Genomic DNA, 60,948 nt, shown 5'->3' on the forward strand with positions numbered 1-60,948 from the left:
TTTTGAAAAGGACTTTTATTATATAACTTTTTATGTCTGGGTGACAGGTCCACTTTAATTTGTTGATAATTAATCTAGTTTTAGTGTATTAACCTACAGAGATGATGTTTTGTTCCTGATTTGATAGTATTGTGATCCCACAAATACAGTGATGGATTTTGTTTTTACAGGAGCTTTAGCAGACCTCTACTTGGCTCTGTCCTTATGCCCATTTTTAATGTAGCCCTAATTCTGATACAGATAAGATCTGGATAAAATGTTTAAGGCTACACATTTATTGTTATTGCTACTTTTTAATACTCATCTTTCTATTTTGTCCTTTCCTATTCATATATAGTGGTAGTGAACATACACCTTATTATATTCAAAACCATTCAGAATTTTAATTGTTTGTATTTAGAAAGTTCATTATTTCAGTACAATGAAGCTTATATTAAATTTTCATTTGCACGATAGTTCCCCTTTAAGTTAACCTTTGATATTCAATAGAATGAATTCTATCAACTTTTCAATTGGACTTCATTGTCTGCATTTTTATAGTTTTTTAATGATTTGCCTTCTTCTTCTGACTCTTTTCAGCTTTCAAAAAACAAATGCTCTATAAGGCTACAAATGTATTGCTATTGCTACTTTTTATAACTCGTCTTTCTATTGAGGCCTGTCCTATTTATATTCCAGTCTCTCGTTCAAATCAGTTGATGGTTGCTAGATTCTGGCAACCAGATTGCTGAAATTGCAAACTGGGGAGCTGTAGAATAAAAAGATAAATAACTCAAAAACCACAAATAATAAAAAAAAATCCAATTACAAATGGTCTCAGAATATCGCTCTCTACATCATAATAATGGTTCATTTAAAGGTGGTCAACCCCTTTAACCCATATGGCTCCAATAGTGGTCTCATGCCACTGCATGTTGCACAAAGTTAAAGACCCCCTTAGACCTGCAATACAATACTCTTTCTGCCACATCAAGACACAATAATGAACCACAGGATTGTTGAATTAAGTTTCCCATGCTTATCACCAGCACGTGCTGCTGATACCTAAAATGTTTCTTTTGATCCTGCATACAAACCAGGTCAGCCTTTCTGCCTTTCTTTTGTCTACATGCCATATATGACCTGGTACACTCTCTGGCCTATTGGACCCATGGGGAAAGAGTATAGAAGAAGGGGTGCCACCTGTCCATATTATATTCATAGTATACCCATAGTCAATACAGGGCAGGATTGGCCACCATCACACATACACAATCTTTGTAGAAGTCTGTGCATGTATTGTATGGCCACCTTTATTCAGCCATGATGCAGTACTTATAACAGGGCTCCAACTGCCATCCTTTAGGGTCCAAGCACATTCCCTGTACCCCGACTTATTTAAAGGAGTTGTCCCTTTAGGGCCTAACACTTCTGGGGCCTTGTTGTCTCCAGACTTAAAGGAACATCCACCCAGATCAACTACTGCAGACCAAAGAGGATGGAGCACCCCTTGCAAAGCCCTATGTTACAGTGAGGCAGGATATGGTCATAAACCTATGGGCCAATAAACTGGGAATGCAAAATAAGTAGAAATGGTTACATGGGGTTTAACCCAGCAACAAGGAAATGAGGCACTGGTAGTGAATGAAGCCATAGGGACCATTAACCCTATGGGTCCCTACATCACTAAAGAACCCATTTCAAAGATTGCAACCTCCCAGAGTACAAAAAGAGGCAAGTCCCTATAAGAGACAGTGATAATGTGGTCATCTATGTAAATAAGAAAGGTTTTATCTTAAGCTGTAATTTATTTTTTTACACAGAGAGCTGTGGATTTCTCACCTGAATCAGTTCTACTTGCAGATAAGGGTCAAGAAGGGTTGAGTGGCTTTTTAGAAAGTGAGAAAATAAGTTACTAAAATTAACTCTTAGTACAAAGTTGATCCAGGGACTGATCCAATTTCCATCATGGAGTCAAGGAATTTTTTCGTTCTCAGAAGCAAATTGAAGAGGCTTCAGTTTTTTTTCCTTTACCCTTTTCTGGATAAACTAGCAGTTAAACAATACAAGATCTATGTTGGAAGAATACCTCTTTTATAGCTCTAGAATGAATACAATATTGCAGACATTTAACCTGGCACACTGCTCCAGTACGTGCAGCATTAATAAGGGTATTAGTGACTATTTTACTTGCTGCTAGAAAATATATTGATGGAAACCACTAAGAGAACCAAGGAATTATCAGAAGGACTAGGATGGAAAACCAACACAGTAAGACTGTTTATGGGATTGTGTCAAAGTCATTAGTACTAATATTAAAAGGAAGATGGATATGAGCCAACAGTGGGCTTGGAGGTTAATAGGGATGTCCCACTATTAAAAAAAATACTCTATAGGTTAATGTCATTTTTAGATGTTTATTGTAAGCTGATGTTGTCAATCATCTAAAGCCACCATCGGGACCAAGTTTTTCTGTGGGGCCCAAAGATGATATTAGGGCACTGCAGTTGTGCCCCCGTCCCTCCCCCGATGGCTGCTATTTCTTCAGTTCTTCATTCTTAAGGAAAGATTGATCCGTGTTAGTCATGGAGAAGTTGTTTGTACAATACTTCAGTTCTTTTATATAATATTTGCTGCATGTATACATCCAATTCCCTTTGCTATTGATTTAAAGGTTAATTACAACTATTTAATAATAACATTTTCTTCCATGTCATCATGTTTGTCTCTCTCATAGATTTGGCCTAGTTCAGTGACCTCAGCCCTTATACAATCTCAGCCTTTATTATTGGTGGCTTTAGTTAGAGAATTATAGTATATGTAGGAAAGTCAGAGAATAGTATATGAATAAGAGCAGTAGATGGGTATAGTCTATACATCAAGTGAATTATAATGAGAATGAGCAGTTCCCTTACATTTTTGCAGGTGCCTTTTGATGGACTTTTTCACACCCCTTTCATTTCAGATATTGCCAATGAAGGGGAGTGATAGTAACTGTTCTGCAGAGGGCCTCCTAGCTGGGTTTTTCTGGGGGCATTCAGAAATAAAGAAATAGAATTTGTCACTCCTGGAAAAAAAGAAGAAACATGTTACATGATAATTGTTCATGTTATATAATAACTATATTAGCAGAGCTCACGTATATAAAAGACTGTGAGTAGAATCAGCACAGCCATTTTCCCTGTATCCCCCATAAGCCTCTATTTTACTGATAGTCCTTTTGTTAAACATTGTGACAACAAATATTGAAAAAACTCAAATGAACTAAATTGTATTTTTGTTTCTCGATTGAATAATACCAGGATCAGAAACTGGCAAATTAAAATTTTTGAAAAACCAGCCCCATAGCTTTTAATATTTAATAATATTATGTTACAGCATGACACATAAATGCCTCTAACCTTTGTACAAACAGTTCTTTATACACTATAGTACACACACACACACACACACACACACTGGGTTTTACTTACAATGATATCCTTCTGCCATTTCCAGCGCTGATATCCCCAGTGACCATACATCAACCTACACATAAAAATATAGGGGGAAAAGCAACTACTAGAAAAGAGTATGCACAGAACACATGAACAAAACCCAATTGTAGATCATCCAGATACTTTAGCTATCTATTTTGCACAGTAAGAAAATATAGTAGAACCCTCAATTTATGTGTCATAGGGGACCAGAAAAAAATGTGTAAAATCCATTACGCATTATATATTGTTGGAACCACAAAAAAGTGGTCAAATGCAGAATCAGATGATGTAAAATTGAGACTTCACTGTAAAGTACAAATCCTCACACTTTGTACTAAACATTTCAAGGAGTGAAGTGATGTGACTGTCGTCTCTAAAGAATGACCCAAACACCCCAGGCTGAGTGTGTCCCACAGAGTTAGAAAACCCCATAAAGGCCACAATGTATTTAGTTTTTAATATTCCTGTGCCCTGCACTCTCCTTCTCTTCAGATTCCCCCTCTCATATCACAGAAACTACTTTCCAGCTTTAGATTTGCTGTTATGAGAGGGGTATGTGACGTGAGTGAGTGAAAAAGCACCGCAGTTCACCTTGTGTGAGCTACATATATTATATATAAAGGTAATACAAAGCAAAAGAGAAGACATCACAGTACCTTGGTGGTATAGTCAACGTGTTATTGCCAATATTGGCCATTACTTCTGGAGCCATGTATGGAATTGCTCCAGGTTCCTCAGTCCCATGGTGGCAGAGGTGAAGTCAACTAAAATTGTAGGATAAAAGCAGAAATTGTAATGTTTATTTATAAATGGAACCCACCAATAAACACAATGAAGAAATAAAAATATCCATTTATACTAAGTCTCACTTACTGATCTTTACATCTCCAGATGATGCCACCATGATGTTACCAGGCCTCAGGTCGTGATGAATGACCTTGTTTTTATCTAGATGACTCAGGCCCTGCAAAACAAATAAAGCAAAAGTGAAAATCTAAATATTTGACATGCTGTTTAATTAATTTGATTTATCTAGTACTGAGGAGGTTTACATGAGACATACCTGTAACACCTCCTTGCAGATGTAAGCTATGGTATTCTCTGGCAAGGATTTCTGCTTCTGACTGTTGATGAGCTCTTTCAGTGATGTTCCGGTGTAAAGCTCAGTTGAAACCTAAAACACAAACAAAGAATGTTTAACACATAGATTTGTGTGACCTACAATTATATTGGAAAGTCTGGGGAAAAACTGTGAGGATATAAGTCAGAGATACACAAGCATTCTGGATGTAAATGCAATATCTGGTACCACTAAGAACAAAGTGATCCACATGCACCAGACTCTTTCTTACAAAACTAAGTCATATTTGCATCCAAAATTCTCACTTGTATTAAAGATGTTAATTGACATGTTGGTGCATGAATGTCTAACCTGAATAAACAACTCCTTACCCATAATCCTTCATAATGGGGCATTTTTGCAGAGGCATGATTATAATATGCCCCGTAAGTGCTGATGATATTTTTGTGGTCAGATATGTTCTCAAAGATGCGTGTTTTCTTGAGGATTTCTTTTTGCTTCTAGTTTCAAACAAAAAAAGTTAAGTTAATACAATGGATAAAATGACAATTTCACCCCAACCTAATTCTGAAAAATGACAGGTTTTTATACCCCAATGTTCTAGTTGTTCTTCCTCCTGGTTACAACAGAAAAAAGGTCAAAAACCAATATTGTAAAGCTAAAAGTATATATTGCACTGTAACACAATACATAAGAATAAAGTATGTGTGGATTCATTTCTTTGGTGGGGGAAAGACATTAAGGGGGGTTATTTACTAAACTCTGAATGCAAAAATCAAGAAAAATGTGTGATTTTTTTTGTAAAATGCTGGTCCCCTGTTTATGTAAAACACTCTCATTCTCTCTCCATCCACATTCTCTGCTGCTGCTGTGTTCTTTCCCATAATTTGGAGCTTTCTGGATCACAGATCCCATACCTGTACTAATGAGTAAATTCCACATTTTACATGTGTTACTGGTCCCCTGTCTGTGTAAAACACTCTCATTCTCTCTCCATTCACATTCTTTGCTGCTGCTATGTTCTTTCCCATAATTTGGAGCATTCTGGATAACAGATCCCATACTTGTACTAATGAGTAAATTCCACATTTTACATGTGTTACTGGTCCCCTGTCTGTGTAAAACACTCTCATTCTCTCTCCATCCACATTCTTTGCTGCTGCTGTGTTCCTTTCTATAATTTGGAGCTTTCTGGATAACAGATCCCATACCTGTACTAATGAGAAAAACCTACATTTTACAGTTTTTTGCTGGTCCCCTGTCTATGTAAAATACTCACATTCTCTCTCCATCTACATTCTTTGCTGCTGCTGTGTTCCTTCCCATTATTTTTTAACTTTCTGGATAACAGATCCCAAACCTGTTCTAATGAGTAAAACCCACATTTAACAGTTTTTTTGCTGGTTCCCTGTCTATGTAAAACGCTCTCATTCTCTCTCCATCCACATTCTCTGTTGCAGCTGCAGTGTACTTTCCCATAAGTTGGAGCTTTCTGGATAACAGATCCCATGCCTGTACTAATGAGTAAAACCCACATTTTACAGTTTATCGCTGGTTCCCTGTCTATGTAAAACACTCTCATTTTCTCTCCAATCACATTCTCTGCTGCTGCTGTGTTCCTTCCCATAATTTGGAGCTTTCTGGATAACAGGTCCCATACCTGTACTAATGAGTAAAAGCCATATTTTACACTTTATCCATGGTCCTCTGTCTATGTAAAAGACTCTCATTCTCTCTCCATCCACATTCTTCACTACTGCTGTGTTCTTTCCCATAATTTGGAGCTTTATGGATAACAGGTCCCATAACTATATTAATGAATACAACCAATATTTTGTAGTTTATCGCTGGTCCCCTGTCTGTTTAAAACACTCATTCTCTCTCCATCCACACTCTTTGCTAATGCTGTGTTCCTTTCTATAATTTGGAGCTTTCTGGATAACAGATCCCACACCTATACTAATGAGTAAAACCCACATTTTTCAGTTTATCACTGGTCTCCTGTCTATGTAAAACACTCTCATTCTCTCTCCAAACACATTCTCTGCTGCTGTGTTACTTCCATTAAGTTACAGCTTTCTGGATAACAGGTCCCATACCTGCACTAATGAGTAAAACCCGACTTTTACAGTTTATCACTGGTCCCCTGTCTATGTAGAACACTTTCATTCTCTCTCCATCCACATTCTCTGCTGCTGCTGTGTTCTTTCCCATTTTTTGAAGCTTTCTGGATAACAGATCCCATACCTGTAAAAATGTGTAAAATCCACATTTTACAGTTTATCGCTGGTCCCCTCTCTGTGTAAAACCCTCTCATTCTCTCTCCATCCATATTCTCTGCTGCTGCTGTGTTCCTTTCCACAATTTGAAGCTTTCTGGATAACAGATCCCATACCTGTAAAAATGTGTAAAACCCACATTTTACAGTTTATCGCTGGTCCCCTCTCTGTGTAAAACCCTCTCATTCTCTCTCCATCCATATTCTCTGCTGCTGCTGTGTTCCTTTCCACAATTTGGAGCTTTCTGGAAAACAGATCCCATACCTGTACTAATGGATAAAACCCACATTTTGTAGTTTATCGCTGGTCTCCTGTCTATATAAAACACTCTCATTCTCTCTCCATCCACATTCTCTGCTGCTGCAGTGTCCCTTCCAATAATTTTGAGCTTTCTGGATAACAGGTCCCGTACCTGTACTAATGAGTAAAACCCACATTTTACACTTAATCAATGGTCCTCTGTCTATGTAAAATACTCTCATTCTCTCTCCATTCACATTCTCCACTACTGCTGTGTTTTTTCCCATAATTTGGAGCATTCTGGATAACAGATCCCATACCTGTACTAATGAATAAAACCCACATTTTGTAGTTTATCGCTGGTCCCCTGTTTATGTAAAACACTCTCATTCTCTCTCCATCCACATTCTCTGCTGCAGTTGTGTTCCTTCCTATAATTTGGAACTTTCTGGATAACAGATCCCATACCTGTACTAATGAGTAAAACCAACATTTTACAGTTTATCGCTGATCCCCTCTCTGTGTAAAATACTCTTGTTCTCTCTCCATCCACATTCTCTGCTGCTGCTGTGTTCCTTTCCATAATTTGGAGCTTTCTGGATAAGAGATCCCATACCTGTACTAACAGGTAAAATCCAAATTTTACTGTTAATCCTGTCTGTGTAAAACCCTCTCATTCTCTCTCCAATCACATTCTCTGCATCTGTTGTTTTTCTTCCCATAATTTGGAGCTTTCTGGATAACAGATCCCATACCTGTACTAATGAGTAAAACCCACATTTTACAGTTTACTGCTGGTCCCCTCTCTGTGTAAAACACTATCATTCTCTTTCCATTCACATTATCTGCTAGTGCTGTGTTCCTTCCCATACTTTGTATCATTCTGGATAACAGATCCCATACCTGTACTAATGAGTTAAAGCAACATATACCAGTTTATCTCGGGTCCCCTGTCTATGTAAAACACTCTCATTCTCTCTCCATCCACTTTCTTTGCTGATGCTATGTTCTTTCCCATAATTTGGAGCTTTCTGGATAACAGGTCCCATACCTGTAGTAATGAGTTAAACCTAATTTTTACATGTATTGCTGGTCCCCTGTCTATGTAAAAGACTCTCATTGTCTTTCCATCCACATTCTCCACTACTGCAGTGTTCTTGCCCATAATTTGGAGCTTTCTGGATAACAGATCCCATACCTGTACTAATGCGTAAAACCCACATTTATCAGTTTTTTTGCTGGTTCCTTGTCTATATAAATTGTTCTCATTCTCTCTCCGTCCATATTCTCTGTTGCTGCTGCGTTGTACTTTCCAATAAGTTGGAGCTTTCTGAATAACAGATCCATTCCTGTACTAATGAGTAAAACCCACATTTTGCACTTTATCAATGGTCCCCTGTCTATGTAAAACACATTCATTCTCTTTCCATCAACACTCTCCACTACTGCTGTGTTCTTTCCCATAAGTTGGAGCTTTCTGGATAACAGATCCATTCCTGTACTAATGAGTAAAACCCACATTTTACAGTTTATCACTGGTTCCCTGTCTATGTAAAACACTCTCATTCTCTCTCCAATCACATTCTCTGCATTTGTTGTTTTCCTTCCCATAATTTGGAGCTTTCTGGATAACAGATCCCGTGCATGAACTATTGAGTAAAACCCAATTTTACAGTTTATTACTGGTCCCTTGTTTGTGTAAAACACTCTCATTCTCTCTCCATCCACATTCTCTGCTGCAGTTGTGTTCCTTCCCATAATTTGTAGCTTTCTGGATAACAGGTCCCATACCTGTACTAATGAGTAAAACCCACATTTTACATGTATTGCTGGTCCCCTGTCTGTGTAAAAGACTCTCATTCTCTTTGGATCCACATTCTCCACTACTGCAGTGTTCTTTCCCATAATTTGGAGCTTTCTGGATAACAGATCCCATACCTGTACTAATGAGTAAAACCCACATTTTACAGTTTATTGCTGGTCCCCTGTCTATGTAAAACACTCTCATTCTCTCTCCATCCATATTCTCTGCTGCAGTTGTGTTCCTTCCCATAATTTGGAGCTTTCTGGATAACAGATCACATACCTGTACTAATGAATAAAACCCGTATTTTGGAGTTTATCGCTGGTCCCCTGTCTATGTAAAATTCTCTAATTCTCTCTCAATCCACATTCTCTGTACAGCCAATAAGCTATTGTATGACTTTTTGGCTGCAGCAAGAGCAGTCTTTGTTGCTTTTCATATATCTCTATTGCTGTGTGTACAGGCCCATTGGGAAACATGAGATTGGTTAATAAGTGAGTTGCTGCCTAGAAGTACAATGCACAGCAAGTCATCCTGTGAGTGTGGGAGTATTTACCCTTAATGGGGTGGTTCATCGTTAAGTTAACTTTATAGAGTAGCCAATTCTAAGCAACTTTTCAATTGGCCATCGTTATTTATTTTTTATAGTTTTTTTTTAATTGTACTCCTTCTTCCTTTGACTCTTTCCAGCTTTCAAATAGGGGACCCCCATCTAAAAACACAAATGCTACAAATTTCTATTCAGGCCTGTCAGCATGTGTGTTTTCTTATGGCGACTTTTTCTTGTCCTAATGCATTCAAGTCAATAGGCATTTTTTCTTATGGCGACTTTTTTGCCCTAATGCATTAAAGTCAATGGGTTGTTTTTTTTTCTTATGGCGACTTTTTTGCCCTAGTGCATTAAAGTCAATGGGTGTTTTTTTCTTATGGCGACTTTTTTGTCCTTATGCATTCAAGTCAATAGGCATTTTTTCATATGGCGACTTTTTTGCCCTAATGCATTAAAGTCAATGGGCGTTTTTTTCTTATGGTGACTTTTTTGTCCTAATGCATTAAAGTCAATGGGCGGTTTTTTTCTTATGGCAACTTTTTTGCCCTAATGCATTAAGGTCAATGGGCGTTTTTTCTTATGGCAACTTTTTTCCCTAATGCATTAAAGTCAATGAACGTTTTTTCTTATGGTGACTTTTTTTGTCCTAATGCATTAAAGTCAATGGGCATGTCAATGGGCGTTTTTTCTTAAGGCGACTTTTTTGCCCCAATGCATTAGTCAATGGACGTTTTTTCTTATGGCGACTTTTTTGTCCTAATGCATTAAAGTCAATGGACGTTTTTTCTTATGTCGACTTTTGTGCCCTGATGCATTAAAACCAATGGCGTTTTTTCTTATGGCGACTTTTTTGCCCTAATGCATTAAAGTCAATGGGCGTTTTTTTCTTATGTCGACTTTATTTCCCCATATGCATTAAAGTCAATGGGCGTTTTTTTCTTATGTCGACTTTATTTCGCCATATGCATTAAAGTCAATGGGAGTTTTTTTTCTTATGTCGACTTTATTTCCCCTGATGCATTAAACTCAATGGGCGTTTTTTCTTATGGCGACTTTTTTGTCCTAATGCATTAAAGTCAATGGACGTTTTTTCTTATGTCGACTTTTGTGCCCTGATGCATTAAAACCAATGGCGTTTTTTCTTATGGCGACTTTTTTGCCCTAATGCATTAAAGTCAATGGGCGTTTTTTTCTTATGTAGACTTTATTTCCCCATATGCATTAAAGTCAATGGGCGTTTTTTTTCTTATGTCGACTTTATTTCCCCTGATGCATTAAACTCAATGGGCGTTTTTTCTTATGGTGACTTTTTTGTCCTAATGCATTAAAGTCAATGGATGTTTTTTCTTATGGCGACTTTTGTGCCCTGATGCATTAAAACCAATGGCGTTTTTTCTTATGGCGACTTTTTTGCCCTAATGCATTAAAGTCAATGGGTTTTTTTTTCTTATGTAGACTTTATTTCCCCATATGCATTAAAGTCAATGGGCGTTTTTTTTCTTATGTCGACTTTATTTCCCCTGATGCATTAAACTCAATGGGCATTTTTTTCTTATGGCGACTTTTTTGTCCTAATGCAATAAAGTCAATGGGCGTTTTTTCTTATGGTGACTTTTTTGTCCTAATGCATTAAAGTTAATGGGCGTTTTTTTCTTATGTCGACTTTATTTCCCATGATGCATTAAACTCAATGGGCGTTTTTTTCTTATGGCGACTTTTTTGCCCTAATGCATTAAAATCAATGGGCGTTTTTTTCTTATGTAGACTTTATTTCCCCATATGCATTAAAGTCAATGGGCATTTTTTTTCTTATGGCGACTTTTGTCCTAATGCATTAAAGTCAATGGGTGTTTTTTCTTGTGTACATCCTCTTATATTTATTTAATATTTGTTTTTAAACTTTTTTGATTCGTTAGTTATTTTTGAGTAGTACTGTATATACTTTTCTGTGTGGCATTGGCACAAACCCTGCCACTACACCTAATGCAATAAAGCCAATGGGCATTTTTTCTTATGGCGACTTTTTTGTCCTAATGCATTAAAGTCAATGGACATTTTTTTATGGTGACTTTTTTCTGCTAATACATTAAAGTCAATGGGCATTTTTTCTTATGGCGACTTTTTTGTCCTAATGCATTAAAGTCTATGATGTTTTTTGTTATGGCAACTTTTTTGTGATAAAACTTTTTTCCTTTCTTCATTAGAAAAAAAACAGATAATTCCAACAAAGAATCTGTATGCATGACTGTGAATGGCCGTTTTTTGACTGTGAATTTTCCTGAAAGAATTTACACATGGCGAAATTTGGAAATTTGCAGTGAATCCATGGCTGGCGAATTAATTTGCATATCACTAATTAAAACCAAATCATTCCATGCAGATTACTGACCAAACTAAAAATTTAACCTGAAAATTTTAACTACAGTAGAACCCCCATTTTAAATATTTCAGGGGACCAGAAAAAAATTATATAAAATCCAGGAAAATGTAATATCATCGAAATGTATTATGCATAATATATAGATGTCACCATAAAACAACAAAGTTAAATTAGGGAAAACTTAAAATCAGGGGATGTAAAATGGGGGTTCTACTGTATGTGATTTTTTAAAATCAAACTGCTATCTACATATTTATGTTTCTATTAACTTAGAGAAGTTGTATTTATATAATTTATATAATTAAAGTTTTCCTATTTATTTATTTTGTTTTTTCTCTCTCTTCATTAGAAAAAAACAGTTAATACCATCAAAGAATCTGTCGTGGTAAGTGATGAAGAATTGGCGACATAAATATAAGTGACCCTATTTTCCTTACTATTTGTGCTATCAACTCCAGTTTATTTTTTTGCCTATAGATTTATACCTTGATGAAACTGTGTCACAGACATATTCAATTCATACAAATTCAAAATAAAATGATTCACATTCCCCCACAATTTACCATGTAGAAAATAATCATTTGTCCATGACTTGATTACCATGGGACCTTCTTTATTTACATAGATGACACATTTCATAACAGCATGAGCTTTATTAAAACACTTTTCTTTCTTGATGATAAAATCTCATTCTCTCCTTTCAAAGGGATAAACCACTTGGCCTTTGCATTATTATCAAAATAATAATCCCCTACCAGCCTAGTTTTAAGCCTTTTCTAGGGGGCCCAGCACCACAAGTTTTTAACCACATTTTTTTTTTAAACTGTTTTTTATTTGTAATTACATGAAAAAGTAAGTGGTACATTTCCAATCCAACACAATATCAAATGTATGACATGGGTTCCAAGGTGTACAAAAGAAGATCAATCCATATAACAGCATTGTCTAGTGATAACAGTCATTTCAATACATTGATCCAAACAGCATACAGCCTATTCGTATCTAGAAAGTCTCTAAGGGGGGGGGGGGATCCAAGGAAATCCCATTTCCCACATATTATGTAGGTATACGTCCCAGCTCAACTCCGCTACAACTTATCATATGGTATCATTGAGGGTCCTGCAGCTCCCGATAGTAGCCGTTCCACAGAAACCAATCTTCCTCAGACTCCAACAACATATCATGGGCCAAGGCTGTTAGATATTCCATTCTCCTAACATGTTCTATCCCAGGGATCCCCAACTTTTGGAACCCAGGAGCAACATTCAGAAGTAAAAGGAGTTGTGGAGCAACACTAGCATGAAAAATGTTCTTGGGGTGCCAAATAAGTGCTGTGATTGGTCATTTGGTGGCTCCTATGTGGATAGTCATCCTAAATCAAGGTTCTGTTTGGCAGTGCACCTGGTATATATGCAGCCAAAACTTGACTCCAAGCCTGGAATTCAAAAATAAGCTCCTGTTTTGAGGCCACTGGGAGCAACATCCAAGGGGTTGGAGAGCAACATGTTGCTCACGAGCTACTGGTTGGGGATCACTGTTCTATCCTATTAATTAATTCCCACAAGGATGGGGGGGAAGGATCTTTCCATTTTGCGGCTATAGAGCAATGGGTTGCTGTCAATATGCAGTTCAGAATTTTCTGTATCCTCTTCCCGACCCCTCAAACTGGATGACCTAGTAAATGAGTTAAGGGATCATTTGGAAGGTCCAGACATGTAGCCTTCTGTACAATTGTCTTGACTATGGACCATAGTGGGGATATCTTAGGACAGGACCAGAATATATGGACAAGATCTGCTGGGGTCTCCCCACATCTCCAACAATTGGGCGATGTTTCTGGAAAGATCTTTTTCAGGAGTGCTGGGGTATGATACCAACCAAACATTACTTTATAAATATTCCCTTTTATGGGGATACACATGGAAGACTTCGCAGCATTTGTCCATATACGGTTCCATTGTTCTATAGATATGTTCATGTTTAAATCTTTTTCCCATTTCTGCATGTAAGGATGAGGGCGTTCTTCTATGGGACAAGAATTCAAGATTTTATACAATTGAGATATATGGCCCACTCTCTCTCCAATTTTAACACCCAATTTTTTCAAAAATAGTCAATTCTGGCAGTCTCATAGAAGTACAAAGCGACTGAACATAATGTCTCAACTGAAAATATATGCAGTCTTTAAAACCTACTAAATTATAACCTTCTATCAGTTGTTGTTTGTCCAGAAAAGTTTTCGTTCGCAGATTGAACAAATGTACTATCTGAAAAGCTGATGTGTCCTTCCATATATGAATAAAGTGCGCTTCCTGTCCCAAGGGGAATGCCTCATTATAAAGGAAAGGAGTAAGGGGGGCAGGTCTATCTTTGGGGCACAATCGAACCTTACATTTGGACCAGACATTTAGGGGCAGATTCACTAAGGGTCGAATTTCGAAGTAAAAAATACTTCGAAATTCGACCCTCGAATTGAAATCCTTCGACTTCGAATATCGAAGTCGAAGGATTTAGCGCTAATCCTTCGATCGATCGATCGAAGGATTTTTCGTTCGATCGAACGATTAAATCCTTCGAATCGAACGATTCGAAGGATTTGAATCCAACGATCGAACGAAAATCCTTCGATCAAAAAAAAGGTTAGCAAGCCTATGGGGACCTTCCCCATAGGCTAACATTGACTTCGGTAGGTTTTACCTGCCGAAGTAGGGGGTCGAAGTTTTTTTTAAAGGGCAAGTACTTCGACTATCGAATGGTCGAATAGTCGAACGATTTTTCGTTCGATTCGTTCGATTTCGTTCGAATTTGAACGAATTTAACCAATTCGATGGTCGAAGTACCAAAAAAATACTTCGAAATTCGAAGTATTTTTCATTCGAATCCTTCACTCGAGCTTAGTGAATCTGCCCCTAAGAGTAAATTGAATCGTACGTGGAGCCACTTGTCCCAGTGCCCCATGTCCATGGGTCCATACAAGTGAACTCGGATGTATAGGAGCTAAAGACAATTTTTCTATTTCCATCCATTTGGTATAAGCTAATTTAGAGGACCACTGTAAAGTCTGTCGTACATGAGTAGCTAGATAATATGTATAAAAGTCAGGGATGTCTAGCCCTCCTTGTGTCCTTACTTGTCGACGTATTCGCTGTCTTTTCCCTCCCCAGATATATCTATAGCAGTGATTGTGGAAACTCTGTAGTGCTGGTCTAGGGACTGCCACTTGGAGGGACTCAAAATAATAAAGTAGCCGAGGAAGGGCAGTCATTTTCAGTGTAGCTATTTTACCAAACCAAGATAAATTGAGCTTACCCCACTTATTAATATTTTAACCACATTTTTAACATGAGAACTGGTAGCTCAGTGCTCCCCATTGGAACATCACCATATTCCCATCTGAGAGATCTGATATAATAGACCCTTATACATTGCTCTTAACCAGGATAATCTGGTAAAGTAGAAGAAGTGGTATAAAGTGATGGGAATAACATAGACAGTTGTTTTGGCAAACTTTTTACTATTAATGGAAACATACACGTTTACCATTTAACATGATGATTTGCAAACAGTATCTATAACCAATTAACCCAAAAACTGTAATATAAATATGATTTATATCCATACATGGATTTATACATACAATAGATATATCCCCCACCTCCCACTTACCAGAGATGCGTGACTCTGATCTATTTTCCTCTCTTAACCAGGTACAACCTGCAGAATATGGCAATACCATCTGCCAAGTAATTGTCAAATATTTACAAATAAAACAATCCTAAAATATTCAATATTCAATATTGAACTGTAGCATTATAAGAAGTTTAACATATCACTAATTGTATCCCTCTTAGGAGGAAAAACCAGAACAACAACTGGAGCTGGCCACGATCAACTGCCAGGTAAGCATAAGAGAGGGAGAGTATGGGAAAATAAAATCACCCTATATTTTATGCAAGATTGTATTCTAGCTTCTTTATAACAGAAATAATACAATGGTTTTCCTTTCTTTTTTAAGGATAAAACTCCAGAAACCCCTGAGGTTAAGATCTATCAGGTAAGATGAAATAATATGGTCAAAATAATAAAATAATATTAAACCTAGATTCACATCAGTTGGCAATTAGGCACACCCCTGGTAAGCCTGTCCCATCCCTGGTTGCCTTAAAAACATCAATGAGGTACAAGCAGAAAGGTCTCATTAAACCTTTTTATTCATTTATTAATTATATGTCCAGAAAAGCACATAAATACTTGCAGCAGACTTGTACCTAATTAATCGGGTGAAATCGATATTTTCACACCAAGCTGGAATTGCAGGATAAAAATCCCACATTAAAAATAATATACACAGGGAATACATTACATACACAATGCATTGACATGATCTCACTTGCTTCTATACAAGGCTTGTTTCAGAATATGTTTTATTAGGCTAAACTGATACAATAAATATATTACTCCCCACCAAAGAAATTAATCCAAACATACTTTATTTTTATGTATTGTGGTACAGTGCAATATATCCCGTTCACAGCTCTGCCTTCTTCTCTTACTTATGGGCACAAATATAGAAATTTGAATGTTGCAGTTCATCTTTAAAATCATGGGTTCAGTTTATCTAAACATACATTTTCTTCATCCTAAATAGGAGATAGCAGAGGAATCAGGCTGTAATACCTACCAGCCTGATACATGCACCAACTCTGAAGAGCAAGTGGAAGCCCTGGAACAACAGGTAGGCCTTATAGGCACAAATATAACAATTTAAATGTTGCAGTTCATCTTTAAAATCAAGGGTTCAGTTTATCTAAACATACATTTTCTTTGTCCTAAATAGGATATACCAGAGGAATCAGGCTGTAATACCTACCAGCCTGATACATGCACCAGCTCTGAAGAGCAAGAGGAAGCCCTGGAACAACAGGTAGGCCTTATGGGCACAAATATAGAAATTTTAATGTTGCAGTTCATCTTTAAAATCATGGGTTCAGTTTATCTAAACATACATTTTCTTTGTCCTAAATAGGAGATACCAGAGGAATCAGGCTGTAATACCTACCAGCCTGATACATGCACCAACTCTGAAGAGCAAGTGGAAGCCCTGGAACAACAGGTAGGCCTTATAGGCACAAATATAACAATTTAAATGTTGCAGTTCATCTTTAAAATCAAGGGTTCAGTTTATCTAAACATACATTTTCTTTGTCCTAAATAGGAGATACCAGAGGAATCAGGCTGTAATACCTGCCAGCCTGATACATGCACCAGCTCTGAAGAGCAAGAGGAAGCCCTGGAACAACAGGTAGGCCTTATGGGCACAAATATAGAAATTTGAATGTTGCAGTTCATCTTTAAAATCATGGGTTCAGTTTATCTAAACATACATTTTCTTTGTCCTAAATAGGAGATACCAGAGGAATCAGGCTGTAATACCTACCAGCCTGATACATGCACCAACTCTGAAGAGCAAGTGGAAGCCCTGGAACAACAGGTAGGCCTTATAGGCACAAATATAACAATTTAAATGTTGCAGTTCATCTTTAAAATCAAGGGTTCAGTTTATCTAAACATACATTTTCTTTGTCCTAAATAGGAGATACCAGAGGAATCAGGCTGTAATACCTACCAGCCTGATACATGCACCAGCTCTGAAGAGCAAGAGGAAGCCCTGGAACAACAGGTAGGCCTTATGGGCACAAATATAGAAATTTGAATGTTGCAGTTCATCTTTAAAATCATGGGTTCAGTTTATCTAAACATACATTTTCTTTGTCCTAAATAGGAGATACCAGAGGAATCAGGCTGTAATACCTGCCAGCCTGATACATGCACCAGCTCTGAAGAGCAAGAGGAAGCCCTGGAACAACAGGTAGGCCTTATGGGCACAAATATAGAAAGTTGAATGTTGCAGTTCATATTTAAAATCAAGGATTCAGTTTATCTAAACATATATTTTCTTTGTCCTAAATAGGAGATACCAGAGGAATCAGGCTGTAATACCTACCAGCCTGATACATGCACCAGCTCTGAAGAGCAAAAGGAAGCCCTGGAACAACAGGTAGGCCTTATGGGCACAAATATAGAAATTTGAATGTTGCAGTTCATATTTAAAATCAAGGATTCAGTTTATCTAAACATATATTTTGTTTGTCCTAAATAGGAGATACCAGAGGAATCAGGCTGTAATACCTACCAGCCTGATAAATGCAACAGCTCTGAAGAGCAAGAGGAAGCCCTGGAACAACAGGTAGGCCTTATGGGCACAAATATAGAAATTTGAATGTTGCAGTTCATCTTTAAAATCAATGGTTCAGTTTATCTAAACATATATTTTCTTTGTCCTAAATAGGAGATACCAGAGGAATCAGGCTTTAATACCTGCCAGCCTGATACATGCACCAACTCTGAAGAGCAAGAGGAAGCCCTGGAACAACAGGTAGGTCTTATGGGCACAAATATAGAAATTTGAATGTTGCAGTTCATCTTTAAAATCAAGGGTTCAGTTTATCTAAACATACATTTTTTTTGTCCTAAATAGGATATACCAGAAGAATCAGGCTGTAATACCTGCCAGCCTGATACATGCACCAGCTCTGAAGAGCAAGTGGAAGCCCTGGAACAACAGGTAGGCCTTAAAGCCTTTAAACTAGTTTAAGCTGAATTATTTTATTTAACCTTCTGTATCATAAACTGCTCTTATCTCAAAGATAATGTATCTGCTTGTAATTTGAATTAAGGCATGTCTATGGTTATTGTTACTTCTTAAAAATAACCTCCAATTGACTGAGAAGCGCTCTGTATAAACAAAATGTTCTCTCTCACAAACCCTGATCATTAAAATACAGTTAAAAATAAATACAATGTCCATTGAAGCACCTGCACTCCAGGGTTCAGTTCATGTAACAAAAAATGTTCTTGCTTTTAACCAAGATGTACCATTGAAAACTGGCAATAATATGCGTGTATATATGTTACCTAACATACTGACATACCCCCCCAGTAACTGAACCATTCCTTGTGCTTCAACTTATAATTTTAGCAGTTGCCCAAAAATAATTGATCTTAAAAACTTTTTTGTCTTCCCCAGGCGAATCAACATCCGCTTGAAAAGAAGTACCCGGTAAGCAGCTGTAGAACTGTATTTTAGAACACTATGGGGCCCATTTATCAAATTGCTATTTATCTGAAAAGATTTGTGGTTTTCCAATATTTCTTAAAGGACAAGGAAAGTCTAAAATAGAAGAAGGCTAGAAATGCTGTATTTTGTATACTAAACATAAGCATGAACTTACTGCACCACAAAGCCTAATCAAACAAATGATTTATGCTTTCAAAGTTGGCCACAGGGGGCTGTCATCTTGTAACTTTGTTAAACATCTTGGCCTGACCCTGACCTTGCACATGCTCAGTGTGGTCTGGGCTGCTTAGGGATCGTCATAAACAAAGCTGCTTGAGTTCTGCATGGCTCTGAAGTAAGGCGGGAGCTCCCCCTGCTGTTCATATGTATGATTGTTTCCCTGCTGAAAATTCCTATCCACAGCAGTAAATGAAGGGAGAATTTCACTGTATACAGTCAGGTTTCTTATAAAAATGGTACACAGTTTTTAATTAAAGTATATTGGAGAAAGGTTTCTTTTCATTAAATGGGATTTTATTTTTTTGCCTTTCCTTGTCCTTTAAAAGCTATAAAATTTGAGATTTAGTAAGTGTAAAACCCACAAAAAAACTCAATGCAAAACATAAAAGTTGTTGAGGTGCTACAGAAGTCAGTGGAAGCTACGCTGATCTTATTAGACAGCTTTTAATCACTTTGGACCTTTTAGATGTTTTTGACTGTTTTTACTGGGAATTTATATTTATAGGTTTTCAAAGTATTCCTATCTTTTAGCTCATTATTTAGTTATTTTAATAAATTCAATGAAAATTGTGGTTTTAAAGAAAGAGAGTTTAGTTGTATTTTCCAAAACCACTAAAATCTGACCTCTAATAAATAAGCCTCCACACGATGCAAAAGTTTAATGGTTTGACTTTAATATTCCAGCCCACAGCCTTCCCCCAATACACCAATTCAAAGATCCCCCTACACCTCCTGTGCTTCTCGCATGTTGGAAAGTTTATTTGTCCAACTGCCTTATATTAATTCAGTTTTGTATTGATCATGTTTTTAATACAATGTTATTTTTTAGAAGCCCAGGACATATGTACAAGCCCTGGAGCCTATCGGCGAGGACAACTACGGTGTCATTTATAACGTAAGATATTTTATTTCTAAATGGAGTCATTTGTGCTATGGTTTTGGGTGATTCTGTTAATTCTGCTGATTGTACCCTCTAGAGTTTTGTACCTTCTGTGTTTTTCTTGTGCTTCTGAACCTGCCAATAAACGTTCCTGTAAGCTCCGAAAACCCGGAATTCCCCGAAATCCAAAAATTTATTGATTTTTTTTTATAAAAACTGACTTTTAAAAAAAATCAAGAATTTTTCGGAATTTATTAAACCCCGAGGGCTAAAAAGCCAGAATATGAAAAATATCTCAAACCTGTTGAGGTTGTATGAAAGTCAATGGGAACAGTCCCATTGATTTTTGGTTGTGTCGGGGGTTTCGAGCAATTTCACAATGTTTTTGGAGCTTTTGGGTGTTCAGAGTTTTCGGGGAAAATTCACAAAAAAATTGTGAAAATCAGAGGTTTTCCCGCAAATCAAATTTTTGGGTAAACGTAATAATAAATAAGCGTTAAAAACCCAAGCGGGTTAGATCGGAGTTTGTAGCAGCCGATATTGAGATAAATTCGGACCTTGATAAATAAACCCCTATATGTGTTTGCTTTCCCATAATGTTAAGCACAGTAATAATCATAAAGTTTCTTTTTCTACTTTTGTTACAGGGATGGCACCGTAAGCAGCAAAAAGATGTGGCCATCACCATCATTAAGGATCCAAAGGTAATATGTCTTGATACGATTAATATAACCAGATACTAATAAGCCGTGTGTTACATCTATGTTATGATTTTTAGTAGAAGGCAAACTAACAAAACATTGGCATGTTCTCATTTCTGCACCAGTCAGTGTAATATTCTGACCCCTAATAATTATGTAACTGTAAAAATAAGTGAATGGATCTCAGCTGAGAGATTTATGGGATTTAAGAAGTAAAAGAGCTGAGAATCAATCATATAATGCAGTTCTCACATTGGGGTATTAAAAAGCCAAGTCATTTTTCAGAACTACAAGTTAGGTTGGGGTATTTGAAATTGTCATTTTATCTATTGTATTAACTTTACTTCTTTTGTTTAAAACTAGAAGCAAGAAGAAATCCTCAAGCAAATAGGCAACCTTGAGAGAACATCTCGCCACGGAAAAATCGACTGCTTTTATGAGGCATATTATCATCCTGCCTCTAAAAAAATGCCCCATTATGAAGGATTGTGGGTAAGGAATCGTTTACTTATGTTACACATTCATGCACCAACATGTCAATCAACAGCTCTAATACAAGCGAGAATTTTGGATGCAAATATGATTTAGTTAGGTAAGAAAGATTCCGGTGCATGTGGATCACTTTGTTCTCAGTTGTACCAGATATCGTATTTACATCCGGAATGCTTGTGTATCTCTGACATATATCCACACAGCCTTTCCCCAGACTTCCCAATAAAATTTTAGGCCACACGTTAAATGTTCTTTGTTTGTGTTTTAGGTTTCAACTGAGCTTTACACTGGTGCTTCTCTGAAAGAGCTCATTGACAGCAAGAAGCAGAAATCCTTGCCAGAGAGCAGTGAAACTTACATCTGCGAGGAGGTGTTGCAGGCAGGGCCGCCATTAGAAATCACGGGGCCCCGTACAACAAAATTTTTGGGGCCCCCTGGGCCCCGCCCACACTGACGACCAAGCTCCGCCCCATATCCCGCCCACATCGCAGTTAAAAGACCACACAGACATCAGCGCTAAAAAAGTAACCCCCCCCCACACAAGTTGTAAAAAGCTATTGATGGTCAGGGCCCCCTTATAAAAAAAATTGGGGCCCCAAAAAAAAAAAATTAAAATTTTTTTTTTTTAAAAAACATTGGTGGCAGGGGCCCCCTGTTAAAAAAAACTTGGGGCCCCAACAAAAAAAAATGTAAAAAAAACTAAAAAATAAACAAACATTGGTGGCAGGGGCCCCTTCTAAGTTAAAAACAAATTGGGGCCCCAAAAAAAAATTTGAAAAAAAATTAATTTTTTTTTGAAAAAAAAAAAAACATTGGCGGCAGGGGCCCCCTTATAAGTTAAAAACAAATTGGGGCCCCAAAAAAAAATTTGAAAAAAAATTAATTTTTTTTTGAAAAAAAAAAAAAACATTGGCGGCAGGGGCCCCCTTATAAGTTAAAAACAAATTGGGGCCCCAAAAAAAAATTTGAAAAAAAATTGGCGGCAGGGGCCCCCTTATAAGTTAAAAACAAATTGGGGCCCCAAAAAAAATTAAAAAAAAAAAATTTTTTTTTGAAAAAAAAAAAAAACTGGTGGCAGGGGCCCCCTTACAAGTTAAAAAAATTTGGGGCCACCAAAAAGAAAATTAATTTTTTTTTAAAAAAAAAACCCAAAAAAAAACAATGGTGGCAAGGGGCCCCTTACGAGTTAAAAAAAAAATTGGGGCCCCAAAAACAAAAGTTTTAAAAAAAAGATTGGTGGCAGGGGCCTATAGAATATTAAAATAATACATTGGTGGCCAGGGGATTAAAAAAAAAAAACACAAACTGGTGTTCAGTAGAATTGAACTCATGGCTTCAGTACTTCAACTTCGCCTCCTTTCGTGACTTCGGGTCTTTTCACCGCTTCAGGACTTTGGCTTCGGCTGTTTTCGTGACTTCGGGTCTTTGCGCTGCTTCAGGACTTCGGCTTCGGCTGTTTTCGTGACTTCGGGTCTTTTCGGCGCTTCGTGACTTCGGGACTTCGGCTTTTTCCGTGACTTCGGGTCTTTTCGTCGCATCGGCTTCGGCTTTTCGGCACTTCCGCATTCGGCACTGAAGAGGCAAGACGTACGGCTCGGGCGCTCGTAAGGGGGGCCCGGATCTTCAAAAAAATGCAGCGCTGCCGGGCCCCCCTTCATGCCCGGGCCCGGTACGCTTGTCCCCCCTGTCCCCCCCTGATGGCGGCCCTGGTTGCAGGTATGTCTCATGTGAACCTCCTCAGTACTATTCTAGATAAATCAAATTAATTAACAGCATGAAAAGTATTTAGATTTTTACTTTTGCTTTATCGGTTTTGCAGGGCCTGAGTCACCTTGATGAAAACAAGGTCATTGATCACCACCTGAGGCCTGACAACATCATGGTGGCATCATCTGGAGACGTAAAGATCAGTAAGTGACACTTAAAATAAACAGTATTTTTTTTTATCTTCATGGTGTTTATTGGTGGGTCCCATTTATAAATGAACATTACAATTTCTGCTTTTGTCCTATAATTTCAGAAGATTTCAGCTCTGCCACCATGGGACTGAGAAGCCACGCTACTTCTAGAAAAGCTGTTCCATTCATGGCTCCAGAAGTAAAGGCCAATAGCAGTAACATCATTAAAACTACCACCAAGGTACTGTGATGTCTTCTCACTTTTTGTTTTATTGTTACTTTTATATATAATGTATGTAGCTTACACAAGGTGAACTGTGGTGCTTTTTAACTCACTTACTTCACATACTGTTCTCATAAAGGTTTTTGACTATTTTCTTTTTTTGTCTGAAAAACTCAAACTTTTAGATGTTTTTGAGGTATTCATATTTTTTAGCTAATTTTTCAGTACTTTTTTGCATTCTAATTTTTTATATTAGGATCTTTTAAAAAAATTCAATGACAATCGTGGTTTTAGAGAAAGTAAGTTTAGTTGTGATTTAAAAAACCTCTAAAATCTGACCTTTAATAAGTAAGCCTCCACATGCTGCAAAAGCACAACTTTAATGATTTGACTTAAATATTCCAGCCCAAGGCCTTCCCCAATACACCTATTCCCAGTTCCCCCTACACCTCCTGTACTTCTCACTTTTTGGAAAGTTTATTTGTCCAATTGCCTTTTATTCATTTGTGTATTTATCATGTTTTTAACACAATTTTATTTTTTAGAAGCCCAGGACATATGTAGAAGCCCTGGAGCCTATCGGAGAGGATGACTATGGGATCATTTATAATGTAAGATCAACATCTAAATGTAGTAATTTGTGTTATGGTTTTGGGTGATTTGCTTGTACCCTCTCTAGAGTTTTGTCCCTTCTGTGTTTTTCTTGTGCTTCTGAACCTGGCAATAAATGTTCCCATATCCACACAATATATGTGTTTGCTTTCCCATAATGTTCTGCACAGTAATAATCATAAAGTTTCTTTCTTTGTTGCAGGGATGGCACCATAAAGAGCAGAAAAAAGTGGCCATAACCATCATTAAGGATACGAAGGTAACATGTCTTCATAAAAACCTGTTATTTTTCAGAACTACAAGTTAGGTTGGGGTGTTTGAAATTGTCATTTTATCCATTGTATTAACTTTACTTTTTTTTTTTTTGAAACTAGAAACAAAAAGAAATCCTCAAGAAAACACGCATCTTTGAGAACATACCTGACCACAAAAATATCATCGGCTTTATGGGGCATTTTATAATCATGCCTCTACAAAAATGCCCCATTATGAAGGATTATGGGTAAGAAGTTGTTTATTCAGGTTAGACATTCATGCACCAACATGTCAATTAACATCTTTAATACAAGTGAGAATTTTGGATGCAAATATGACTTAGTTTTGTAAGAAAGAGTCTGGTGCATGTGGATCACTTTGTTCTTAGTGGTACCAGATATTGCATTTACATCCAGAATGCTTGTGTATCTCTGACTTATATCCTCACATTTTTTCCCTAAACTTTCCAAAAAAATTGTAGGTCACACAAATCTATGTGTTAAACATTCTTTGTTTGTGTTTTAGGTTTCAACTGAGCTTTACACCGGAACATCACTGAAAGAGCTCATCAACAGTCAGAAGCAGAAATCCTTGCCAGAGAACACCAAAGCTTACATCTGCAAGGAGGTGTTACAGGTATGTCTCATGTAAACCTCCTCAGTACTATTCTAGATAAATCAAATTAATTAAACAGCATGTCAAATATTTAGATTTTCACTTTTGCTTTATTTAGGGCCTGAGTCATCTAGATAAAAACAAGGTCATTCATCACGACCTGAGGCCTGGCAACATCATGGTGGCATCATCTGGAGATGTAAAGATCAGTAAGTGAGACTTAGAATAAATGGATATTTTTATATCTTCATGGTGTTTATTGGTGGGTTCCATTTATAAATGAATATTACAATTTCTGTTTTTATCCTATAATTTCAGTTGACTTCACCTCTGCCACCATGGGACTGAGGAGCCGTGCTACTTCTGGAGCAATTCCATACATGGCTCCAGAAGTAATGGCCAATATTGGCAATAACACCGTTGACTATACCACCAAGGTACTGTGATGTCTTCTCTTGCTTTTTATTACCTTTATATAATATATGTAGCTCACACAAGGTGAACTGCGGTGCTTTTTCACTCACTCACGTCACATACCCCTCTCATAACAGCGAATCTAAAGCTGGAAAGTGGTTTCTGTGATATGAGAGGGGGAATCTGAAGAGAAGGAGAGTGCAGGGCACAGGAATATTAGAAACTAAATACATTCTGGCCTTTATGGGGTTTTCTAACTCTGTGGGACACACTCAGCCTGTAGTGTTTGGGGTCATTCTGTAGAGACGACAGTCACATCACTTCACTCCTTGAAATGTTTAGTATAAAGTGTCAGGATTTGTATTTTACAGTGAAGTCTCAATTTTACATCCTCTGATTCTGGACCCACTTTTTGTGGTCCCAACAATATATAATGCGTAATGGATTTTACACATTTTTCAGGTCCCCTATAACACATAAATTGAGGGTTCTACTATATTTTCTTACTCTGAAAAATAGATAGCTAAAGTATCTGAATGATCTACAATTGGATATTTTCATGTGTTCTGTGCATATTCGTTTCTAATAGTTGCTTTTCCCCCTATATTTTTATGTGTAGGCTGATGTATGGTCACTGGGGATATCAGTGCTGGAAATGGCAGAAGGATATCATCGTAAGTAAAACCCAGTGTGTGTGTGTGTGTGTGTGTGTGTACTATAGTGTATAAAGAACTGCTTGTACAAAGGTTAGAGGCATTTATGTGTCATGCTGTAACACAGAATATTATTAAATATTAAAAGCTATGGGTCTGGTTTTTCAAAAATTTAATTTGCCAGTTTCCGATCCTGGTACTTTGTCAATCGAGAAACAAAAATACAATTTAGTTAATTTGAGTTTTTTCAATATTTGTTGTTTTTCACGAGACATCTTTTTCTCATCTTGTATTTTCTTACATCCTAGCATTCAGCAGATTTCCTGAGGATAAAATTATGAAAAGGATTAAGCACGGCCCCGCACCAACATTACTGTGGGACAAATGGTGAGTCACTTCCACTAAAACAGGAAAAGAGAGTGAAATGGAGAGGATGTGGAAATAAATAGGAAATGAGGGGAGAGAGTGGGGAAATAAAAAGGAAATGAGGGGATAGGGTTGGGAAATGAAAAGGAAATGAGGGGATTGGGTGAGGAAATGAAAAGGAAATGAGGGGAGAGGATGGGAAAATGAGGGGAGAGGGAAGGGAAATGAAAAGGAAATTGGGGAGACGGTGGGGATTGACGGGGGTAAAAGTATGTAAATAAGAAAGAGAGTCAAGAAAACGGGAATCGGGGTGAAAAAAGGATAGGGAATGGATAAATGGGAAAGAAGTGAGGGTAAAGGTGAAATATGCTATGTGTAGCTCTTAAATGCTCAGATGCAGAATTTCATACTTAGCTTGAGATCTTAGGGTTATTATCTGGCAGCCAATACAAGCTAGGCCAATATGTTGGCAAAGTTTTTTGGTCAAAGGTAAATGTACTCTAATAATTCAGGGTTATTAAGTAAGTACAATAGACCTTTTTTGAGGGGAAAAAAGTTGAAGCATTATAAGGGAAGGGGCTCATCCTCTATTGACTTCGTGGTATAGCTTCTGTCTGCCTGTGTTGTGATTGGGTGCAGAGTGACATCATCACAATGTTTAACAAAAGGACTATCAGTAAAATAGAGGCTTATGGGGGATACAGGGAATATGGATGTGCTGATTCTATTCACAGTCTTTTACATACGTGAGCTCTGCAAATTTAGTTATTATATAACATGAACAATTATCATTTTAATATGTTTCTTCTTTTTTTCCAGGAGTGACAAATTCAGTTTCTTCATTTCCGAATGCCTCCAGAAAAACCCAGCTAGGAGGCCCTCTGCAGAACAGCTACTATCACACCCCTTCATTTGCAACATCTCAAATGAAAGGGGTGTGAAAAAGTCCATCAAAAGGCACCTGCAAAAATGTAAGGGAACTGCTCATTCTCATTATAATTCACTTGATGTATAGACTATATCCATCTAATTGCTCTTATTCATACAATATTCTCTGACTTTCCTACATATACTATAATTCTCTAACTAAAGCCACCCATAATAAAGGCTGAGATTGTATAAGGGCAGAGGTCACTGAACTAGGCCAAATCTATGAGAGAGACAAACATGATGAGATGGGAGAAAATGTTATTATCAAATAGTTGTAAAATAACACATTGAAGTATTGTACAAACAGGTTCTCCATGACTAACACTGATCAATCTTTCCTTAGGAATGAAGAAATGAAGAAATAGAAGCCATCGGGGGAGGGACGGGGGCACAACTGCAGGGCCCTAATATCAACTTTGGGCCCCGCAGAAAAACTTGGTCCCGATGGCTTTAGAAGATTGACAACATCAGCTTTAGAAGATTAACATCAATTTGATATTTTAAACTATACAATAAACATCTTAAAATTACATTAATCTCTAGTGTATTTTTTTTAATAGTGGGACATCCCTATTAACCTCCAAGCCCACTGTTGGCTCATATTCATCTTCCTTTTAATATTAGTTCTAATGGCCTGGACACAATTCCATAAACAGTCTTACTGTGTTGGTTTTATCCATCCTAGTCCTTCTGATAATTCCTTAGTTCTCTTAGTGGTTTCCATCAATATATTTTCTAGCAGCAAGTAAAATAGTCACTAATACCCTTATTAATGCTGCACGTACTGGAGCAGTGTGCCAGGTTAAATGTCTTCAATATTGTATTCATTCTAGAGCTATAAAAGAGGTATTCTTCCAACATAGATCTTAATGTACTGTCTAACTGCTAGTTTATCCAGAAAAGGGGGAAAAAACTGAAGCCTCTTCAATTTGCTTCTGAGAGGGAAAAATTCCTTCTTGACTCCAAGATGGAAATTGGATCAGTCCCTGGATCAACTTTGTACTAAGAGTTAATTTTAGTAACTTATTTTCTCTGTTTCTAAAAAGCCACTCAACCCTTCTTGATAATGTTTCTGCTAGTAGAACTGATTCAGGTGAGAAATCCACAGCTTTCTGTGTAAAAATAAATAAATAAATTACAGCTCAAGATAAAACCTTCTAATTTACATAGATGGCCACATTGTCACTGTGTCTTATAGGGACTTGCCTCTTTTTGTACCATGGGAGGTTGCAATCTTTGAAATGGGTGAGTTCTTTAAAAGTGATGGAGGGACCCATAGGTTTAATGGTCCCTATGGCTTCATTCACTACCAGTGCCTCATTTCCTTGTTGCTGAGTTAAACCCCATGTAACCATTTCTACTTATTTTGCATTCCCAGTTTATTGGCCCATAGGTTTATGACCATATCCTGCCTCACTGTAACATAGGGCTTTGCAAGGGGTGCTCCATCCTCTTTGGTCTGCAGTAGTTGATCTGGGTGGATGTTCCTTAAAGCCTGGAGACAACAAGGCCCCAAAAGTGTTAGGCCCTAAAGGGACAACTCCTATAAATAAGTCTGGGTACAGTGAATGTACCCTAAAGGATGGCAGTTGGAGCCCTATTATAAGTACTGCATCATGGCTGAATAAAGGTGGCCATACAATACATGCACAGACTTGTACAAAGATTGTGTGTGTGTGTATTGGTGGCCAATCCTGACCTATATTGACTATGGGTGTACAATGAATATACTATGGACAGGTGGCACACCTTCTTCTATACTCTTTCCCCATGGGTCCAATAGGCCAGAGAGTGTACCAGGTCATGTATGGCATGTAGATGAAAGGCAGAAAGGCTGACCTGGTTTGTATGCAGGATCAAAAGAAACATTTTAGGTATCAGCAGCACGTGCTGGTGATAAGCATGGGAAACTTAATTCAACAATCCTGTGGTTCATTATTGTGTCTTGATGTGGCAGAAAGAGTATTGTATTGCAGGTCTAAGGGGGTCTGTAACTCTGTGCAACATGCAGTGGCATGAGACCACTATTGGAGCCATATGGGTTAAAGGGGTTGTACACCTTTAAATGAACCATTAGTATGATATAGAGAGTGATATTCTGAGACCATTTGTAATTGGATTTTATTATTTGTGGTTTTGTTGGAGTTATTTAGCTTTTTATTCTACAGCTCCCCAGTTTGCAATTACAGCAATCTGGTTGCCAGGGTCTAGCAACCATCAACTGATTTGAATGAGAGACTGGAATATGAATAGGACAGGCCTCAATAGAAAGACGAGTTATAAAAAGTAGCAAAAGCAATACATTTGTAGCCATATAGAGCATTTGTTTTTTGAAAGTCAGAAGAAGAAGGCAAATCATTAAAAAACTATAAAAATGCAGACAATGAAGTCCAATTGAAAAGTTCATAGAATTAGCCATTCTATTACATATCAAAGGTTAACTTAAAGGGGAACTATCGTGCAAATGAAAATTTAATATAAGCTTCATTATACTGAAATAATGAACTTTCTAAATACAAACAATTAAAAATTCTGCATAGTTTTGAATATAATCAAGTTTACTACCACTATATATGAATAGGAAAGGGCTTGAATAGAAAGATGAGTAATAAAAAGTAGCAATAACCTTAAATGTGTAGCCTTACAGATGCATGTATTTTTTAGATGGCTTCAGTGAACCCCATTTGAAAGCTGAAAATAATCAGAAGAAGAAGGCAAATAATTAAAAAACTATAAAAAATAAATAGACCAATTGAAAAGTTGTTTAGAATTAGCCATTCTATAATATACTATGGGGCATATTTATCAAAGGTCGCGTAATAGAGTTTTTTTTTACCTTTAATGGCCTTGAAACTCAAGTAGTATCTTATTCATGAAAAAAATTGAACGTCGAAAACTCCGAATCGAATAAAATTAAATTCAAATCGCGTTTTTTCTCTGAAAAAACTTGAAAGTCAGGAAGGCTATTAACATCTTCAAATGAGTCACTGGACCTTTGCCATTGACATACTATATATACTATATATATTTATATTACACATTATAGTTTATAAAATTCTTTAGCCAAATTGTGGGGTCCTTATAAGAAAGGGTTATGAAGCAAATAAGTTAAGACATTTTTCTTTCCTAATGAAAACAAAGTCTTATTTTGTGTTACCCTTAAACGAGTTCACTTTTATTTTCTTTGCATTAATATAAGCATTAATATAAGCCAGGTACTGCTGAGCTGTGTCTCATTAATTATTTATAGCTATGAATGCTAAAAATGAAAAAATGCTGCTTTATCAGATCCATTTTGGTAATTCACCTGAAATAAAATATATCATAACAAAGTCCTCCATCTGTAAACATTCCATAAAATATTAATGTCATTCAGAGTTCAGAAATGATAGACCTCATCGCCTGAGCAGAAATGCTGTAACTAGCCAGGTTTTACATGCAGAAGATTTATTTTACAGAAAGACTATTATTACATTGTCTAAGTAGACCGTATCTGCTGGAAAAAAATCAGCCCCATATGCTCATTCCCGCTTCTGCTTTAATATAGCAGATGGTGAAACATTACACTATATTTCAAAAGTCAAACAGGAGAAAGTGTATTTTTGTTTTCCTGATCACAGATTTACAGCACTCTTCTGTTGTATTGCAAGCTGCTGACATGTCCTAACTAAAATCACTTATTGGAGTCTGAAATTGCCAATAACCATATGAAAATGACTAATAACTTCAGAAGTGCAGCAATGCTAGAAACAAATTGCTGCTAATGTGAAGCATTGGATAATACAGATATGCATTTATAAATAGTTCCATAAATTCCAGGAATTTGAATATATGGCATTGTTTATGCTGTCTTAAGCATGCTGTGGAAACTCATTTCCTGCCGTGCAAGTCAGTGATATGGCGGAGATTAGTTTTTTGCTGATACATGCAGCACAGCAGGGGAATGGTTTAAGTCAGTACCTTATTTAGTATTGAGATACTGTATATATATATAAGTGCTCACCACTAATTTTTAAAACCATTAGGTGGGGCTGCAATGAGGCTGTGACCACAAAATACATATAGACAAATACAAGAGTCCTCTGCACTCAACCCATTATCAATATATTTAAGACAGAGACATTTTGTGTATACTGCTACTGAAAAATGCCTTACCCTTTAAACAAAACAGGGATTGTTTGTCCATATATTGCAATATATTTAAGCTGGCCAACTACGTCAAAGTCATCCCATATCTGGCCAGTCCTATGCTCAATTTTCATCTGATTCATTAAGAATTATATTGCTTCATTATACATTTTACAAAGGGACTAGGTTTTACCTGCAAAGGGACTAAGTTTGGGAGTTTTACTTTGAAAGCAGCTAACGCATGCAATTACTACCGGATCCAAAGACCGCAATGCAGGTCTCTGCACTCTGAAGGGGATCACAGAGGCCTGATGTCATTTTCAGACAGCCGAACGCAAAAAAGGCCTTTTATTTTCACCATTTGTAGTTCAGTTGGTCCCATTGTGATTTTTGTTGTGATATTTTCACACATGATCCCCTTCAGTTCACTTGTATGGGAAACAAGTGAATGGGAATCGCTGGAAACTTAATAATTGAATTTCTGAAAATACTCACCATTAAAATATTTGTTTAGTCAATCGGAGTGTTTAATGACTGCACCCTATTCAGTCGACTGCAGTAAGGTACTGGAAATTGCGCAGTTGTCTTCATTATGGCACGTTCTCTTTGCAATGCTGGTAATCAAGTGATGGTGGTGTAGTGTTTGCTGAAGTCAGTTGATTACAGGAAACTATAGGCAGTTTACTTAAAAGCACATTAGTGTTTTAGCTGTTTCTTTGTCCTTTTTTTGTCCTCTGTGATGTGGCATTGCCTCAAGTTACTGTTGTGTGCACAAGTGCATGTCTTATTGATACAGAGCTTTTGGTACATGTCTTGTGTCTGTGCTTCCAAGAGACCTCCCTTTACCCTGCTCTGCTAAATGTTTCCAAGATATGCCCAACTTATATACATGGTAGAAAAATGTAGGCTTTACATGTCCTTTAAAGTACCCTTTCGTAAGCAGACAATTCTTCATTTCAGATTTGCCTTTTCTCTGTAATAATGACAGTACATACTACTTGATGTTAAGATAAATACAATTTCATAATGGTAAACATTCCTATTTGGTTCTTTTTTGTGGTCAAAATGTTCAAAACCTTAAGCAATACCAAAACCCTAGTCTCTCACTTTCCAGATAATAAATACTGTATCTGTATTATTTTGACCTAGCAGTGTTATTATGCACTACAACATGGAAAGATATTGAATTTAAGATTTAGGCAAATAGGCAGCTATGTTCCAGCACTTTACATCTGTGCCAAGGCCAAATCCTTTCTCTGTATGCCGGGAAGGATAAGAATAACTGACAACTGCAGAGCGATAGATGCTTTTAGGTGACAATGGTAGCTGCTACAATACATGCAATCAGGAGGCTTCACAATCTTTATAAAACATTAAATAAGAGCATAATCCGTCATCTTTTTTATTTTAAATTATTTCTTACATTTCCTGCAACAGCTGTCGATTGAATAAATAAGAGATAAACACTGTACCATGCCTAAAGTATGTATTACATTTACTGTATGTTGCACTGTCGTTTACAATACATTATCCCGCAGCAGAGCCTTTTACTAATTGCAAGTGCATGGCATTTATTATTGAATGGCCTATAAAATATCTGTTCAGCATGCTTATGACAAACCCAGCTGAGAATAATATATGATATGGGGATGTTTCTCATACTATGGTGTTGGGCCTATTTATCACATGGGATCATGGAAGAGGAAATGCCCTTGAAATGGAGGTTTCCCCAAACACACCAGTAAATGAGCAACATCTTGGTTCCAGACTAACAAGATTGATGTTGTAGAGTAACGGACCCAATCCTCAGACCTTAATCCAATAGAAAACTTGTGGGTGACATCAAAAATTCTGTTTCTGAAACAAAACCAAGAAATACAGAAAAATTGTGGAATGTAACAGGTGCCAGAAGTTGGTTGACTCCATGCAACACAGATGTGCAACAGTTTCCCAGAAACACTGCTTATACAACTTATACTACCAGCTTCCTTTTATAGACCCTCGTCCGACCTGCCGCACCGATGATGTCACAAAAGGGACGGGGTGAGCAGGTGCGCGTCTATAAAAGAAGAAGCTGGAAGTCAAAGCAGGCAGTGTAAGGTGGCAGGCAGGATGTGCAGGAGAAGAGCTCAACCCGGACCCCCCCACATAGGCGTGAGAGATCGGCCCAAACCTGCCTGACCCCCAGCCCTCACATCACTAACAACTAAATATTAGTTCAGTGATTCAAAGGAGAGTTTGTAAAGAAGAATGCAGACACTGCTATTTTTTTTAAACAACCTAGAATGCATTATTCACTTTCTGTAAAGGAATAACACAATCTGATACATTTTTCTTCATGTTTTGATTTGGAATAGAATGTGCAGTGTTCCCAATACATTTGTGTGTATCGAAATAAAAGCTGTTTAAGGATTTTGAACTTTATTCACATTTTTAAACACACTGCTATTATTCTGAACACAATGGTAATTGTGATTAGTTAGACCTATATGACCTGGCCTGGTCTGACCAGATCTTGATGATACCCAATGGGATAGTGTGCATGAAGTCTCCTTTACAGAACAAGCTACACATAGCTGCCCCTCAATTTTAAACTAGATAACCGAGAAACCTTTTTGTTAAATAACTATTACTTGCAGGCAAAATACTGCTAAAATGGTTAATATAATTCTAACCCCCTGATTTTTTTTTAATACTAGGTGGGTCAAGAACCCCAATATTTACAATACAGTCAAAGTTTTAAATATGAGCTGTTGAATATATTGAATATCATAAAACATTGAGTGTATTTAATGTTTTATATTAAAAATGCTTATGCATATCTAGTCACACACATTTAAAATCTGAAAACATTTTGCATATTTTAAGTAATACATAGACACTAGAAAAAAGCAAATGAAACAATAGAGCTGTTTAGATAAACACTGAAAAAATATGTAATCTCTGTGGTAAAATGCAACATTTATTAAGATGTGATAAGTGTCTGGGACAGAAAAACACATTAAAATATGTGAAATGCCCATAATGCAATAGATCTATAAAGTACATGACTCAGCTATTACTATAGACATCACAAGCATTATTCATTTTATTTCTACCAGATACTGTCACACTCAGACGAAACCATTTTTAAATACCATATCATATTTTATTACCATTTGTTTAATATACTGTTATGACTATAGCTTAAGCCTGTTACTCTGTTCTGCATTTGGCCATGCTGCAATACTGTGGTAGTGTCTTGAACAGGCTGGTTTGTGTCTCAGGCACTTATTAGAAAAAGGGGAGAGATAAATTTAGCTCAGATTTGCAGAGTAAAGACAATGCTAGGCAACGTCTAATAAAGAGCACCCTAAGAATATGGAACCACCTTAAAGATGGCCTTACAGGGGCAGATTTAAGCCCATTCAGACAGATTTGGCATTTTATATGCTCAACGGGTCTCAGTGACTGATATCTGGCCCTAGGGCCAAATGATCAAAGAATTTATTAAAAAATTGCACTATGTAACATATTTTAAAATCCATGCCTATAAAACATTATCTATACATACAGAATCTCATTGCCTTTTAATGCAGCGTTTCCATATGCATAATTCAGTGACTCAAACACAAAGTAAACAGATTTATGAATATTAATATTGTACCCATATATGTGTGTTAGCTTTGCAGAGTGATCATTGGCACAGCTGCAAAGTGCTAAAGTACACACAAAACTGAACACCCATAAATGCTATTCGGAATGGTATTGTTACTACTGTATATGTGTTACAATGTTGTACTACTGTATATGTGCACAATGTTGCCTAGGTGTACTAACCCATAGCAGCCAAAAAATACAGTTTCAAAGTCCATACAAAAATAGACTTTTCTTTGAAAAAACGGGATATTACTGGAACAAAATGTGCTTTGTTCCCAATGCATTTGCCTTAGTAGAAAAAAAAGGTTATTACTGGTATAAGGATTTTGAGCTGTATTCACAGCTATTATGAACACACTGCTATTATGAACAAAACTGTAGGTGAGCAGCAATAATTCAGGTTATCAAAATGCAGCACATGCATACTGTCGGCATGAAATATAAACAGATGCATTGTGATTATCAGGTACCATGTTTTTGTGTATATATTATATCTTACAGGTAACACTTTTGGAATTAAAACAAAAAATAATAGACAGGTAATAGTTTCAAGCTTCCTAAACAATTCAGTATCAACAGCTTGAACTTCTACATAACATATGCACATATACTTGTGTTTGTAGAGGAGAAGGCTAAAGAGCACCTGAGGGGGGACCTGAACCAAATAACCTTTACTTGAGCATTATATACATTTTTTAAATCTTATTTCCTTCAGTCTTGCAATTTACATTCACAGCAGGGAAGTAGCCACAGTTTTTCGGACACTGTTATTAATGCAAGTTTTACCATTTCCCAAAATCTTGTTTATGTGCTGATGCCCATGCACTGGCTACACAATTATGGCAATGCACAGGGAGGGGGAATGTGAGGGTGCAGTAACATCTAGGAGGTGCAGAATGGAAAGTGAAGGTAATTGCCTGCCTAAGGCATAGAGGAGGGGCAGGTAATATTTCACAGTCCTTATATATCACAGCCCTTATTTGGCATCCCAAGGGTCTTTATTCACGTTTGTGTTGCTCCCCAACTCTTTTTACATGTGAATGTGACTCATGGGTAATAAAGGTTGGGGACCACTACTCTATTGCATGTTATAGGAAGGTAGTGAAATTCAGGGAATGTCTGTGATTAAATATGGACTCAATCCCATTATTTTCGGAAAACGTTGATTACATACTGTAATGGATACCCACCTAATAATACATTTTAGCATAAGAAGCTATAGCCTTTAGAAACATTTTCTCTTATATTATACTATTTTTGCAGGGTATAAGAGAGGATGAAGTGGTGTTCTTGTTTCTCCTTGATAAAGAGCTGTTATGTGAAATGCGTAGGAGTTAAGGATACTTGTGTAGCTAAACTAATTAAAACTGGTCCCTGGCTTGCTCCATCCATTGGGCGCCATTTTGGGTGTGCGGAGTATCGGCAGTGAAGGAGAGCCCTTGTCTTTACATTTAGAAGCCGCTTACTGGGCATAAGTAAAATAGAGCAAGCTCTACAGTTCGTAACTTGCATAATCCTGTTATAAACTATAAACTATAAAATATGAACCCTGATCCTTACAATTTAGACTATTCTTGTCTGGGCTCTATGTGCACACCCACAACTACATGTTTCCATTTCTTTTCCTTAATGGAGGAGGTATTCTCAAACTATGGTAATGGCCCACACTAATGCTCTGTTTAGAATGGATCTCCATATTTTCATTTAATGCACTGAAGTGTCTACCACAGACAATAGAAGTTAAAGTAGAGCATACAGTATTCACATGGCTGGTTTCATGATAATCTGATAACAAGGTGAAACTGTACGTTAATGAATTCATTTCTCAGAAATTGGGATACAAGCAACACAAAACCCTACAGAACCAGGTAGATGTAGTTGAAATGTATTCAGCTCCTAAAGCCTAATAATGTTGGCTCATTAGATGTCAAATTGTCTGAATAGCAGTGAAATGCAATGATTAGGAGGCATATTAATGCATTACATGCCAGATTGCCCTATTAGCTGCCCCGATAAACCACCCAGGCACCTTGCCTGGCCTCTGTGCCATCATACATTGTGGTGTGAAAAGAACCTAATCACAATGACAGACAGATGCTGGAAGAGAAAAAGACAACAGGCAAATGAAACCATAATAATATGCAAGAAATTAAAATTAATGAGCTAATGCCATTCCCAATCACAAAGGAACAATCACAAAAATAATATAGGCTTAATTAACCAAAACATATTTGTGTAGCTGAGGTTCTTGTCCTCTAACATTTACATGAGCGATACAATCTTTTTAAAGAGCACTAGGTAAGCCAGTGACTACAGGGAAGCAGCAGTATCTATGTATTTTATACCTAATTTTTAATATTTTCATAACGTAAAATGTTTTATGAATGCCATTCTTGCAGAATAGGTGATATGTTTGCAGCAATGCAAAAACGTTTGTTTTAGAGAAACTGCATGAAATAAATTTCATGAAATTCTACTTTTTAGCAGACAAATGAGTTGATCTGTTTTATCATGCAGGGGCACAATACTGCCTATTCCACAGTTCATCAGATGAACAGAAATGGACCGGACAGTGTAATAAGAGACCGAGGAATGAAGGTTTTATTATAAACACAAGAAGGGCTTCTAGTAATGACAGCTGAATTCCCTCCGGAGAGAGAGGTGATGCTTAACAAGTGAATGCTATTGTGCTGCTACAGTGGTGGATGGGAGAAAGGAAAGTATAACTTGGTACAGAATTCTCTACAATAATAATCCTTTACTTATATAGCGCCAGCATGTCCCATAGCACAATACAGTGATTGTTCATCCCAGTGAAGATTACAATTTACAGTATCTATTTATGAACTATGATCATGATATAGTAGGTTACAATTGTATAAGGCAGAAGGAGGTTAAAGGAAACAGAATTTAGAAAATTTCATGAAAAATGTTGTCCTTAATGGACACATGCCTGGCCTGATAATTATGATGCAGTTCAATAGAGGGCTTCTAGACATTTAATAGGTGACACCATCATCTTAACATGTTACTGGACTGCCAGAGACAAGAGTGGATCTGTCTTAGCAGTGTATGGGAAGCATGAGCTCTGAAAGATAGTCTGGAAGGGAATAAAAGCAGCAGCAGATTGAAGCCACAAATAGTTTCTGCATAAGGTCTAGAATAGAATAGGCTTTCTATTTTTTCTGAACAAATCCTAAACCTTATACAGTATATGAGAAAGCCATTGATTGTGGTCTGTGTAACTTACTGAACTTACTGGTTAGACCTTTTATTTGTTCAGAGCATCTTCTGTGATTGTGACAAATGTCTGCTGCAGAAGGTTGGAGTCCCATGGGCAAATCCCTTACTTTTGTTAGAGGATATGGGCATAAAAATAGTTGAATGGAGAATAATGAACTGCAAAGTTTGAAGACATAAACCAGCCTGCTGAAGTTCCATAAAGCAAGGTGAAGAAGAAATGACCACCTTGTGGCCAGCAAGCTAGCCATACTACCTTATGGAACAGCAAGCTAGCCATACTACCATATGGAACAGAATTATAATTGTATTTATTTATATAGTGTACTACACCCCAGATGGGTAATGGTGCAAAGTTGCCTGTTTAGACTTTTCTTGAGCTAAAGGGAGCTGGAAACAGCAATAAAAAATTCTTTTTTTTGTATTCCAATATGGGAAGTTTAAATATACTGCTCATACTGCACCAGGAAGGTCCCTGGAATAAAGATAGGCCAATGTTAGCATTTTGAGAGAATATATCTTATAGAATTTTATTTAAAGAGGAAGTTAAGCCACCCTGGCAAATTTTAGTTTGTGTATTAGTACACAGCCCACTTCCCTTCATGGCCAGAACTACAGAGCCTTAATTAATATGAGGACTTTTGGCAGAGAGCCCAGAACATGAAACATCTGCATTGAGATACATTTGTAACAATTTAAGATTAGCAAATTGGGAGAAATGAGACTTGGGAGAAATGAGACTAGCAGTTTAAAGTGCAAGTAAATCAAAAAATAGCTGGAGAGCACACCTTTATGTATTAAAAGGTTTCCATTTTTATTTCGCAGACAATCCTGCACAACATGTTTCGGCTACAACCGCCTTCATCAGGTGCATAAATTACAGTGAAAAAAACAAGCTATTTACCCTTTCACCCCACCAACAATTCTTGCACCAGCTCCATAGTCTGGCCAGGTGCAAGTAAACATCTGGATTATATCAGTACTGCCATCTTGTGGCCTACTTGGAGTAAACACCATTAGAGGAGTAGCAGTGTAAATTGATACAAAATGTAACATATTAGTAACATATAACAATGTATTCAACAGTAGTTAAAGTAGTTTCCTACCAGTTTAGTAACATTTCCTTCAATGTAGTATAAAGTGAAAAACTAGTCGGTACGTAATCCATGTAATGTCTGTAAAGAAAGGAAATCATTTTATCAGTGAGGCCACTTATTATACTTATTGTAATAAACCTTCTTTATAAAAGGCATTTATAGCTCATTGCCTCATTCATTCCTCGAGGTTCCAAAGTGTCCATATTGTGTATCCAACGTGCTTCAGTTTGTAAGAGAAGACGTTTACGATCACCCCCTCGCTGGGGTGCATGTATCTTTTCCAAAACCAGCCATCTTAGTGTCGCTGCGTTATGCTTATTGGAATAAAAGTGTTCACCCACTGGTGTATGTGTCTTTTTATTTTGTGGATCAAAGTTAGAAATTGAGTATTTATGTTCCCTGATTCTGATCTTTACCTGTCTTGTGGTCTGTCCAATATACATTTTACCACTCGGACATTTAAGGGCATATATAACAAAATCTGAGTTGCATGTGTGATAGTCCTTAATGGGAATCTTATGCCCTTTGTGAGGATGCGTTATGTTGTCACCTTTGATTATAGAACTACAACTCCCACAGTTTAGACAGGGGAAAGTTCCACATTTGGGAGTGCTCAAAAACCTGGTATTGGACTTCATCTCTTGGATGTCTGTTTTTACCAGTCTGTCAGCAAGATTTTTACCCCTCTTATAAGAAAAAAGTGGCATAGACCTGCAATATCTTCCCACAATGGAGTCCTTTTGAAGAATGGACCAATGGTGTAAAACAATTTTTTCCAATCTTTTGCTCAACGGTCCAAATTGGCTTACAAACGGGATACGTTTTTCAGCCATTGTTTTAATCTTACTGCCTGTCAGTAGGCTGTTCCTGTTAATCTTGAGAACCTCATCTCTTATTTTGCACAGGGAATGGTAATCGTAACCTTTTTCCACGAACTTAATTATCAGTTTGTTAGTACTACAAAGGTACTTTTCATCATTTGAGGCAATACGTCTCACCCTCAAAAATTGGCCCTTGGGGATGCCTTTTACTGTATTCGGCATATGGTAACTATCAGGTCTCAAGATGTTGTTCCTCTCAGCAGGTTTAGAGTATAAGTCAGTGGTGATTTGTCCATTGGTATTGGTCACCATTGGTATTGGTGGGAGTTGTAGTTCTATAATCAAAGGTGACAACATAACGCATCCTCACAAAGGGCATAAGATTCCCATTAAGGACTATCACACATGCAACTCAGATTTTGTTATATATGCCCTTAAATGTCCATGTGGTAAAATGTATATTGGACAGACCACAAGACAGGTAAAGATCAGAATCAGGGAACATAAATACTCAATTTCTAACTTTGATCCACAAAATAAAAAGACACATACACCAGTGGGTGAACACTTTTATTCCAATAAGCATAACGCAGCGACACTAAAATGGCTGGTTTTGGAAAAGATACATGCACCCCAGCGAGGGGGTGATCGTAAACGTCTTCTCTTACAAACTGAAGCACGTTGGATACACAGGGTGGACACTGTGGAACCTCGAGGAATGAATGAGGCAATGAGCTATAAATGCTTTTTATAAAGAAGGTTTATTACAATAAGTATAATAAGTGACCTCACTGTTAAAATGATTTCCTTTCTTTACAGACGTTACATGGATTACGTACCGACTAGTTTTTCACTTTATACTACATTGAACGAAATGTTACTAAACTGGTAGGAAACTACTTTAACTACTGTTGAATACATTGTTATATGTTACTAATATGTTACATTTTGTATCAATTTACACTGCTACTCCTCTAATGGTGTTTACTCCAAGTAGGCCACAAGATGGCAGTACTGATATAATCCAGATGTTTACTTGCACCTGGCCAGACTATGGAGCTGGTGCAAGAATTGTTGGTGGGGTGAAAGGGTAAATAGCTTGTTTTTTTCACTGTAATTTATGTACCTGATGAAGGCGGTTGTAGCCGAAACATGTTGTGCAGGATTGTCTGCGAAATAAAAATGGAAACCTTTTAATACATAAAGGTGTGCTCTCCGGCTATTTTTTGATTTACTTGGAATCTTTTGCAATCTGGCACGGGGACTGCGGCTCGTTGAGAAGCACTAAACACACGGAAGACCACTATAAGGACAGTTTAAAGTGCAATTCACTTTTATTAGCAAAATTGCTATAATACATAAACTTACCCCTAAAATGCCTAGAAATGTGTTCAAACTTCCATAATATGGAGAATTTTGGAAAATGGATATGATCATTAGGGGGCGTGGCTAAAAATGTTCCATGCTAGAATTTTTGTCCCTTTTTCAAATGTTGGGAGGTATGCTGTACATGTTCCTAGTTGAGATCCATGATGTGAATGGAAGTTCTGCTTGTTTGTTTTCCAGCATATATGGTAGTGTTTACCCCCTGTCATCTATGTATTTAATAAAATTGGGTATACAATCAATTAGAAAGATAGTCCCTCATAATTTTTTCCAGCATTAGTGTTGTCCATCTTAAATGTTTACAGTTTTTTAAAACGTTATATCTAATGAAGCTAGGGTTACCATCTTTGCCGGCGGCTAAACCTGAACAAAGGGGGCAGAAATTATACAGAATTATACAGAAATTAGTTATCCAGAAAAGCGCTGAAATACAGCAATGCTAATTTAAAAATACAATATTTGATTGAATTGATTCTTTTGTTTCTGTAATAACTAGAAATTAACTGTACTTGAAAATATCTAAGCCATATTGAGGTGAGTATCTTAGTATTTAAATGTTTTTCATTTATTGGCCAGATTATTGTTTGGGTTTCACAAGGCTAAAAACTGAACAGAAAGTTGAGTCCCAAATTTAAGTGTCTGGGTCAAAATTGAACCCTAAATGAAGCATGATTTTGTGATTACAGTGTATTCATTGCTTTTGTTGTTGATCACACACCTGAACCCCACAAGTAAACAAAAATGGAGTTGAAACTGGTCGAAGTCTAGTAAACTTTCCGTCTAGTAACATTGCATACATGTGTAAGTTTTCACCCAGTTTTATAGATAGTTCCTACAGTAAGTCTAAGTTTACTAGACTTCTGCTACTGTCTGTCCTTATACACTGTACTTTACTATATTAGACTTCACCAAATGTATTGAACTGCTAACTTAAATCCTGGTATATTTAGCTACTCGGCCCAACAGGAGATTGAAATGAAGGCCTCTCTCATTAGCAGAATTTAAAAATATATTGAATCTGCTATAGAATGCCTTATCGTTACACCTAGGGTCACCATCAGAAATTGTGAGGCCCTGTATGAGTTATTTATCTGGGCCCCCCATGAATACAAGCAAGTAGTACCAACATTTTTTGGCCATGCCCTTTCATGCACTACACAAACTATCAACTAGCAGGTAGGGAGGTTTTCCTAGGACAAACGGTTGAACTTAATGGATGTGTGATAGTGATGTGTGGGTCGTGTTTTTCTCGACCAGGCCCGCTGCCGACTTCTCCATTCCATTTATTGACCCCTCCGACCCGACAAGGATGTCACAAAATGGGCGGGGCAGGTGCAAGTCTATATAACAGGAAGCCAGAAGTTGGAAGCCGGCAGTCTGCGGGGAAGAAAAGTAGGCAGTAGAGCTCAACCCGAATCCACCCACAAGAGGAGCAGCCAGGGCCGGAACTAGGGGTAGGCAGAGTAGGCACGTGCCTTGGGTGCAAAGGTGGAGGGGCGCCAGGCACGTACTTACTCCTACCCCTAGTCTGGTCCCTTCTCTGCCGACCGCCTACTTGTTGCCATCTTACGTGATTGCGCGATACCGCGTTGCTCCGCACATGTGCACAAGCGTCTTTTTGTGCATGCGCACAAGCGTCTTTACACACATGCACACAAGCGTCTTTTCGCGCATGCGTACAAGTACATGTTCGCACATGTTCGCACACGCGAGCATCTAGCACCCAGACGGCGCAGCAGCCGGGCAGGCTGCCTAGGACGCCTTCCCGGCTTGGCCCGGCTTTGGGAGCAGCGAGGTCGGCCGCAGGTATCGGGCCAGAACCGCACATCACTAATGTGTGATTTTTTTTTACCTTTTTTTTCTTTTTAATAAAAAAAAAAGTATCTTGTACTTGATAGTCTCTAGTGACTTGTAGTGACTATGCTGAATAAATCCATATAGGTGGTAAATCAAAACTATTTTCGTGCTTAAATGTTTATATAAATGTTTATTAAAAGCTCTGAGTATAAAAAGCACAAAAGCATTGAATGATGAACTAAAAAAACTCAAAGTTTGGCTTAAAAAAGGTCCAATAGAATCCCATTGACTTATAGGATCTTGACAGCTTTTACTTGGTAAAGTTTTAGATTAGAGTTTTTTAGTAAATCGGCCACATAGAACATGTTGGACAACAGACAATTCCTTTAACTGCAGTCTGGTTACTGCATGAATAAAAACCCTTTTTGATAAATAAATGGAAATTCACCCAAAATTCACAAAAATTCACCAGTATACAGCCGTTTGTCCTGTGTAGTAAATGGGCTCCATTGCAAAATAATGCACCGTATGAAATATATAAAACCATTGACCATCTTCTCAAGGTACATAGACATACCTTTACTTTTTTATGCTACACTGTTAAAGCTAAACTCAAAGAATTGACCTGAAAGTTGGGTAGAAGCCATTTATGATATACCAAATTGCTGAGTAATTATAACTGATAGAAATGTATGTTGTCTGTGTAACACCAACGGCTTCCACAAAGTACATGTTAATACATAAGACTGGAATGTAAATGTAAATTTGTCATTTATATGGATTATGTTTGTGGCCATCCTGACACATGACCGGGAGGGATGAATGCATCCCTCATCCCATGCTATTTATTCTCAGTCATTATATAGTTGTATAAGTACACGGCACCTTTAATTCTTCTTCAGTTATAATATCATAAAGAAAATGGAGTATTTCAGTTTCAGATTACCAATGTGATCATAGATATTTCATATTAAGGTCTGCATTCTTTCAGTTAATTATTTGTGTAGCATCAGTTTCAGCCATGTTTTGTATTTTTAAACTGCTTCTGTACAATTTACTAGTAATCTAGTAATCACTAAGGGGTTTATTACTGAAGCCTCTGCTGCTTTGCGCTTAGTTTGTATTTCTACCGAGCTTCATCATTTCCAGACAGGTAAATATCTATTTTACAGCAGCAAACATGTAACTGGTACTGATGGGCGAATTTATTCGCCTGGCGCAAATTCGTGGCGAATTTGCGCGATTCGCCACCAGTGAATAAATTCGCAAAACACCCGCGAAAATTCGCCCGAAAAAAAATCGCTGGCGTCAAAAAAAAAAACAGACGCAAATTTTCCGGCGAAGCGAAACGGCGCAAATTCTCCCATCACTAGTAACTGGAGAATACTCATACAAGTCTATGCAACAAAGTTAATTATGGGTATGAAGTAATTGTACAGAGCACCAGAACCACTCGATATAATTCCTTGTCTAAATTTGGTATGGTCCAACACTAGCAGTATCCTGTTTCATAAACATAAATTGTAAGCAGGCCTAGTTGTGTGGCAAGGCCAAAAAGGCCTGGGCCTAGGGCGACACAGATAAGGGGGCAGCATACTGCCCAGCGCATGTGTGTAACTTTGGGGTTTAGGGGTCAATCGCTGGCCCCTCTGTAACCGATAGCACTTGTGCGTGATCCTGGGGGGCTGGTGGAGGATACCTGCCTGCGTCCTCCTATGTGCTTGTGATCCTAAAGGGGGCAGGAGCAGGGGGTGGGCAGGTGCTCTCGTGTATGGACAAGCGCTCGCGCACGGGCGGTAAATTATGTTGGCTTTTGGGCACCGGCAGACAAAATCCATGCCTGATTGTAAAATGCTGTGGGTGTTTTTAATTTTGTAAATTCTACCTTTTGGGCTTAGAAAGTTGAGTATGTGAAACCCTGAAGGGAAGAGGGAAGTTCAAACCATCTAACATTTGGTCAGAGCCACCCATCTTCTAAGGTTGCACATAAATAAAGATATAAAAATTGATCCGTTATTTAGTCATTGTTCCAAGAATATCTAACATTGCAAATAAGCATTTGCCCAAACTGACATTCAAGTTGGGCTTTTAAATGTAAACAGGTTTTTACTCCATTTCCTTTTCCAGTCCCCCTGGAGGACAATTTGCAAGTTTGATTACTATTTGATGTGCCGCCTCAATGATGACATGGGAACGAATGAGAAAAGGGGGCCCCTGGCAAGCAAGCCTGGGCTCAGTCTAAGGGGGAAAAAAATGACATAAAACTAGGAGGTCCAGCCTGCAACACTCTAGAGGTTTCTGAACTACAATTACCAAACGCTTTACCTGCTATGCAATAATGGGATGGGCTCTTGCTTGGACAATATTGTGTAACCAGCATATTGTTTGGCAAGACTCATCAAAATATTTATGGTTTTGTTTTTTTCATAGTTGCAACACACATTGTAATGAATGTGGGCAGCTGGACATGTGGTCTTGGTTAAAATGCCATTCCCAAATATCTCAAGGATTATATGCTAGATCTGTGATAATCCACTCAGATCTGATTGTGTATTTGGCCACTTTCCAGGTGTAGCACTAATCCTATGAGAATGTGGCAGCAGGCCAAGTTCATTTTACACAGCAGCTGGGGGAAAGCTAAGTAGACCCTGGTACAGCATAAGCCTTAAAATGTGGTTCAAGTTGACAAGTTGTTAACATGATTGAAATAGTCTGTGGGTTCCTAATGTACACAGGAAAGATAATCTGTCAGCATTTTATTCAGGACTGTATAAATTACTTGAGCAACTTCAGTAATTATTAGGATAGTAATAAAGTGTTTTCTTGGCTGATATGAATAGTATGGTTGCCGCCTGGCCTGTAAAAAAACATCCTGGATGCCAATGCTATTAATAACATAGGAAGGCTATTATTCATGTTTTATTTTTTAGCTAAACTAGGAATGCTTGGAACAATGATGATTTAATGAAACTTCTCTGCATCATAAAATCTTTGGTTTTCAGCCTACTTAAGTTAAATCAGGGATTCCATCCAGAAGCTAAAACTCCTAGCATTTACTAAAAATACTATGTGGCATGATTGGTCAGTAATGAAATGCTCACTGATTAAGTGGAGTAACCCATTCCAGTAACCAATAGCAGCCAGTCAGATGTTTGCTTTTCTTTTCCACCTGCTGCAATATGATGAAAGCCAATTGTTCTTGCTATTGGTTACTACCAGTGTTATTAAAGGGATCTGTCATGATTTTTATGGTGTATTTTTTAAAATTTACACTGCAAATAATTCACTCTACAATATAAAATTGCATTTCTAAACCAGCAAGGATATTTTTTTTTAATTTGTAGTATTGGTGTGTAAGCAGCCATCTCAGGTCATTTTGCCTGGTCATGTGCTTTAGGAAAGAGCCAGCACCTCACTCCGGCGCTCACCCCTTCGATCTAAAGGTATGCTCACACAATGTTAACGGCCTGAATGCTCCACAAAAATGGACAATGGTCTTCTCTGACTATTTCAAAAAAAGAATAGATATTCTGCTGCTACAAGAGACACACTTTAGTAAAACATCAACACCTAAATATATATCGAAACATTATCCTCAGGTACAGATGCAGCCACTTTGGTTTGTCTGTTTGACACAGAATAACTAAACACAGATATCCCATTTATCTCATTTAACACAGAAAACTGTGACACAACATCCCATCTAATTAAAGCATTCACCATTGTGAACAATGGTGCTTTGGTATGCTAATGAAAAGGTTAAATGCATTAAATGAGTTAAGATAACTTTAGATAACACAGTTTCTTCAATTAACTCTGAGTCATGACGCATTTAACTCACAAATCCAAGTGGCTTCATCTGTATATCTCACCAGCTCCACAACCAAAACCAAAGGAGTAGCAATTCTCATTGCCAAACATATCAAATTCCAACTCAAACAAAAATATATAGACAAAGAAGGCCGATACATAATAATAACAGGCGTACTACAGAATCACTGAACGCACTGGCATCAGTGTATGCCCCCAACACTTCTAGGAAAACTTTTTCCAAAGGCTTTTTCACCAAATTAGCAGAACTCTCAGAGGGCATCGTAGGCATAGTAGGCAGAGATTTCAATACAACCTTAAATAACAATATAGACAGGTCACGAGATTTGCTGGAAACCAAACCCACTAATACTCAAGATCAAGAATCCAAACACAAAGCTAAACATCTGTCCACTGAGACCCTAGTAGATAGGGACTACTCATACTACTCCGCTATTCATGCCTCTTATTCACAAATTGATTACATATTCACTAAATCCACAATTGTAGACTACGTCTACTCGACTACAATACATGATATCACATGGTCTGACCATAGAATGGTAGAAGCGGTATTCACTAAATGGGATGAAAAAAGAGGCCATGGATGCTGGAGACTCTCTACAATTAGATACGGTCATCTGCACAGAAATCTCCAACACACTCGCAGAATATTTCAAAACACTCTAGCTGATACATCAGAAGCTATTAGATAGGATGCCCACAAAGCTATAATTTGGGGGATATTTATTAAGCACGCCTCCAGATGGAAAAAAAGCACGGAGGAGAAAACCCAGCAATTATCACAGAGACTACATGACCTGGCTACCACACACAAGCAAACCCTACCCCAAATACATACAGGGCAATACAGTACATGAAAACTCAACTGATTCAGGTACTTGCAGACAAAGCAGCTTATACTATGCGGAAAGCCAAACACTTATATTATGAATATGCCAACAAGCCTTATACAATGTTAGCCAGCAAATTGAAGGTGCTACACACCTCACAAACCATTCATGCCATATGCACCCCCACGGGAACAATAATGAGAGACACCAAACAAATACTTAACAGAAAGAGCCAGCACTTTAAGATGGAACTGCTTTCTGACAGGCTGTTGTTTTTCCTACTCAATGTAACTGAAGGTGTCTCAGTGGGACCTGGATTTTACTATTGAGTGCTGTTCTTATATCTTATATATAAATGTTAACTGCTACTTGTCTAGTAACCCATAGCAACCAATTAGCCGGTAGTAATTACTTGTCCAGTGTTTGAAAGCAAACCTCTGATAGGTTGCTATGAGTTACTATTTAAGGTTTATTAGATGTGGGAAATTAAGACTTTTTATTACATTACTTGACTTTCTTGGTTATCGTTTTTTACACAAACAGAGATTGCTCCAGTGGATGTTACTTAATGCGCGGAGGGTCTATTGTTGCTTAGCAATGTGATGTCATGTTTGACCTGTAACCCTGTGTGATTTTCTTCTTCCTCTTCCTATGTATGCTCTCTATGAAAAGTTCCTGTTGCAGACATGTTATGCTGAAGTGTTTATGCTGAGTTCTATAAAGCAACTCAGTTACTGTTCACACAGAAGTTGGTGTGACTGTCTTCACTTACAGAGAAGCTGCACATGCAGTTCAGATCAGCTCTCTGCTAACGATTATGGGGTCTATTTATCATGCTGTGTAAAAACTGGAGTGAAGCATTACTGGTGATGTGACTCAAAACAACCAATCAGGTCTTTGCTTTTGTTTTGTAACTGTTGATATCTAATTGCCAATTGGTTGCTCTGGGCAACATTACCGATAATGCTTCACTTCACTTTTTACACAGCATGAAAAATAGACCACTATATTTCAAACAGAATTGATGTCAGTGCTAAGCTCTGGGGCTAAAGACAGTGTAGGTGAAAAACAGAGAAATAATGTGAGTCAGAACTTAAATGATTTCACCCAACTGGTAAAATTGGTATTTTGAAAAGTGCAGATTACTTCCCCTTTCAGCAGAATAAAACCACTGTTTCTCACCACAGGTTACAACAAAGGGGCAGATTTACTAAAGGTTGAAGGCAAATCAAGCACCTTCTTAAATGGCCTTTCTCCTCTTGATTGAGTTGGTACTTACAGACTTTAGCCCTTTAACCCCCTCCAGTTATCAATTCACCTGTAGAGACAGAGTGATTGGCACCAAATAGTGTAAAACCATTTTAATATACCAGTAAATACATGTCAAAATACACAGTTTTAATTGAACAATGCCCTCACCTATTCATTTTCTAGTCTTTCTTTTTCAAAACAGTGACTGGTTGCTAGGCTAAATATACCTGTCTGCTGAAATGCAAAACTGGAGCGCTGCTGAACACAAAGCTAAATGATTAAAAAAACACCAAAACTAATAAACGAAGAACAATTGAAAAGAATATGGACTGATGAACTTATTTTCTTAAAAGCAGCCTTTCTTTCAGTAATAAACAGTAAAATATGTTTTAAAGGTTTTGTTTTCATATTCACGTGTGAAATAAAACCCCCCTTACATCATATGTTTTGAAAAAACCTTTATAAAGCATTTACTGGTTAAAACTGATGTTCAAGAGAATATTTTGCCTGCACTTTTAATGTCTGTGCTTTTATCTGTAATGAAATTGTTTTGTTTATACAGCATCCATTAATAAAATGTAAATATCTTCAACATTATTTGTCTATGCAATGTAAATGCATTAAGTTAAATTTGGTTATGCAGATTTCCTGCACAAATATAATAGTGTCCATACTTAACAATGGGGTTTATACACAAGGCAAGGTGCAGCTGGTCCTATTACTGTTCCACTGGTGCTCCGTCCTGGCACCCAATAAGCCAATATTAAAGTTCAGAGCGGAGGACAGAAGGACAAAATTGCAGTTTTACTGCTAATGTTCAAATTTATTGGACGTGTGGACGTGTGGACAACAATAAATTTGCATATTAGCAGTAAACCTGCGATTTTGTCCTTCTGTCCTCCACTCTGAACTTTAATTGTGTCCATATTGTAATGAGCTTGATGTGTTGCTCCAAGTGATGTTTGGTTTGGGAGCTTTATGCAGATGACCCATTGTAGTGCTCTGCAATCTCACTTCAGGGAGTGGGTAGTAAAGTGGGGCCCAAATCTAAAAGTAAAAATGCTTTTCATGCAAAGCTTATGATTAAATTGCTTTCATGCCTAAAAACTACCGTGCAGCTAATTTTTATTCTTTATGCACAATGTTTAATGTATGGTTAATTAAATATACATTGATTTATATTAGCCTTGTACTTCATTATTTTAAATATAGGCATGTTATTTGCATGACCCACACACATGTGACATCACAAGTGACCCACAATTTTAATCATGACCTGTGATTTTGTGGAGGGGGCACAAACATTTTTTTTTTCGGAGCAGGGCCCAGAAAGGTATGCACATTATTGTAAAGTGAAACATTTGAAATAAATGACCTAAAGTGCAGGCATATAAAAAGCTACTAAGTTAAATGTATTATTTCTAGTTTTAGTTTTAGTATACTTTTAGTTTTCTTTGCATGGTAACATTCAGTTTGAGTGACCCCCCCCCCCACACACACACACACTCTCCTGATCAATAGTGCTAGTTTGAACTAGTAGATAGTTCAAACTGAGGATGTAACTTCAAACTTACGAAGTGTCGTATTTTTGGCTTAAAATGTTTCCATATACAATACATTTTGTTCATGTAGTATGTCATGTGTGTTTATAAAACTTCACAGCACTGAGGTCTCTGGTTTGATTGGTGCTGCCCATGTGGAGCCTGTATCTTCTTCCAACACTTGGGTTTTACAGTTGTCTTTTACAGCCCAAACACATAGTGGTGTTTTGTTTAATTGGCTTTGAATAGAGGGGCGTGGTGGAGGCAACCAAGATGGGCGCTCACTGAAGTTGCTCTGCATCAACTGAAAAGAAACTTACGGAAACTGGCAGCCTAACATGCTTTAGCTAACTCCACAAAGTCTCCCAAATACATCTCAAGCCAGTCTGTACTAAATGGGCAACTGTCAGAAGTTGGTACCCATTTTTTACAGAAGAAATTGGCCCCACTTAACTCCATCAATGGTAATTATATTTACGTACTACACTAGTTTAATGGTACATGTAATTATGGTCTAGAAATTGTAATAACTACAGTGTACAAGGTTTTAATGTTCCCTCCAAATGGACCAAAGTCTTCTCTTTCTACAAATCCCTAGCAACAGACCCGTGGCGTAACTAGATATTATTGGGCCCCACAGCAAATTATTTTTCAGGCCCCCAAAATGTGAATTAGGGCCTCGTGGGGCCCCTATACCTCCTGGGCCCCCTTCAGCCGCAGGGTCTGCTTCCTCTATAGTTACGCCCCTGCAACAGACATTGTCTGTCTGCAAGAGACTCTTTTTTCTTCTACCTCCTTGCCCAAATACTTCCATCACAGATAACCCACAGTGTATATGGCCAATGGACCTACCAAAACTAATGGGGTCGCTATCCTTCTCTGGGCAGGGTTACAAATAATAGTGGAGGATATGGTATTAGAACCGAAGGTAGATTCTTAATATTGAAGATACTATTACAGGACCATCATTTTACATTGGTAACTTACTACAACCCCAATCAAAATCCCTTATTGTTTCTCACACGGTTGATACAAAGATGTATTACAGAAAGAGGCTTGATAATCTGTGGGGATTCAAATTTGATTTTAGACAAGCTGCTCCCAATTCTACCTCCACCGTTGCTAATATTTATTCCATTCCTCAGTTCAAAATTAACAGCCACTCGCTGGTTGACGCATGGAGAGAAGTAAGCCCTACGGTAAAAGATATACCCACTATTCCTATCTGCATAAGGTGTATACACGAATAGACCATTTCTTTACTGCACAGGAACTCACACTACAATTAGTTCAAGTGAAAATGTCCCCTGGTTGGACCATTCCCCAATAACTCTTCGATTATTTGTATGTAGTCCAGTCAATAGAAGGTTCCAGTGGAAACTTAATGACACACTATTAATGATTCCAGATATTAAGAAAGAAATAGACACAACTCTGACTCAATATTTCAGGGAAAATGCTGTCTCCATTTCTCCATAAGGCAGTTATTAGGGGCAGGTTTATTCAGCTCGGAGCCCAATGTAATAACAGCGTAACTTGTTAATTGATACCCTGATTCAGAAGTTGGATAAACTGATGGACCAGCAGTGTGACAATCCTACGTTAGACTTAAGAAATTATATAGACTAAGTGGTCACAGCAAAAACTTTATACAAACGCAAACAAATCCAACAAAATGTTGAAAAATACACCTACATCCCATTAAAAAAAAAGCAAATTGAGGCATAACAAACAGCCCTATGAAAATAGCCCAGGAATTTGCTGAATTCTATAATTCGCTATACGCGGCCATCCCAGAGCCACCTCCGGAGCAATACGAAAAGCTCTTCCATAATCTGCAACTTCCTAAATTTACAGAAACTAAAACTAAGACCATAGATGCAGAAAAAAAAATCACTGATACAGCCACTTACTATGAAAATATACTAAGATATTAGCCCCATATGTGACAAATTGGGGGTAAACATCTCAGCACAATATTCTATGTAGGCATAAAGCCCAAATTATATGCCTCACTAGCTAAGTTAATGGAAGAATGGAATAGATATCAAATTTCCCAGATAGGTCATGTGAACTCTATAAATATTACCCTGCTGCCTAAGATTTTATATTATCTTAGAATTTTACCTGCTGTAGTTAACCTGTCGAACCCAAAAGTGTTCTATCATAAAATAATCAGGTACATATGGAACAACAAACAACAAAACAAGACAACTCTTTCTTTCTTTTCCAATTGTTTTTTATTGGCATTTTTGAATAAACAAAAAGAACAGAAAGCAGCAAAGCAATAGCTCGGCCAAACATTTGTCAATTTCATAATAAGAAGAGAATTAATACACAACAATTCATTTATAACCAAATATCAAATAAAGATAATAACAAAATTCATCAATGAAAGTAACATTATATAAAATAAGATACAGTAAGATAAAAATGTTCCTCTCTACCAAAAAAAAATAAAAAAATAAAAAAATTTACCCAAATAGTAAACAAAATTATCACATCTTCAGTCAATCTTGGAATTGCAATGAACATAAAAAGAGGAGTCTTCGCCAGAATTATACATAAATTTTTCTATATAAACCATATCTTCAGACTCCAGAATTTTAAGATAGGGAGACCACAGCGCAAGGAAATTTTCTCTAAAACCCACATTCCCATACCTAAAATCTATTGCTTCATCTATGCAGAGAGACTTAAGATAGGATAAAATAACCTTTAGACCTGGAGAAGTTTCCTGGATCCAATATAAAAAAATGGATTTACGGGTAGCAGCAATAGCTAGATGTACAAAATTCTTATAATTATTCCAAAATTTTGTCTTTGGAATACGAACAGCAGAAGATGTTACCCAACAATCAAGCAGTGCAAATTCAGGAGACAATTTAAGATCAATATTCAATTTGTCATTTAGGAAATTTTCCTGCTTCATCATCATCATCATTTATTTATCCACAACTCAGAAATGAAAGGACAATCCCACACATAATGAAATAGAGAAACATTCTTTGACTTGCACTTAGGGCAGTAAGAAAGTGTTATACCCTCTGAATTCTTAAAATAAGATAACTTGTAGCTCAAATGGACCAATCTAAAATGCTGTACTCACCAACCTTCACATCTAATAAGTTTATTAAAAAAAGAAAACTCTTTATACCTTGAAGACCCAAGGGGGCCTAGGTCATCCCATCTTACCATACTGGTATGCTGCTCAACTAAATGTCATCCCCATCCTTCATATAGATGAGGCAGGCCTCCAGTGGATGAATACCCAGGCCTGGATTTGTGGAAAGGCCACCAAGGCCCGGGCCTAGGGTGGCACGATTTTAGGGGGCAGCATGCTGCTCAAACACACCCACATTTTTTCCGAAACACTGGGGATGCACAGGAGACTGCCCCCAGCAACCCCACTATTCCGAAACCCAGATTTTTTTCCCAAAACCTGGAGACTTGGCAATCAAACAAAATCACCAGGGTCAATAATAGTTATATGGCAAGAGGGCCTTTGACCTTATCCTACCTGCAAAGTCAATATGAACTTCCCATCCTTCATGAAACCTTCAGGGCCTCCCAGGTATTACACTACGGGTCATCTTTAAAAGACCACTAGAAGGCAGCTGATGGTACTATATCTTTCCTTGAACAATAATGTATTCGCCCCTCATATCACCCCCATATGGTCACTATCCTATATTCTGCTCTTAAAGTGTTACTGACTCAAAATATAGTTACTTATAGGTCACTTTGATCATTTTTTACTGATAGTTCTGCTTTTGTAAGAAATTATTACTTGACGTTCCTAAACCTGACTTTTGCCAACCTGACTGTCCCTTCTCAGCCTGCCAGTTAGAGTTTCTAATGCTAATAGACTGCTGCTGCACAAATATGGCAGCCCCCTCATAGAGAAACTGGGGGGTAAGAAAGGTAATGTAAAAGCCTCAGGCAAATACTTTAATTGCAAAATTATAAATAGCATTCTAAGATAATAATGTTAAGAGGGATATAAAAAAAAGGTTATTTACTGGTGTCAGTATCTCTTTAATAAAACACTCAACCCTCATACACTCAACACACATACATTAGGGTATGGGAAAAAGGACCTGAAAACCACATACAAGCCCGAAACCTGGAATACTTGTTGGGGCATAACTAAATCAATTTCCATTAATACCATCCTGTTAGAGGCATCATACAAGGTATTATTATGATGGTATTTGACACCTGAGAGAATATGCTAATCGACAATTGGCTGGCCCCAATTGTTTTAGAGGTTATCCTCAAATTGGCTCCGTGTATTATATTTGGTGGTCATGCCCAAAGGTGGTCCAATTTTGGACCAGGGAATATAATGTTATTTTCTATGTTTTCAACATCAATGTCAATAGGGATCCCTTGACGGCCCTACTAAATGAAAAATGTGCAGGTTTTACGAAACAACAACACAAGCTCCTCACTATAATCTTTCTGGCAGCATGGCAAACCATTTCCAAGGCATGGAAGCCACACTCCATATAATTTCTAGCCTTCAAACACAAAATAGACTGGATATTGACAAACAAAAAACTAACAAGCTTTTTACTAACATGCATGCCAAATTCCTACAAACCTGGCAACCATTGCTAGATTACAGACGACATGATCCCACAACTTCTATCTATTTGACCCACTGTAAGTTCCCTTTCCCTCTCCTCCTTCAGAGGGGTCCCACACTATCAGATTAACTTCCCCATGTCCCTGGAATCTGTTTAAGCTATGCTTTAAAGTTTGTGTAATAAATGGTGTGTCTAAATTGAATTTAATTTTACTAAGTTTCATCATTCAAGAATGTTAGTAGCAAAGGTGCTTTGTTTATTATGATGTTTCATTGTTTCAGTATGTTGTATGAAACTGAAGACTCTACATGACTGGTAAAGGCCTCAATTAAGCCAGAAATATACATTGTACAAAAAATTTAAAAATAAATAAAAATTTATATATCATTGACTTTGAATAAAATTAACATAAATGCAGTGTCTTTTACTGAATCCTATTATCATATAACAGTATCTAGTGTAAAGAAACTATAAAGTATAAAAAATACTTCAAATACCGTTGGTACTCCAAACAATAAACAAAAAGCAGAGGAGTGTTTTCATATCTGAGAACTCCAGAGGGTTCTTTGTTTATAGCACTGCAGACCAGATATATAGGTATGGGATCTGTTATTTGGAAACCCATTATTGAGAAAGTTCAGAATTAAAGGAAGACAATCTTCCATAGACACGTTTTTTGATTCAAACAATTCAAATACGGTATTTGCAGATGATTTCCTTTTTCTCTGTAATAATAACTCAGTACCTTGTACTTGATTTGAATGAATTCAGATAATGTATCCCTATTGGAGGCAAATTTAGCCTGTTGAGTGTATTTAATGTTTAACTGACTTTTCATGAGACTTAAGGTATAAAGATCCAAATTATGGAAAGATGCATTATCTGGAAAATCCCAAGTCCATTCTGGGCTACAGATCCCATACCTGTACCAAAGTAGGAACTTTATATATTATAAATAACTTTTCTAATATACTGTATAAGCAAAATATATAAGCGGAAACTTTTTATTATTATTTTAAAACATAATGTATGCAATTATATTGTTGCTTTAACTATGTCCTTGGAATCAGACACCTTCATGATAATATTTTCTCATATGGTAAAGATTGTAAATGAGATTTTCTGTCCTTCATACATAGCTGTGAAATTGTTATTATGGTTTTATTATCTACTGTATAAAGGACCTGTATCTTTCGAGAAACCCATATACTGTACAATAACAGCATTATGGGAATTATATGTCTCTCCTATAAAAGAGTAACAATGAGGAAGTTCAGTATTCTTGAGTATAAAAAAAGCTATATTAGTATTTCAAGCAGTAAACATTCGTTTTTCCATTTATGCACATGAACCTGTCAATAGAACTGTCAAACAATATTCAGGTTTTGACACTGACCTCAAAGTGTACTGAGAAGTGTAAATACATGTAATTGGAGTGCTAAAAAAAACGGCATCTGTTCATTCTAGACCAGCTAGTTTTATTTCTATTCCCTCTTGACTCCAAGATGGCAACCGGACTATTTCCTGGATCCATTTGTACTATGAGCTATGTTCGATAACCTTGTATTTCTAATGTATCAGCCTGTACCACTGCTTCAAGGAGAAAATTCCACTCCTTCACTGCTTTCATTGTAATAAAAAACCCTTCAGAATATTTAGACAGAACCTTCTTTCTTCTAATCGGAATGGGTGACCGTGTGTCAGCTGGAAAGACGTACTGGTAAATAAAGCATTAGAGAGATTATTATATGATCCCCTTATATATGTATATATAGTTATCATATCACCCCTTAAACGCCTCTTCTCCAGCGTGAACAACCCCAATTTGGCCAGTCTTTCCTCATAGCTAAGATTTTCCATACCTTTTACCAGTTTAGTTGTCCTTGTCTGCACCCTCTCTAATTCAATAATGTCCCATTTGAGCGCTGGAGACCAAAACTGTACGGTATATTCTAGATGGGGCCCTTACCAGTGCTCTGTACAGTGGAAGAATGACCCCCTCCTCCTGTGAATCAATGCCCCTTTTAATACAGTACAAGGCCTTATTTGTCCTTGATGCTGCTGACTGGCATTGCTTGCTACAGGCAAGTTTATCATCTACAAGGACTCCAAGATCCTTTCCCATTATGGATTTGCCTAGTGCAGTCTCATTAAGGGTATAAGTGGCTTGTATAAAACGCTTTGGCAAAATCCAAATAGATAACATCTACTGCCCCCCTGCTGTCCAGCATCTTACCTCTTCATAAAAAGCAATAATTTGTCTGACATGACCTATCCTTCATAAAGCCATGCTGATTACTGCTCATAATGCCATTCACTAGGACAAAATATGAATTTGATCCTTTGATATGCCTTCAAATAATTTGCCCACCACAGATGTCAAATTTATTGGACTATAATTGCCAGGCTGAGATCGTAATCCTTTTTAATTATTTGAATTATATCAGCTTTCCTCCAATCCATAGGAACAAATACCAGATGAAAGTGAATCTGAAAAAAATCAGAAACAGAGGCTAGTGCAAAACTGAACTAAGCTCACTTAGGGGTGTATGCCATCTGGCCCTGGCGCCTTGTTCAGATTAATTTTATTGAAACTTTATGAACCATATCCTGGGTCAGGATTTGGAAACTCTGACTCATCTATTGTATACATCGAAGAAGAGAACTGATTTAGCACAATTGCCTTTTATGTATCTGTAAAAACCATACTGGTACCATTATTTAAAGAAGCAACACGCTCTACCCGCATATTTTTACTATTAATAAAAGTAAAATACTTTTTGGAGTTAGTCTTAGCCTTCCTGTCTTTGCCTTCTGTATTGCGGTTTTACAATATTTATTATAATGTTTATATTCATAAAATGCAGCATCTTCCCTGGGTCTGATAAACCGTTTTCTGTGGCTAATCTGTGGTGTTTTGCAAAATTACTGCAAAATTCACGAATTTACTGCAAAATTCACTAAATGCATTGAAGTCAATGGGCGTCAAAATAATTTAATTAATCCCACATTCCGTCCTGGTCCCTACATTGCTTTTTTGAAAGATATTAAAGGACTTCAGCTGATAATTTTATGCATTTCAATGAAACTATTAGTATGGGTTTGGGGTACAAATTACTGACTGTGGTTGATGGAGCTGTTACTGCGGCTTACAGCAGGATGACTCCTGAAAAATACATGGGAATTGACATGTCTTTAGTACAAAAATCAGTTTTTATTTGGACATCCCCTTTAATAAAGATGCATCCATGGGCCAACTGGAAGCCTGACTCATTATCCATGTTCTATCTTTAGTGAAGAATAAAAACCCAGTAAAAAAACAATATAATAATTTTTATTACAGGCTTGTAATTATTGCTTTGTCTTTTCTGCCCTTTGCACGGCAAACGGAGAGTGATAACATATGTCAGTCAATGCAAATCCAGCAAGCTCACAATACTCCAAACAGAATGTTATAACTAGCGGTTATAAAGCAGAAAATAGTGCAGCTCCTGTTAAATCAGCACCATTTCCACTTCTTATATTATATTATATTATATATATATCTGATATATTATAATGATAATAATACCATTTTCAACACAGGCTTGAATGGGGTTGCACTGTTTTCTAGTTAATTCTCCTACCTTTTATTATTTTTAGTAGAATAATTATATAGTAACATAGGAATTATGTTGAAATGAGGTAATATCCATACAAACGTATTATTCTTCTATTTCTTTATTGAAGAAAAAATATCTGCATATGAATACTGGATATGATATCCTATCTCTCTATATATAAATACTGTATGATTAGTATTGAATAATGGGAGGGCAAGCTGCATTAGCATTCGAATCGGCAGCCCAGCGCTTGCAGAACAAGCCAATCCCAGTCTGCTGATATATGGAATTATCTTAACCCATATTTTGCTTTTGTTGAGCTTCAATTTCTTTCTCCTTAGAAAGACATCTTTCTAAGAGGCATGTTCCCTAGGCTGAGAAAGGTACTTTACATGTGATGGTGGTGATACTGATATCTACAGTGCATAGCTTTGCCACATGACCCCACTACTATTTATGAGCTCCAGAAACATGGGTGTCTCCATAAGTGGATACATTGCCATGGGGACCATGTCTGCTTTCAATATACAGGGGGCTAAAACAAGGGCTAAAACTTGTGGCTAAACAATCATGTGCAGACATCATTTTGTTGACAAACATCGGACATAAGTTATGCCACTACGAATATTTGCACCTGCTTTATGCTTGTGCAACTTTGGTCAAACTGGTCCATACATTTTCATAACATATGGAGGCTTCATTTCTTAGCATCATTTTTTGAATAAAGCCTCTCTGACACATTAATTTATTTTGTGCTGCAACAAAAACCCTGCATCGCAATCTGAAACCATATCTTGTGAATATAAAGTTCCTTTATGATCTCGGGTGCAACAGATATGTTAAATGGGAGAAATGGAGATGTAGATATGGTATGATGTAGATAATGAGACAGTTTGCAATTAGTGCTTCCGTTTGGAATTTCAGAAACTACAGTATCTGGTTGCTAGGGTGGAATTTAATCTAGCAACCAGGCAGTGATTTGTTGAACATAAATAGGAGAGGGCCTAAATAAGATAATTGTTAAAATGAAAATACAGTTGTGGCCTTAAAGAGCAATTTTTTTGGCTGCCAGGCTCTCATTTGAAAGGTGGAGAGCTTTAAAAAAATGAAAACTAACTGAAAAGTTGCTAAGAATAAGATATTCTATAACATACTAAAACTTAAGTCCTGGTGGCAGGAGATAGCTATATTCTGTTCTTATGGCAAAATACTATAATACGGGCAATGCTAAAGCAAAAGTATTGATCTAGACCCACCAGACACTTTTAGCACATTTGAAAGATAAATAAATAATGTAATTTTAAGGAATTATATAGCTATCAGCCTACATCTGAAATGTTTCCATCCTAACCATATCTTGAATTATCTGTCTATTATTATGCTGGCATTTCAGGCTGCCATACTCTCTGACTGCAGTTTGTCATACAGTGTTGCTTTAACACGATTAATTCATAGGACTCTAGGCAGCTGCCCTTGAGAAGGCACCAGGACAAATAATAAGCATCACACGAGAGAATCACACATTATCTGCATGATAGGGAGGAGAAGATTCTTTTGAGTTATATCCAAGAATCAGTGGCTCATTAAAGTAATAAAGAATCTTCTATTTCGGCTTGTGCAATTACTTCTAATTAATCATCTTCTGAGAAGGACACGAGGCAGAACAATGACAGCACTATGTTCAGGGGGTAATGATCTGGATTTTACTGCTGTCTTGCAAGTTCTAGTTAAAAACCCTGAATTGTATGCCTTCTTGCACATGAGCTAAATTAGAAAAACAAGTATGACCTAGCTTTCAGAAAGTACAATTGGTCTATTCTTCTTATATAGTGTATGTGATGTAGAATCCAAAAGAGGCTGTCATTACAGGTAAAAAATAGTATTTTTCTATGCAGCAGAAAATTGTATCTGCCAGTTTGCCAGTGGTGGATCCAGCCTACCTGGAGCTCTGGGTTACAGGCAATATAGGGGGCTCATATGAGTAATTCTAGTAAACATTGTG

General features: G+C 37.2%; 1 protein-coding gene across 1 annotated transcript; it reads left to right on the forward strand.

Moving 5' to 3' along the window:
• The first annotated feature begins 15,463 nt into the window (after positions 1 to 15,463).
• Positions 15,464 to 36,293, forward strand: LOC108708986 (serine/threonine-protein kinase pakB). Its single transcript, XM_041584750.1, has 26 exons — positions 15,464 to 15,535; positions 15,644 to 15,691; positions 15,808 to 15,846; positions 16,441 to 16,527; positions 16,630 to 16,716; positions 16,819 to 16,905; positions 17,008 to 17,094; positions 17,197 to 17,283; positions 17,386 to 17,472; positions 17,575 to 17,661; positions 17,764 to 17,850; positions 17,953 to 18,039; positions 18,142 to 18,228; positions 18,331 to 18,417; positions 18,880 to 18,912; positions 19,979 to 20,044; positions 20,677 to 20,733; positions 21,094 to 21,222; positions 24,736 to 24,846; positions 24,944 to 25,034; positions 25,144 to 25,262; positions 25,859 to 25,913; positions 26,201 to 26,279; positions 27,078 to 27,229; positions 28,235 to 28,281; positions 36,219 to 36,293. The coding sequence occupies exons 1-26, from the start codon at positions 15,464 to 15,466 to the stop codon at positions 36,291 to 36,293; spliced, it is 2,130 nt and encodes a 709-aa protein (XP_041440684.1).
• The last annotated feature ends 24,655 nt before the right edge of the window (positions 36,294 to 60,948 follow it).

The sequence above is a fragment of the Xenopus laevis genome, chromosome 2S, assembly GCF_017654675.1.
Source record: "Xenopus laevis strain J_2021 chromosome 2S, Xenopus_laevis_v10.1, whole genome shotgun sequence".
Taxonomy (NCBI): domain Eukaryota; kingdom Metazoa; phylum Chordata; class Amphibia; order Anura; family Pipidae; genus Xenopus; species Xenopus laevis.

Coding starts and splice junctions, on each gene's coding strand:
- LOC108708986 (XM_041584750.1), top strand. CDS start 15,464: ATGCGTGACTCTGATCTATTTTCCTCTCTTAACCAGGTACAACCTGCA. Junction 15,692..15,807: donor TGGCCACGATCAACTGCCAG/GTAAGCATAAGA, acceptor TTCTTTTTTAAG/GATAAAACTCCAGAAACCCC. Junction 18,040..18,141: donor AGGAAGCCCTGGAACAACAG/GTAGGCCTTATG, acceptor TGTCCTAAATAG/GAGATACCAGAGGAATCAGG.